This window comes from Perognathus longimembris, chromosome 15 (genome assembly GCF_023159225.1).
Source record: "Perognathus longimembris pacificus isolate PPM17 chromosome 15, ASM2315922v1, whole genome shotgun sequence".
Lineage (NCBI taxonomy): Eukaryota > Metazoa > Chordata > Mammalia > Rodentia > Heteromyidae > Perognathus > Perognathus longimembris.
In genome coordinates, this window is record NC_063175.1 from 54,331,312 (window position 1) to 54,403,034 (window position 71,723).

At 44.6% G+C, this 71,723-nt stretch overlaps 1 protein-coding gene across 2 annotated transcripts; it reads left to right on the forward strand.

Moving 5' to 3' along the window:
- The first annotated feature begins 13,339 nt into the window (after positions 1–13,339).
- Positions 13,340–39,844, forward strand: Socs6 (suppressor of cytokine signaling 6). 2 transcript variants are annotated; one of them, XM_048363221.1, is made up of 2 exons: positions 13,340–13,459; positions 34,427–39,844. In XM_048363221.1, the coding sequence occupies exon 2, from the start codon at positions 34,554–34,556 to the stop codon at positions 36,156–36,158; it is 1,605 nt and encodes a 534-aa protein (XP_048219178.1). In that variant the 5' UTR covers positions 13,340–13,459; positions 34,427–34,553; the 3' UTR covers positions 36,159–39,844. The 2 variants fall into 2 exon arrangements, with proteins under 2 accessions (XP_048219178.1, XP_048219180.1); XM_048363223.1 differs by lacking the exon at positions 13,340–13,459 and adding an exon at positions 13,556–13,576.
- Positions 39,845–71,723: the final 31,879 nt, after the last annotated feature.

Sequence of the window (71,723 nt, forward strand, 5' to 3'; positions counted from 1 at the left end):
AAATTCAAATTTAATGAGGATCTTTATGGTTATTAGTAATACCATTGAATATACAAACAATCTCTTTTGATTTTGTGAACTTATGAAAATAACATCAGTAGAGAGAACTGTAAAATAAAGATAATTGTAATCTTACTAAACAGAACTTTCTACTTAACTAGAAATCACCATTTGTATAATCAGATACCACTGTACATTTATCAATTAAAATGCAAATTCAGGCTATTTTTTTTCCTGTTTGAACATACTTCAGAGATGGATAAAATTCATGAATAACTGATTAATGGTAAAAAAAAAGAATGACATGTAGCTTTTAATGACACTATGAGATAAGTAAATCAATGAAATTTGAAGCAGGAAAAGGAACAAATGGTTGTATAATTGTAAGATGCCCCATGGATAATACAAGAGCAAGTCATCTCCTTCAGGGAATTTGGCACACAGGGCTATTTCTAGGAAGTATTGGGGCACCCATAATCACATTATATGCTTCCTTCTCTTCCTAACCATCAATTTTGTCCAGCTGAAATCTAGTTAAGGAAATTTCTTAGGCTCCCTGGGGGATAGAGAAAGGTCACAAAGAGGCAGAGGGGGGTGGACCTTTCCTTCTCTGCTTTAGAAATCTCGAGTACGTTATATGTTCTAAGAATACATATACCTTTTCATTCCCCGCTGCATTTTTCCGTCAGTGGGTTCCTCCAAGATATAGGACAGATGCCATCTGTAGTCTAGGGATGTTTTCCTACATGAAATGAAACTGTAAACTAAGGGCAGCTGCAATTTATAACTGAAATGTCAGAGCTACAATAGCCATAGATTTCAGGGAACAGGAGATCAGTCATCTGGTACTTAAAAATGATTGTCATCTCTTGCCCATCCAAAATGTCCGGAAAAAAAAAATCCTTCCCAACACGTTGCCACGTGCGCTTCTACATAAAAGTTAATGTTGCTCTGATCTGTAACTCAAAGACAGGCATAAAATGAATCATATGAAAGTTTTGCACTTGGTAAATACATTAGAATCAAAAAATTTGATCTACAACTTATCTTAATGTGGATATATGGGCCATTTTTGCTAATTTTCCAGTGTGAGGGAGAATCTGATATTCAAAGGTCATAGTTGGATACAAATAAAATGTACCATTTCACTGAGAGAACACACATAAAAGTTGCCAAATGAAGAAACAGAGAAGTATGGAAAAGCAAAACTCTACCTGTGGCTGAGAGCTATAATAAAACCAGAGGGTATGGTAGTGTCATTACAACTGCCATGCTCTGTGCTGGAGCTAAAGCAAGAGTAAATCCGGGCTCTTATTATAGATACCACTTAACATTTCCTGTAATGAGACCGTGGTTTTATTAGTCTAGAGAATCCATTTGATCCAATCTCACAATCATTTTTACTTAACTTTGCCAGTAATTTTTTCTGACATACACTCGTAAAGTGACTAAGGAGCAGGACAGTGGAGTGATTCTGTGTTAGCATCTGGGAGAAGGCAAGAAGACCCTCTATATGCTTCTCTCGGCAGTAATATCTTGTCTAAACATACTCATGGATTTTATGTTGGTTTTACGTTGACAAATTGTTCCAAAAGCACTGGCTCATTTCCCCTTCACACACACACACCTTTTCACCTTGATAAGTCACGTTATCTTGTCACATAAATACATCTTTTCTTTGGCTCACCACCTTCCAACACACTTTCCTGAATTCAATGAGGAGGATGACATTTCCTAACACTAAGAATCTTAATACTGACTTGACAGTAGTCTATTTTTTCCAGCTAAAAAGTGTGTGTGTGTGTGTGTGTGTGTGTGTGTGTGTGTGTGTGTTTGTAGATACAGAAGGCCCTAACCCTTTTTTTTTTTTTCCTTTGCTGGTCCCAGAGCTTGAACTCAGGGCCTGGATGGTTTCTCTGACCCTTTTCGCTCTAGGCTAGTATACTACGGATTGAGCCACAGCTTCACTTGTAGCTCTTTGCTGGTTAGTAGAAGAGTCACATAAACTTTCCTGCCCAGGCTGGCTTCCGTCCTCCATCCTCAGAACTCAGCCTCCTTCGTGGCTACAATTACAAGTGGGAGTCCCTGGCTTTCTGTTGGGACTCTTTCTTTTCATTGTCCCTGAGAGGTTTAAAAGCCAGGGTTTTGGCTTTTCCTCAGATTCTTCTTGTCATTAGCGAGTTCTTATATCAGATGCCTTGGAATTCCGCTACCATTCTGGTCAATTTTTTTGTGTGTGAGCGTGGCATTTAACCCGAATATAAATTCTTAACTGAGAGTTATTACGTGAAGTCTTGGTAAATTCATCTGACCATACAGATCTTTTTGTCATTCTTGTTTATAGTTTGTTTTGAAACAGGGTGTCACTAGGTTCGTAGCCCAGTCTAGCCTTCAGGTTCCTGAGGGCTGTAATTACAGGCACAAGCCACCATGCACGATGTTACTCAGGTCTGTATTTTTTTCTTTTTTAATGCTACCTGTATATCTGCGGGGCTTCCTAGTTTCTTCTAAGTCATTCATCAATTTGATCAATACAGAACCAAGGACAATGCTTGCCCTTGATTATGCTCATTTTGACATTTCTTAGTGCGAATTATTCATCCAGAGTTCAATCTTTCCACATGTCCTTTGCCTCTAGCTCACATTTCTCTATCTAGATCTCAAGACACCAGAAGAGATGCCTTGTCAAATGCCTTGCTGGAGTTGAAATACTCTGGGACTACAATAGGCGTCTTAATTGCCCTGTTAGTCACATGGTGAAAAGCTAGACGTGAGATTGTGTGCTATCTCGTGTTTTGGGTGAAGCCGTTAGCCTGGTGATGTGGCTCTTCTTTCTCAGGGTGCCTGCCAGTGCCAGCAAATATCAAACAGCTCCTCCATCAGGGGAACAAAACGGCTCTCTAGAAATAGTGAAAAGAAAATCACATTGAGGGAGAATTACCTTGAAATTCAAATAAAACATGGAGTTCTAATGATGCTTCCTTAACAAGTTCTAAATGTCTACCATGCTTTGCTCATGAATGGATTTTATAGGAACATGAGAATAGAATAAATGTTATCAAATCTGTATAACCCTAGAAGAAACTCATTTTAGGTTTTGGTACTTAGTATTAATTTTGATATCTTGGAAATACATTTTAATTATTTTTTTAATTTGCATTTTTTTTTAAAAAGATAAAATGTCCAAGTCCAAACGTGTACCCTCAGTTTGTGATTCTGGCTGTAAAACTCATTAAAGAACATTTCAATGTAGCTGGCTTTGTTTCATGTTTGATATGTCTATGAATCTAAACAGAGAGAGAGAGAAGAATGGGTTACAGAATCCAGACAAAGGGATCAGTCAATAATACAATGGCAGGGCTGGGGATATAGCCTAGTGGCAAGAGTGCCTGCCTCGGATACACGAGGCCCTACGTTCGATTCCCCAGCACCACATATACAGAAAACGGCCAGAAGCGGCGCTGTGGCTCAAGTGGCAGAGTTGCTAGCCTTGAGCGGGAAGAAGCCAGGGACGGTGCTCAGGCCCTGAGTCCAAGGCCCAGACTGGCAAAAAAAAATAATAATAATAATAATAATAATACAATGGCAGACAACCCTGAGAGTAGACTGAGCCATGTTAAACTCTAGCGTGGCAAGTATAGTCTGGAGTAAAAATTCATATGGTAGAGTACACATAGAATTTCTGCATAAATTCTAAATGTAAGAAAGGCTGGGTTGCTATTTTTATGCAAACTTAAGACATAGAAAAAAATGTTTCTGGCAGTAGCATTTACTACACCTAAAACCACACTACCTTTGTCTTTGAATTCATGTAAGAAGATGTCTGGACTACAATTCCCTAAATTTCTCCTACTGATGCCCTTTTACATGTGTCTCTATTCAAGATATTAAGACAGCTAAAGAATTATCACTCAAGCTTAAAGCTACTGCAACATGAAAGTGACTATATAAAAATTTAATATAGGAAAGAATGTTAGGTATGCAATCAAATAAAAATAATATGATTGATCTTATCACAATACAAATCTCCATATGACAAGTAGGAAATATTGAAGTTGAGTCATACAAGTTAAAAAAAACTAATAGCATGAATTCTATTTAAAAGAGAATAATTTAATTCATATTTTTCCCTGGAAAGGAAACTAACACTTCATGTGTTATTTGCTTAACGGAATTCTACTAGGAATTCTGCACCTACATAATGGGTTGGTAATTTTGACCTTCTGTTGAAATAGTTTTTATTTTCTAAAACGTCCAGTAGCTACTACATAAACCAAGGATAAAAATCATAAGGCAAATTATTCCTTCCCTTTTCTCATTGATAAAAACAAAACAGAAATCTGTGTCTGTTTCTGTTCTGTGAGTTAAACAAAAATCGATGTGATTGTTATGTTTTTTATACTCTAGGAAATACTATATGGTGTTACTATGTTTCATGCTAGCCTGCGATTTTGAGGAGTTATGGAAGATATATAAACAAATGAAGTCCATGTGTTAGTAGTAAATTATACAAATTGTAGTTTAGGATGGAAAGTTTAATGTGAGTTTCAGATGCTCTTACTATGAAGTTAGTATTTCCTTTCCTTCCTTCATTCCATCTAAACAAACTCTGTTCATTACAAACTTAGCTCTAGCTCAGGAAATTACCAACTATGCTTTTCTTCGATTTGGATGGACCTACCAAGGACTATAAAATTAGTGGACTGGAACATTGTCCAGGTTCCATACCAATTACTTCCTAAAAGTAAACATCTTCTACCTAACATGAACTCTGCACCCATCTGTGTATTTGATTTAGAAAGCAAATTTTTAAATTAGGAAAAAAACATCTTGGCTTAGTTTCTATAATGATCTAACAATTCCAGTCCATTATCCTCCTTAGATTGACGAGCTCCATTGTAGATGTCACTTAATTTAATAATGTAAGGCTTGTTCTTATGAAACACATGTTTTTTGTTTCTTATAAGGATATTTACTTGGTGAAGAAAGTCAGAAAGTAATGGTTATAATACACAATATTTTCAGGTTCATATAAAGACTTTTAAAATAGAATTGTTCTCTAATTATTTTGTTCTACACAGGTAATTTCTAGTCGCCTTCTTCTTCTTCTTCTTCTTCTTCTTCTTCTTCTCTTCTTCTTCTTCTTCTTCTTCTTCTTCTTCTTCTTCTTCTTCTTCTTCTTCTTCTTCTTCTTCTTCTTCTTCTCTTCTTCTTCTTCTTCTTCTTCTTCTTCTTCTTCTATTCTTCTTCTTCTTCTTCTTCTTCTTCTTCTTCTTCTTCTTCTTCTCTTCTTCTTCTTCTTCTTCTTCTTCTTCTTCTTTCTTCTTCTTCTTCTTCTTCTTCTTCTTCTTCTTCTCTTCTTCTTCTTCTTTTCTTCTTCTTCTTCTTCTTCTTCTTCTTCTTCTTCTTCTTCTTCTTCTTCTTCTTCTTCTTCTTCTTCTTCTTCTTCTTCTTTCTTCTTCTTCTTCTTCTTCTTCTTCTTCTTCTTCTTCTTCTTCTTCTTCTTCTTCTTCTTCTTCTTCTTCTTTCTTCTTCTTCTTCTTCTTCTTCTTCTTCTTCTTTCTTCTTCTTCTTCTTCTTCTTCTTCTTCTTCTTCTTCTTCTTCTTCTTCTTCTTCTTCTCTTTCCTGAAGTACACAAGAAGTACTTGCGATTCCTTGTTCTGTTTGTTTGTTGGCTGGTCTCAGAGCTGGAACTCAGGTCCCGGCTGCTGAGCCTCTTTGTGCTCCAGGCTAGTACTCTAATGCTTGAACCACAGTGCTAGTTCTGGCCTTTTCTGAGTAGTTTATTGGAGATAAGAGTCTCAGGGGACATTCTTGCCTGGACTGGCTTCGAACTGCGATCCTCAGATCTCAGCCTCCTGATTAGCTAGGATTACAAGTGTGAACCACCAGCACCCGGCGTACTTGTGCTCTTAATATGTTGGCCATGCCTCTTTTACTCACCTTCATGAAAGTAAACGTTTTCATTTTTTTACTACAATTAATTAATAATCTACATCGGAACTATAAATCACCCCAAAGCTTAGTGGTTTTAAAATGATAAACCTGGCCAAGCACCATGGCCCTTGCTCTTAATTCTGTCTACTGGGGAGGTTGAGAATGGGGAGGATGATAGTTCAAGGCCATCCAGGCAAAAAAGCCCATGAGACTCCATTTTCATGGAGGAAGCTAGGTGTGGTGGTGTTCAGATGCTTGTTGTGAGCCCAGCAGAGACAGGAAAACCTAAAGTAAGTGAGGACACAGCTCAGGCACAGGCATCGGTGGGAAATGAGTCACAATCTCAAGAAGAAACAGCAAACATACCGGGCTGGAGGCATGACTGGACAGGGAGACTAAAGGTCAAAGGCCTCAAATGTGAGTCCTTGAGTTCAATCTCAGTAATTCTCCCCTCCCTCCTGAAAAAAAAAAAAACCAGAAAGGTAAGCAAATATGACTCCACAGCTTCATTGGGTTATGAGTTGAAAAACAACTTAGCTGGGTCTTTCTGATTTGGAATTTCTTATGAAGGATTGGTTGGTATAACTATGTTGGCTGTAAAAGTCCTATGATCTACAGATGGCCAAGTGGAGCCCCAGGAGAGACAATTCTGGCATTCCAGTCTGTGTCCATACACCTGAGACCCAGAAGAGTAGCTCGTGGAAGCTCTAGTCCACCATTCTCAACAACCTTGGTGATTCCAAGTCACAGTAGGATTCTAAGTCCAAAAGCAGGAGAAAAGAACTTGATGTCCTAGCTCCAAGAGTCAAGAATCAAGTTTCCTATTTCTCAATGACTGTGTTGTTCTAGTCAGGTCTTCAGTGGATTGCATGGTATCCACTGATGTTAAGGGACAATGTGTTTTTACTCAGTGAGCCTGTCAAGTTGACACAGATGTTAACCTTCAACCTCATCTCTCATGATGTTCAGGGAAGTATGTCTCTGTTTCCTCTGTGCTTATCACAATGTGAAATTCAGTGTATGTCTGGTGAATGAAAAAGGAAAATTGCTTCACTTTTATTCTTATGATTAATATATTTCTCCCTTTTTTTGAAAAGAAGAAAATAGTTGTATTATGGAATTCCTGTATGAAAACTCGGGCCTTTGTTGAGCAATAAACACTCCCATCAAAACGACTGCTGACTTTAATATGCTCACTCCTAAAGGGACCTTTGCTTTTTTCAAGCATTACTGGGTAATAAAAAAAGTTCATCCATAACTTTCAGATTTAAAAAAAATATTCCAGTTTGTTGTAATATTCAGAACAACCACTCAGTATAAAATATTTCCTTCTCTAATATCAAGGGCTTTGGGCTTGTAGACAGAGTTGTTTTTAGTCATCTTTTTGGCCATTTTCCCTTTTTCCCTTATTCCACATTTACTAGCTGCTGTGAGATATACCAACAAAGACAGACCAATAAAAACGATGGGGGAGAAAGTTCCTGAGAGGAAACAGGTTACAGGTTTCATCTGGTTAGAATACAAGGGTCCCAGGGCTGCTTTCTCTCTTTATAGAATGCCTTCCTGGTTCTTTGGAGGTCCCTCCCTTAGAGTTCCCTTCCGTGACAAACTTCCCAGGCATGCACTGATTTTACCAACCCTCTCCACTTAGCCTGTGTATGTCCTGACAAACAAATCTGAGGAAGCAAAGATGGACTCTTCTGAAGGATTTGTGCATGTTTGGGGGAGGGACTGTTGAAGCAAGTGAAGTCCCGCATAGATAGTCTAGCACTTAAATGCAAATGTACTTAGCACCTGTAGGGGACAGTAACAGAAGTTCTGCTGGGACAGTCACTCGCTGAAAACACTTGCCCAGGACACCTTTGATGTCAAGTGACTTGGCCAGGTGGTATCAAAAGTGTTACCCAGGATAGAAAATGTAGATGTACCAATGTCAAAATTCTGTGTATTCCTGCCAGGCAAGGACAGCGAATTATTGTTCTTTGACATCAGTCTTGTATTTCCTAAGTATGTTGTGTTAATAGAGAGAAAACTTAGTTCTTTATAAGTTATACTCTTAACCTAAGTTACATGATAATCATTGGTTAGCCATCCTGGGCATTACTCTTTACATTCCTGATGTTTGCTCTGGGTTATGTCTGTCTCATATAGTCGTTTCTCTCCAAGGAGACGAGTCAATCTTCCATCGGATTTAAGGTTTTTCATAATCTGTAACTAGTTTCACTCGTGAGAATGTGTCTGAATGGTCAGCTGCGAGATAAGTACCCTGTAAGGTGTTTAGAAAGACTTGGTTGTCTTTCTTCCCCTGTGTTTGCCTAGAGCAGGACCTAGCTTTAGCAAAACAAAAAGAGGACTTCTTCTTTTTTTTCTTTAACCACGGAGGGCAAAGGTAAACTACTGAAGACAAGTTGAAACTGACATACCTTTTTATTTTTTCACTTTTAAAAAATCTTTTGCCCTCTTCCATTTGTCACCCCTTTGTTTTGTCATTTCTCCCAAACTTTATACTTATTTGTTGAGGATCTTCTTACCAACTGAATGTCAAGACCTTCCTCATTCCTTCAGTATTAATCTTGTAGTTATGAAACACATTAATACGTTTCTGTTTGTTATTCTTTTGCGAATCTGTCTTTTGTTACCCATTCTAATTAAGAACCTGTGAGGGTTGAAGAAATAATCATGTTCTTTTTTTTCTTTACACTGTTTTAGCAGTTTGTTATTTGGAGCTAATATCATGTGAAGAATAATAACGGAGGAGTTGAAATCTGGAGAGCAACAAAAATGATTTCTTTCACCAAAGATTATCTGGGCTCCTGTAAGTCCTTCTCTGAATTTGGCCCCATCCATGCAATCTCAGAATGGCTCAGGCACCCTGAGAATCTTGTCAAGTGAGATGTTTGTCTTTCCTATGTGATCACCCTGGGCATCTGATCAGGTTCTTCCTCCACTCCTTGTCACAGTCCCTCAGGTGAGGTTTGGTCATTCTGGCCTGCCTTCAGCAAAATCTGGTCAAGTTGGCTTAGTCAGGGCCTCTGCTGCCTGCGATCTTTGCCTTAGTAATTTTCCAACCACTGAGATAACACACCACTCAAGGCTGTGAATTCCAGTATGATGTCTGTGGAACTGAGCCTCTTCCTACACTGAACCCTCACCCTTGCCCCACCATTGTGAGAGTTCTTAAATAAAATCCACTTTCACCATTTGCTGTGGTCTGAATGTTTGCGTCCACCCAAAATCCCTAGGCTGAAATCCTCAAGTGGAATGACACTGGGAAGTGATTAATTTGTGAAGGAGCCACGATGAACGTGCCCTTATAAAAGGGCACCCTCTCGCTTTCTCTGCAACGAAGAACAAAAATTGCTCCACAAACAAGGAAATGGGCTATTCTGATAGTCTCTCGATTTATTGACATGTTAATCTTGGATATACAGCCCTAGGACTGTGAGATATAAATTTCTGTTGTCCTAAGGCAACAAAGTTTATGGAGTTTTGTTTTTTTTTATAATCCTAAGTAAGACACTGCCTAGACTACTGTTAGGTTCTGATTTTCTTTAACACAAAACATTAGTTTGGGTTTTTGCTTTATGTGTTTTCTTTTTGGAAAAGAAATGTCTATCTCCAAATCAATTAAGGCATTTTATAAAGTCATTAACCAAAGTCTTACTCACATACCAAAACCTGAAGTTTTTATAAGTGGGACTTTAAACATGATTTGGAATAAGCACATGAAAGATCTCTTGCTTGCAAGCATGTGTTATAAAGTTTGTTAAAGAGTGACTCAATTGTGAATCAACTCAGAAGTTTGGCAAACTTGATGGTTGTTATCTAATGACTTATATGTACATATTCCTTCGACTACACTACTCAGCCAGATTGCCAGTTACATATGGGTAATAATTTTTCTAAGCATATCTGGGAATTTTGTGAATAGAAATAATAGAAACTCTGGAAAAAAAATTTGTCAGTCTTTTTTTCCCCCACACCATCCATTTGGTCTCATGCAAAATTAGAATTCTGTCATACACGTCTTAAAGAAACAAATGTCATGAAACCATCCCAATATGTTCTGCACTGTCAGGTGCTGAAGGTAAATTCTGGAATGTAAATCCTCTAAATGGCTTCCTGCACTTCAACATCTCAGGAGAGAATGGTGTTTAGCAATGAATCATACACATGCAAGACTACAATGACAGTAAGGTACATGGAAGAAAAGTGATAGCTGCTATGTATTGGAGATATATTGGAGATTTGCCATGTCTACCTTGTGCTGAATACTTTGTAAATCATTCCATATTCCCAGAAGCCTCTATTATGACTGTGAACAGAGTCTCCCAACCTAACATCATCCTCCAAGGCCTTGCTAGGTGCATTTGTTTGGTTCCTATCAACCTGAATAACCCACATATAGCAAGAACCCTGTTAAGTCAGTTTAAGAAAGAACTCTCACCCAGGACATCTGATCAAATTCCTCACCCTCAGGTGACACTCTTGCCTGCAGCAACAATCCTATTGTCAGGATTCAGAACACCAAGCCTTAAAGGGTGACACTTTGACACACTGAGTACTTGGAGCTAGGAGACATTTGAAGGACGTCAGAAACAACGTTGCTCCTGCCCTCTGGTCTCTGGCCCTTCTTCCTTCTTATTCCTCCAAAGTGAGTCATGGAAACCAGATTCCTCCTTTCAAAGGGGAGTCATAGAAATAGAAACTCTCTTCCCCAATGAAAGCCATAAAAATCTGGAAAGGCTTTTCTCTCCTTTGTTCCTCTACAAAGACCCTCATGCCAGAGGGATCTAGTGGGGTGCAATGCTACAGAGATGGACCAAGAAAAGAAGGTGCCAGTGGCTCGTGCCTGTAATCCTAGCTGCGCAGGAGGCTAAGACCTGAGAATTGCAGTTCAAAGTCAACCCAGGCAGAACAGTCCATGAGAGTCTTATCTTTAATTAGCCATCCAAAAAAAAAAAAAGCCATAAGTAAGGATATAGTTCAAGGGGTAGAGCAGTAGCCTTGAACAAAACAGGCTCAAGGTCAGTAACAATGCCTCAAGTTCAAGCCCCAGTATCAGCAGACACAAGAAAAACTACCCTTGTAGGAGAAAGTGTCAGGATTGTGTGCCTACCTATCCTGCGAAGAGAGAGAATAGACTTTCCATCTGACTCTTTGCCATGGCCGATTCTTAGCAAGTCATACAACATCGGTGCTCACAAACAGTAACAATTGACTGTCTTGAGCCAAACACGCTCTTGTGAGGAGGTTAATGGAGGCTGGCACCAGAACCAATTTTGAGCTTGTGCCCAGTTAAGGTTCCCTTTTAGTTCATGTTGATTATGATATCATCACTTGCTAGAGTATAATTAGGGTACATAATCTCATTTGTGTTGAGTGTGAGTAGGGCAAAGATGTTTCCCACAGGCATGACGAGTTGTTGATAGGAAGAGGGGCAAGATGGTGGACAGCTACCAGGAGAATGCATGCCTGAAGACAAGAAGCATTTGGCATCCAGACATGCATGGAAATTCCATCAGTGTATCTAGCGCTATTGCTTCTATACTCAAGTTGTGGCTATATTAACATAGTCATTGCTATTATTTTAATTTAGTGTGTGGTTAAGGGTTCATATTTGGTTGTTATAGAGACCTAAGTTTGCATTCCAACTCTACTCCCACAGTAGCTGTACAATTCTGAGAAAGTGATTTGATACATAATATATTCTAGAAACCTGTTTCCTCTTCTGAAAAGAATGCTGAGCTAATAGAATCATTAAAAGGAGAAACATGAGATATACAAGAGTTTAATATAATCCCTAGTTATATGTATACATACATACACACATATATTATGATAGTAACTATTATGTCCAGCAATAATAATAATTACTGCAGTCCTGCCTTCAGTGGGTTTTTTTGTTGTTGTTGTATTTTGTAATTGTCACAACTAGTTGACAAAATTTCGGAACCCATGTACTCCTTTTTATGGGACCTGGTTACATGAGCTTGTTTTTTGTTTTTGTTTTTTTTGTCTAGTTCTCTCTTCTTTCTGGTTATAAGTTCGTTTCTTGATTGGCGCTAGGCTCCGACTGCTTGCCTTTCCCGGGTTGTCCATTCTTGAGCTAGATTCCCAGGTTAGAGCTTTGTATTTCTGATTAGGCAGACATTTTTCTGGTATTGCCCTGTCTCCAGTCTGCCATCTTGGATCTTTCCCCTCCACTCCTTTTCAACAAAAGCAGAAACTGAAGTTACAAACTGCACAACTTGAAGGTCATACAGGTACCCAGCTCTGCTGGGTGCAGTGCCCACAGCCCACCACGGGGGCCCAGTCCTTAGCTGAACCAGGAGACACTGGCACCAGAGGGGCTGGCACGAGAAAGTTCATTTCTGTTCTCATTACGACTTGCTGTTGTTACCACTAACCTCTCAGGCTATTTTACTTTAGTCTACATTCTGGTATTTCACTGTCATCAGACATTTGTGCACTGAGTTGCCCCCAAGTGTATAATCTCAGCATTTGGGATAAGACAGAAAGACTGTGAGTTCAAGGCCAGGCTGGGATACAGAGCGAAGACTCTGCAGAAAGAGAGGTAGGTAGAGAGTAACAACTGAAGATGGCAGATGGTCAGCCTGATGAATATACTTTGAACATGCCACAGGTTAGAAGGACTGATTGCACTCTGACATTAGCTCTGAACATTCTTTCTACTGGTGATAAAAAACGGATGGTAAGGCCGGGCATGGGATGATTCATGCCTGTAAACGCTAGCTAGCTACTCAGGAGACTGAGAAACGAGGATCAAGGTTCAAAGGCAACGTCTGCAGGAAAAGCCATGAGAATCTTACCTGTCGTTAAGCAGCCCAAAAAGCCAGAAGCGGAGCTAGCTGGCCTGGAGTTTAAGCCCCTCCTACTGGCACAGACCATTAAAGAAAAGAAAAAGAACTGTTTCTGTCACCTGAGGACCCAGCTTTCCTGGCTAATAAGCCAGACTTCTGCTTAGATGAGCATTGTATGGCCGGGCATTTACGAGGGAGGACGGCAGGAAGGCCGGAGCTAGGGCTGGAGGGCGGCCGTCCTGCGGGTGGGGGAGAGCTGGGCTCGGGGGTGCGCTCAGACGCCCTCAAACCCGGGGGCCTGGGAGCCCCGCGCGCCCTTCGCCCTCCCGGGATCTTTTCTCTTCTTTGCAGCTCAGGTCCTTTTGGTTCCAGCGCGCCAGCCACCCGACTCCCCCCCCACGAAGCCCCGCCCCCACGCACACGAAGCCCCGCCCTACGCCCGCGAAGCCCCGCCCCCTACGGCATCCAGCCCCGCCCTCAGGGCCGCGCAGCGGGCGCGGGGCGGCCCCCTCGCCTCACGGCACCGCTCGCGCTCGGGCCGAGGCGCCGCCGCGGTCGCGCGCCCTCCCGGAGGAGGAGGAGGAGGAGGAGGAGGAGGAGGAAGAAGAGCCGGCGGAAGGAGCGGGAGGCGTCGCCGCGTGAGGGCCGAGCGCGGCAGTGGCGCCGGCGCTGAGCGAGGAATCCGGGCCACGGCCGGGTGAGCGTCCGCGGGCCGAGGGGCGGCGGGGCGGGCGGGGCGGGCGGGGCGGGCGTCCTTCCTGCGTCCGCGTCCCAGCGGCCCGGCACGCCGGCCGCGGGCCTCGCCTCCTTCCCGGTGGGGGCCGCGGGGGGTCGGGTCCGGGGCTCCCGCTGAGGGGCTGGGCGGGCGCGAGGGCTCGGGCGCCGCCGCGGGGGCCGGGGCCGGGCCGGGGGTGAGGGGAGGGGGGAAGGTGTCCGCGAGGGCCCGGCCTGCGCGGGGCGGGCGGCGCGTCCGGACCCCGGGGGGGGGGGCGGCTCCGCGGCCTCGGCGCGCCGGGCCCGGGCCGCAGCCATTGTTGCCCGCAGCCCGCCGGGAGCGGCCGGGGGGGACCGGCGAGGCCTGGGCGGCGGCGGCGGCGGCGGCGGCGGGGCCTGCGCGCTCGCGCCCGCCGCGGGCCCCGGGGCGGGGAGGCCGCGTCCGGAGCCGGCCGGGCCTCGGGGCGACGGGACGGGGCGGGCGGCCGCTCCCCAGCCCGGGCCGGCTCCGGACGCCGCATTTGTTTTCGGGAGTTGAGACTTGGGGTGGGGGTGGGGGGGAACCCCGTGAACGGGACGGGGACGTCTCTAGGGACCGGGGGCCCGACGGAGAACTTGGGATCGGTGCCGGCATGCGCGTGCCAACTCGGCGGCGAGTCGGGGCGTGGGGTTTGGGGCTCCCACCCGCACTTGTTCGCAGTTCAGAGGTCGGTGGGAACGTGGGGGTGCACCCCTGGCTTCCGGCACTACATAGATATATACACACGCGCATACATATATACACACACATATACACACACGATGTCGAATCCAGCCTTCCTGTCCACGGGAACCGGCACGTGCTAATCACAGGCACGCGAGGAACACCCGGCCCCGGGTTCTTGGAACCGAGTACATTTGCGATCCGACGAAAGTAAGTAAACTTCTGCCCCACTTCCAGGTGAAGCGCCTGCCTGCCTTGGGCTCCACCCTCACCGGCTGCACTTTACCTGGCCATTCCTTCTTTTTTTTTTTTTTTTGTAACCCAGTCTTGCTTTAGAACCGTAAAGATCTTTTTTATTTTTTTTTAAATGGTCTTCTTTTGCGAGCACAGAAAGCAACGCGAAATAATCCACTTTGGTTTCTTGAATCAATGAATGAATGAATCCTAAACAGAATATTTTAAAGCCGGGGTGGGGAGTGGGGGGGGAAAGGGAGAGTCAGTGTTATTTAAAGAGAGGCGGGCGTCACAGGTCAAGTCTAGTAAGACTGGGACTGGGGGGGGGCGGGGGGGGGAGCTTTCTCCAGGTCGTTCTGATTGCTCTTCAGTCCTGCGCCGTGTGCCTGCTTGTGGGAAGGTTGGGGATCCGTGCTACCCCCAAACTAGGTCACTTTAACCTCCCGGTGCCACCAACCACCCTCCCTAATTCTTGTCTTGGGCGGTGGGGAGGGGGTGCGGGGGGGGGAATGAGGGCTTCCTGGGACTGGACTTGGTAGGGGTTGTTTGCAAGAGCTTGCTAGGTCCTTTACCTGTTTATTTTTGGTACTCCATTTCTTTTGAAAGACATTATCATCATTATCATGTTTAGGTTCTGACATTTTTAATTGCTGGTGGGCACCTGCCTTGCCCCTTTCTTTCGTGGAGGACAAGCTGGCCTTCAATCCGACCTCTTCCCGCATCAATGCCTGCCCTCCCTGGTTAGGCCATCTTCCCGGAGTGGTGGGGAAGGGATTTCAGTGCCAACCACAGCACTGGGTGTTGTGTGAAGCCCTGCTGACTGCGTTCTTAGTTGTTTTGTCTTCCTATGTTTTTATCTAGTCTTGCTTCAGAATTGAAAAGGTCTTTTTTGTTTTCCTTTATTTTTTTTTTTTAATTAGTGGGCCCTGAGATTTGAACTGAGGACCTCACACTTGCAAGAGAGGCCCTATAGAACTGAGCCATGTCCCCTTGCCTGAAAGGGTCCTCTTTTTAGAAAAATGTCCTTGTCTTTCTTTTTAGACCGCCTTGTATACCTTCACTCCTTAGAGAAAACCCTGCTGGTCTCCATTATGGCCACTCTTTTGGGAACTTTTGTGTTGCTGATAGTCCATTTTATTTTCCTCAAAGAAGTAATTGTGAAGTCTTACTTGAAAGTCGTAGGCCATGAAAGAAGAAGAAATGTTCATTTTTGATTTTTTTTAGTTACTGTTAGTCTTTAAAATGTGCAGTTATAAGAAACAGGATGGTGTGTGTGTGTGCGCACACGCGCGTGCGCCCATGTATGTGTGTGTGTGTGTGTAGAAGATGATCCCAAGTGCTTTCTGGTATTTGTAGTTCATGGGTGGATGTTGGTGCATCCAGTTTTAAGGTCTGATAAGGGCAGGTCAGTCAGTGACCTGGAACTCAGATGAGCATTCTTGCCGTGTGCTGTCTGCTGCTCCCTTTGCAGTAGTGAGGGGTCTTCAGTGTTGGTTCTCTGTTGTTTTTCTGACTTTTTGCAATTCTAGAAATAGCACTTACATCTCTGGTGCCTGAGCACTTTTGCAAATTTACTGCTTTTACAAGGGAGACATTTCTAATACCAGCATTTGTGGTAGGATGGGGATACTTACAGGATGATGGAAACAATCATACACATATCAAAAGAGAAACAGCGGTGGAGCATGTTTAGTGTTGTCTTGAGAATCGCCTTGCCTTCTTGTTCTTCAGGGTGATTTGTTATGTGCTTATGTCTTGGTTTAGCTCTTCATCGTGAGACTTTAGGCCTGAGATTACAGCTTACTTGCACTGTCCTCAAGGACTTCATGATGATAAACACACACACACATGAAATTCTTCTTACTGCACAGTTGTTGGTCTTACTGGTGTCCTGATAGGTCATGCAAGATGTCAGTGCCCGCCAGGGATACCTGGGGTGTATCACAGCAACCATCGGCTATAGCTATGTGACTTGAACAAGCATAGAGTTAAGTGAGAATGTATTATATTTAAGTAAGTCGAGACTGTTAAATCAGGCCCAGGATTTCTGCACCCTATCTTTCCAATTTTAGTCTGTGAGCTGCCAAGTACCTTATCTTGAACCCGGCTACACCCTGCCTTTCTGCTCCTCATTGTTGCATGCCGCTCCGGCCTCCCTAGCCTTGACACAGGAGCTGTTTGCCTACAGTGTCCTTCAGTAGCTCCTCAGAGAGCTAGTTTATTCCCAGTCTTCTCGCTTGTGTCACCACCTCAGAGTTGCCCTCCCCGAGTTCCTTACATACAACTCCTTCACAATCCCAAGGGTTTTTTTTTGTTTCCTTCCTACCTCTTAGTACTATTTATGATGATTTTGTTTCTTGTGTCCACGTCTGGCCTGGTCCTACCCATGTTATGCGAGAGTGGCATGCTTGCTTACGGTGGTCTCTCTCTTTCCCCTTTGTGTCTGCAGAATAGCTCATGGAGCTCAGCCACTGAGTGGGGATCTCGTGTGCAGAAAGGTTGTTGTTTACACTTTTTTTTTCTACACACCAAATGCAAAGATTTGCTGTGTAGATTTTAGAAGGCTCCTGGTGTTTTGTATTGTTTTATTCCTGACTGAGCTGCTCCGCTCAAATTAATAAATCATAACACTGATAGAATAAAAAATCTTATAACTCCAAATGGCCCCATGCAGAGAGCACCTTTTCTTCTTGTGGAGCTGTAGCGCACCTGTGAGTTGACTGATGGACCAAGCAGGCCCAGGGTGGATAGGCACTGGATAGATGTCCTTGCTTCTGGAAGTGTGTGGACAGTAACCATTCCAGAGCACATTGTCTGTGGCCATGCTTCACACAGCTGTTCAAGTCCAGAGTCGGCTTCTAGAACTGTTTGATGTTCTTCTGACATAATCAGGCAAGAAGGGCAAGCAGATTTGGTATTAGCCAAGCCAGAAAGTAGAAGACTTAAATTGGACATCTGTCATGGGTAGTCAATCAAGCTTTGAATTTCAACATTTCCATTTTACAGGGTAGCCTTTTTTAAAAAAATCATTTTGTTTATAGAATAATTGTGTCTTTCTCAGAGTTGGTATACAAATTAAATGAGACACTGCAGGTAGATACTAGGTGCCTGGGATACAACAAGTGCTTTAATATTAATTACTTTACACTATATTCGTTACAAGACTGTTGTGACTAGTGAACAGCCCTTATGTAAGAGACTTGAGCTTCCTTGTGTGAAAGACGGTGAGACGAGAAGGACAACAGTGGTGGATGGCCACCGAGGCTCCCGTGGAGGGACAGTGACACCGTGCGACGCGTGTGGTGAAGGGGCACAGGACCCTGTGTCTGTCGCCCTCTCGCTGCCTTGCAGCTGCTTCTGCCCTGAGGGTCAGACACCTCTTCCTCACCGTCACTCTAGAATGCTTCCTTACACTCATGAACGGCACTACCCGTGGAGACTGGTGTGGCGAGGCACGGTCCAGCTTTCCAGAAACCCTCTGTGAAGCAGCAGCGAAGACAGGAGGAAAGTCTGGATTTGGGTTTCGCCTGAAGACTGGGAGGCAGTGATCTGAGCAGCAGAAAGCCCTGAGGGTGTCATGATGCCATCTTGAAACTTTCCACCAGGTGAAATTTGGAGAGGTGTCTGAGGACATACAGCAATTTAGTGACAGCATGAGTGAGGTTGTTTCTCATAGGTACACCCGTGCTTAAGAAGGCCGAAGAATAGGTGGTTCCTGTTAGGTACATTTGTTTTGGTACTTTGAGGTAGTTTAGTTTTAATCTTTACAGTTATTTACCCAGAGCATCTAGTCCGTGCTCCAGAGAGTCAGAGCTTGGGTGCTGCTTGTGGTGAGTGTAGGCTGCTCTTCATGGTAGACCTTATTTTTCTCTGGTCTCACTGCTGACATGCTGAGTGGTTGAAGGGAATAGGCTATACACACTCAGAGTAAGACATGTTCTCATTGGGTAGACCTACCACTTTGTATGTTGTTTCCCTGGTGTATAATTTGTTTTGTTGTTTATAAAAATGAAGGTACCTGTTATTATTAAAGCATCACTTTGTTTTCAGTTAAAATATTACCACCTTTAACAATAGTGTTTTATTTTTTTCCTTGTGTAGGTCCTGGGGCTTGAACTCAGGGCCTGGGTGCTGTCCCTGAGCTCTATTGCTTTGAGCCACTGCTTGACTTCTGGCTTGGTTAATTGGAGAGAAGAGTCTTGTGGCTTTCCTGCACCAGCTGGCTTCAAATTCTGGTCCTCAGATCTCAGCCTCCTAAGGTGTTAGAGGTCTAAGCACATGAACCACTGGCTCCCAGCATAATACCGCTTTTAAGATAAAAAAAGAAGTGTTTTATTTAGGGATTACATTATTGCTGACTATCAAGACTGAGGGAACTAGTACCAACGTTTAGGACTTTACCAGGATCTTAGTGTTTTTATACGTTTGCGTAATTGCCACATTTTAGGCTTCATCATTTACAGCCCATGTTCATCTTTACACAGATGATGAGGAAATGAAGACCAGGGAGGCTAAGCAGTCTGTCCAGGGTCACATGTCACATTGCTAGCAGATCTCAGAATGGGATCTGATATACACAACTCTTTTTACCCTGCATGCCAGTGTTGTAATTTACTCCTGCAAGCCTGGATTCCTGTCTTCATAGAGAATGTTGCAATGGAGTTGGCTCTTGATGGGTGGCCTGTGTTGCCTGGGGAGAGCAGCAGAAACTCCTACAGAATCTGACAGGAGGAATCTGTGTCATCAACTTAAATAAATACTTTTCTGCTCTTTGCTAAGTAGAGCTCCTGTTTCCTAGTTTACATTCTTACTTGTGATGGAGCTTACCCTCCTAGACACTTCATGAGAAAGGTGGAGGAGACACACACACACACACACACACACACACACACACACACACACACAGTATTGGGTTTGAACTTCAGGCTTTGTGCTTGTTAGACAGGCTCTCTACTGCTGAGCCTCACCTTCGTTCCCCAAATCCCCTTTTCTTATGAGACCTTGTGTTTCAGAAAATGTCTTGCCCCAAATGTTTGATTTATAGTCTGGCTGTGTACAGAATCACAGGTTACTGTTGTAGTCAGGATAGAGAAGGCGACGCAGTCGTGACAGATGCACGTTGCAGTCTCAGTGCACCTCTTGGTTTTCACAGTCTCCAGCATGCCTGGCTCCCGAGAGCTCTTCCCCTTCGCCTTCGTCTGTTCTCATTCTCACTGCCCATCCTGTGGCTCCCTAGCAGCTGCGTGGGAACCGACAGGTTACACACTGAAGTGCTCGGCCAGCCTGTACCATATTAACATCATTAACATTGGATGTGGCTTGTTTTCTAGTTTTCATTGCTCTCTGATGGTGGGGAGTAGGGAGGGCAAGGTGGAGATGAATAAATATAAGGAAGTACGCATTTTGCCAGGCGGCAGTGCTCACACCTGTGATCCTGTCTACCTAGGAGGTAGAGATCTGAGGGCAAAGGTTCAAAACTAACCCAGGCTAAAAAAAAAAAAAAAAATCCCTGAGACTCCAATTAACCACCAAAAAAGAGCTGGGCCTAGAGCTCCAGGTGGTGGTAGAGTGCTAGCATTGAACACACCAGGGACAGTCAGTGCCCGGGCCCTGAGTTCAAGCCCAGGACCGGCACACACACACAGGTTTCCTTCCTTTTTTCCTTGCTGGGGATTGAACCGCAGAGGCTCTTATATGGTAAATGAGCATTCTGTGACTTAGCTACATGCCTAACCTATAGCTTCCTTTCACATGTTCTCTTTCCTCCCTTTTCCCTCTCCCTGCCTCTGCTTACCTTCTCCTCTCCCTTTCACACTTCCTTTTGGCAGTACTGGGTTTGAAGTTAGAGCCCCAACCGTGCTAGGCAGGTGCTTTATCTCTGAGTTACGCCTCTGGCCCCTTTTTGCTCTGTTGTTTTTGAGATAGAGTCTTGGCTTTTCTAGGGGCGTGCTTGGACTACAACCCTCCTATTTCTTGCCTCCCGTTGTAGGTAGGATGACAGGTGTACATCACTACTCCCAGCTTTTGTTGAGACACTCTTCTGAACTTTTTCTGCCCAGGCTAACCTGGAACCTTCACATCTCACCCTCCTCAAAATTATAGGACGCTGTGCTTTTTTTTTAGAGAAAGTATTTGGCTAATATCAGTGAATATTAACACCTTTGCTTTGGAGTAAAACCATGCCTAAATTTTGTTTAAACAAAGGTGATACATTTTCAGTGACCATCTCAAGCTACATCGATGTCACTGAGCTCTGAGTAACTTAATTTATGAAATGTCTGCTGATTCACAGTGGATAGCATGAATAAATTTAAGTTGAATCATTTTAAGAGCATCAAGAGATCTCATCTTTGGAAACTTAATAAGTGGTTAGTTTTGACAGTCACATTTTACAAAGCAAATTATCTTTTCCATTGTGTAAGTTTATTATTCACTTAATAGGCTGTATTATTAATTTGAATAATTATTGCTTTCCGAGAATCCCCTGTAGCTTTAATGATGAATGAATGAGATTTAGCACGGGCTCTAATATACATTTAATAATAACTTATACATGGATTACTTTTGGTATTTTAATATGTCTTATGTGGAATTTTTTTTTGTATCTCAAGTCTGCTGTTCTGAAACTCTGATCTTAATTCGAGTGTACTTTAGAAAAAGATTATTTTTAACTGAAAGCTTATATTCTTCAGTATGAAAGAATGAAAAATCTTGTATGCATAAGCATTTGAATGATTAACATTGTTTGTTACATTAGAGAGCTCTGAGAGCAGCCAAAGTAGTTTTGTTACTTTTCAGACTTAATGTACATGTTGCTTTTCAGAAGTTATTTTTTGTCTTTTAATTGTTCATAATTTAATAGTACTTTAATAAAAAACTAAATTTTGAAAAGAATGAAAGCTGTTGGAATTTCATCATATCACTGTTTGCTATAGTTGTACCTCTGCCCCCAAGTAAAAACAAAACAGCCAACCATAGGTATTATTTGAATCCTGCCTAATTGTCATAGTTGGCCAAATATTCTTAAAGTCTTACCAACTTGGTATTTATTTTTATTTTTATTTTTGCCAATCCTGGGGCTTGGACTCAGGGCCTGAGCACTGTCCCTGGCTTCCTTTTTGCTCAAGGCTAGTGCTCTACTACTTGAGCCACAGCTCCACTTCCGGCCTTTTCTGTTTATATGGTGCTGAGGAATCGAACCCAAGGCTTCATGCATGCAAGGCGAGCACTCTACCACTACACCATATTCCCAGCCCCACAACTTGGTATTTTAATCAATAATGTATACTATTTCATAGGAAATGAAAATTTTGAAATTTTAAGGAAATTTGTAATATTAGCTAAAATAATTCTGTTGGCATATATTAAAATGTTAGTTGATCTAGGTGCCAGTGGCTTATGCTTGTAATCCTAGTTATTCAGTAAATTGAGGATCAAGGTTCAAAGCCAACCCATGCAGCAAACCCCATGAACTCTTATCTCTAGTTAACCACAAAATACCTGGGGTGGAAGTAGGATTCAAGTGGCAGAGTGCCAACCTTGAGCAAAAAAGCTCAGACCTGAGTTCAAGCCCTTGGACTGGCTCACACACACAGCAGTTAGTTGGCTTTATTTTTCTTCTTTAAGCAAATAACTGCTTATATATTTATTTTTAGTGTTTTTTCTTTTTATTGTCTTTTAAGTAGTTGTGCACATGACTTGCCACTTATCAAACCAGTTTGTGAATATGATATATCTTGTTTTTGTTTTTGTTTTTTTTTGGCCAGGGTTGGGGCTTGGACTCAGGGCCTGAGCACTGTCCCTGGCTTCTTCCCGCTCAAGGCTAGCACTCTGCCACTTGAGCCACAGCGCCGCTTCTGGCCGTTTTCTGTATATGTGGTGCTGGGGAATCGAACCTAGGGCCTCGTGTATCCGAGGCAGGCACTCTTGCCACTAGGCTATATCCCCAGCCCAATATGATATATCTTGATCAATGTGTTAGTTGGTTTTAATTTGCAGTTGTCAATTATAATAATTTTGTCTAGAGTAGTATTTTATATCTCTCATTATTTTTCTTTAATTTTTTTCCCTTTATTGTCAAAGTGATATATTTCTTATTCTTTTTTTTTTTTTTTTGCCAGTCCTGGGCTTGGACTCAGGGCCTGAGCACTGTCCCTGGCTTGTTTGCTCAAGGCTAGCACTCTGCCACTTGAGCCACAGCGCCACTTCTGGCCATTTTCTATGTATGTGGTGCTGGGGAATCGAACCCAGGGCTTCAGAAGTATATGAGGCAAGCACTCTTGCCACTAGGCCATATTCCCAGCCCCATATTTCTTATTCTTGTAGGTCAGGATTTATTACATTACGCTTTGTTTCAGAAAGCATTAAATAGGCATTTTCATACCATTAGCTGTAATTGTACCCAAGTCAGTAGGGTGGAGATGTGGGGTTCATTAATGATCTTAATAAGCTGGGTGCTATATTTCAACATGCAAAATGAGTGTATTTGTGAATGTAAAGCAGGATTGAGAGCAGGATTTAGGAATTAATAGTTACTTTGTAGGAGACTCAGTCCTGGTTCACAGAGTGAAGAAAAAATAGGCTTGTTTTCACATGTTTTGAGTATCAACAGCCAGTTTCCCACTTCATAACCTGGGTGTCTTCACTGGTGACACTTGTGACCCTAAACCTGAAGGTCTCATCCTACATGAGTTCTCCCAGGTCAGATGCCATGGAACTCCCATTACTCTTCAGATTTGTTCTTTGCTAAAGTGGCTTCTAGATCTCAGTGAAACACATTGCCAAGGTTGTTGATTTATGATGAAGAATACCACTCAGGAGGAGCCACCTGGAAAGGAAAGGAAGTAAGGCGAGATGTGGGATTGATGTGGAGTTCTTTGACCAGTAAAGGATTTTTACAGTGCTCACTTTCCTACTCTCCCTTCCAACTCAGGTACAGTATACGGCCAAAGTCCAGAGGCCGTCTAGGCTTCCCTGTAAATCACCTGGTTATTGTAAACTCAGGCGTGATTCAAGGGCTTCTCATAAGTGACAAAAGCCAGTAGTACTCCATTACTCAGAAATACTCAGGGTCAGGAACTGGAGACAAAGACCAATTTTTAAATTGTTGTTATTATACCATGCTTTTGAGAATTGTAAGTGCCTAGACATGTAGAAAAGTATGTTAGAAATTTAGTATGTGTATTTATGAAGATAGTGATGGGTTGGTTACGTAAGTATACTAGCTTATAAGCCTAACATGTTAAGATCTGAATTTTAAGAACAATAAGGAGAGATGAATGCTTATTTCATCAATCAGTTTTTCTAAGCCAGGCGTATTGATTTTGTTTTTGATGAAGTCATGGGTGTTTGTTTCATATTTATTTAGCTGGGATGTATTGAACACAGCTAACAGCGAAGGATGTTTAGGATGTTCAAGTAAAGATTGCTCTCTGCAGGATAAACACCCAGCTCTCCCTGTTGTCTGTTGAATCACCTACTTTTAGAGCTGGATGTAATTGGGAGATGGAACCTCTTGCCCACAGAAGCTGAGGCTCTAGGAGAGCCGCTGTCACTCAGCAGCCTGAGGTTCTCTGCTTCTCCATGTCTTGGGGTCACCAGCCTGCAAACTATGGAGAAACCACTTGAAAATTCATCAGCACTTATGCTGTAATTATAAGCCATTCTCAATGGCAACTTTAATTCCATTTTTTTTTAGGTTTGTTCCTATTTCTTCTGCCTACCTTTATTGCTATTCATTTATTTCACCTCAGTTTTAAAGTAGAGCTTCTTGTAAGATCTATAGGCCATGCAAGAAATGATTATCCTTGCGTTACTTTTAACTGCACGTACTTGTCTAGAACTGCCGGGTTTGTTTGATGTTTTACCTTATTCCCAGGCTAGCTGGTCAAGCTACCGCAGTCTTAATGTATGCTGTCCAGCCAGTATCAGCGTGTGTCCCAGGTCCCTGGGCACCAGGGCCTTTTGGAGAGGAGAGCGTGCATGGAGCCAAAGAGGAAAGGAGTTCAGTAGTTAACATGCAGTTGCAGTAAAGTGAGAGAAAATGGTATTGGGTCTAGAGGTAAAAAGCGATTGGATTTCGCATGGTGTGAAGGTAGCTGAGACTGGGACTTTTAGATGTGAGGTAAGCTTAAAAATAAAAAGCAAGGAGTCAGGGCTGAGTCTGGAGGTTTTGATCTGAGCAGCTGGAAGATGAAGTGTAGGAGAGGCTTCAGGTAGAGCCGGTTTGGGGGAGGATGGCAAAGATGTAAAGGTCAGGGTTAAATGGGTTACAATTCTTCTGTCTGTAAGATACCCAAGTGGCAGTGTCAGGAAGGCACTTGAATGTAAATAGTCTGGAAGAGATAGTCTTTCCCTAGTCAGGGATGTGAGTATGGTTGGAGGAGAGACCGGCGTGGACATGCTGGACACCCCATCATGAGAGGTCAGGGGGAAGCCAGCAGAGGAGTCTGAGCCGTGATCCGAGCCCGTGATGTCGTGTAGCAAACGGGAAGTCCCAGCAAGTCAAGGGTGTCAAGTAAGACTTCTCAGAAAAGGCTAAGTAGTGATGCCAGAGTTTATGTGTGCTTGCATGGCTGTAGCAGATATGAAGAGGAGGAATCTAGCTGCTGAGCTTACTCAGTTTTCTCCAGGTATTCTGCCACAAATGGAATTAGGGATGGACCACTGCAGTTGGTGGGGAAACGGGGGTCAAGACAAATTTGTTTTTAAATGAGACGGTTTTTAGGAAAGACCCAGCAGGGCCGATTGTGGGAAACGTGGCATCCCACGGGGGGGGGGGGGGGTTCTTTAGAGCTAAAGTGTAAGTAGATATGGAGACATTCTATAATGGTAGAAATTGCAAAGCCCCTCAACTAAGATTAGAGACGGTATGATGACATGCTGAGGGGTGATGAGACGTGGTCAGCAAGAAGAGGGAGTGGGCGTGACCCAGGAAAGGAGTTTGTTTCCAGGCAGTACTGAGGATCTGTCTGAGGATTGAGACCAGAGTAGGACGTGAGCCCCAGCCATGCTTAGCCGTGTGGGTGCAAGCCTGGCGTAGGCGAAGTTGGACCTAACGTCGTCAGGTTTTGCCAGGGTGGAGGGAGGGGATTGAGGTGTGTTCAGGGACTTGATTACAGTGATTAGTTGTGGAATATAAACAGTGGAGTAGTAGGGGGAGTGCCCCTCCACCTTAAATGTTCAATTTGAGTTTGGCCAAGGTCTTTGAATAGAAGGAGAAGGAAGCGGCAGTCTAGGTTTTACCGAAGCGAAACTATGCTTCTATTGACATTATAAGTGAAAGTCAAGAAAGACCTTTCATTTGCTTTAACTTGATGATTTGCGGGACCATTCCTTTTAAACAATGAAGTTTCCAGATGGATGTGGGAGTCTCAGGCCGGTAGTCTTCCTGTTTATACTTAGGAGGCTGAGATAGAGGATTATAGTTAAAATTGCCAGCGGGGACAGAAAAGCCCATGACTCTTACCTCCCATTAACCACCAAAATGTTAGAAGTCAAGCTGTGGCTTATGTGGTAGAGTGCTAGCTTTAAGCACAAATAGCCCAGGACAGGGCCCAGGCCCAAGGTTCAAGCTCCAGCACTGGCATTAAAAAAAAGAAGTTCCCAGATTCTTATTTCCAGCCAACCAGCCGAATGCCACACTGGAGGTAGGGCTCAAGGAGTAGAGCACCAGCTGTGAGCAAGGAAGCTGAGCAAGACCGACCCCGAGGCTTTGGGTTTAGTGTCCCTGGCACACACAAAGCAGTTGTCAGAGCAAACTCACACACTTTCTTCTTTTTTTTTTTTCCCCCGTCAGTCCTGGGGCTTGGACTCAGGGCCTGAGCACTGTCCCTGGCTTCTTTTTGCTCAAGGCTAGCACTCTACCATTTGAGCCACAGCGCCACTTCCAACTTTTTCTGTTTATATGGTGCTGAGGAATCGCATGCTAGCTAGGCAAGCACTATCACTAAGCCACATTCCCAGCCCCCAGACTTTATTCTTGTAAAAACATTACATATTCACTATAGCCCAGTTTTCCTCCCTATTCTTTCTGTAATATTAAGACCACATGTTACATATATCATTTTGTTTCCTATTTCTTGTAACTAATGAATGATATGAAGCTTCCTCAACTGTAAATATCAAATTTTAATTGATTTCCACAAAGGTCCATTGTTTAGATGTACCAAGATAGTATTTGTTGCTCTTACTGGGTTGGAGGTTAGGATGTGTCCGATTTTCTTTAACTCAAAATTTTTTTTATTGTAATGCAGGGGACATGTTATGTGCATCTGTACCTCTATCTCCCTTCATTTCCTCTCTTCCTTCCCTTCCTTCTTCCTTTCTTTCCTTTTCCTTCCAATTTCCTTCTCCTCCTCCTTTTCCCTCTCATCCCTGCCTCCCTTCAGAATTCAGGAACTTCTCTCACTTGAGCCACACCTCCAGGCCTTTTTGCCTAGACAGTGACCCTCTAATCTAGGCCTCCTGTGAGCATTACAAGCATGTACCATCATGCCTGGTTTGCTCTTTGAGCTAGAGTCTGGCAAACTTTTGTGCTCAGGTTGACCTAGAGCCATGATCCTTCTATCTCTGCTTCTCAAATAGTATTACAGAAGTGAACCACTGGAGCTGACCCATTTTATATGAGGTTTCCAGTTTCCATACACCTTAGTTGGTATTGTTGTTTCAGTGGGTGTGTAGTGGTATCTGCTTGTGGTTTTCATTATGTCTTCTTAATGACTAATAACACAGGTTTAGTAGCCATTCGCATGTTTTTAGTAAAAGACCTATTCAAGCCAGCCCCTCCCTTCTCTCTTTTCCTCTCAGCATCTTACTAATTTTTAAATTTGAGTCATTTGCCATACCCAGTTATAAAAATTATTTAAGTAAAGGACTTGGTATTATGTTATTATGTTTTTTATTTTAATGATGCCTAATTGGTCAGATTTTCTTTTATGTAATATTGTGGGTTTGGTATTATATTTAAGAAACCTTTGCTCAAAACAACAAAAATTGTTTTGAAGTTGCATAATTTTAGCTCCCAACAGTTAGGTCTGTGATTCACTTTGATCTTCTGTATGTTGTGAGGAAAGGGTTTTAAGTGTTTGTTTTTGTTTTTAGCTGTCTGATTCTCATGACAGTAATAATTGAAAAGGTTATCCTTCGGTCTCGGCACTTAGTTTGGACCAGGTAACAATAACTGGTTTGTTTCTCGTCTTTTCCTGTTCCACTGCTCTGCATGCCAGTGTCTGCACCAGGAATACATCATCTTTCAAACCCCATAAGCTCTGTTGAAATCCAATAGTAAAACTTCCTTCTTTGTCAAAACTGCATTTTCATATACATTATAGGAACGATAGCAGATTATATAAAGGAGCCAATAGCCTTTTGATAGGTACTGTTTGGTTTTTATATCATTCTCAATTTGGGGGAAATTGCCATAATGGTAATTGGGTCTTCTCAATTATTTAGTATACTTACTCAGCAATGTTTTATAATTTTGACTGTACCATACTCGTCTTTTCAAAAATTTGAGTAATTTTACTCTTTGATGTGATTATGGAATTATAATTCATTTTTGTTTTGTTTGCTGGCAGTTTTATTGCTATTAATTGTTTTTGGGTTTTTTTGTTTGGTTGGTTTTGCTTTTGCCAGTCCTGGGGCTTGAACTCAGCGCCTGAGCACTGTCCCTGGCTTCTTTTTGCTCAAGGCTAACACTCTACCACTTGAGCCCCAGCGCCACTTCTGGCTTTTTCTATATATGTGGTGCTGAGGAATCGAACCCAGGGCTTCATGTATATGAGGCAAGCACTTTACCACTAGGCCATATTCCCAGCCCCTGTCAGCTTGTTTTGTATGTGTGCATAGTTTCCACACACATACTAGACTGTGTGCGCTATGAAGAAGGATAACTGTGGCTCTTCTTTCCAGTCGGAGTGCGTCTTCACTGTCCAGGCTTGGTGCTGACTTGGGGTGGTGGGCACAGACATCCCGTCTAGTCCACAGTCTCAGGCACGACATTTGAGGCTTTCACCAGGCAGTGCGACATTGCTGCCGCTTCAGAACTGCCCCTTCACTTCCACTGTGAGGAGACGGCCTTCTCTTCTTACTTTTATGTTGAACTACCGTGCTGTGTCTAATGCTTGTCTACAATCATGAAGGTGAACATGATGGTGTTTGTAGTTATTGGTCTATTGTGTGTTAATTATTGACCTTACACCATCTGGAATAATCCCACTTGACCATGATATATATGTATATACATAATACACACACAGACACACTAGACACACACACACACACTCTGCTGAGTTTGGTTTGTTGATATGTGTTAAAGCATTTTGCATCACTGTTCATGAGTATGTTGATCTCTACTTTCTTATGATGTGCTTGGCTGTGGTGTCAAGGTTGTTACTGGTCCCCTAAACATGCAAGGTATTTCTTCTTTCTGTTATCTGAAAGAATTTGTGAAGGGTTGTATGTTTTCTATTTTACTGAATTCTACTCTTTTGAGCTCTCTACTTCAATTGGATTGTTATTCATTTTCTTTTTGAGGGACAGTATGTTTGAACCCAAAGCTTGCTCGCTGGACAGGTGCTGTACTGCTGAGCTACACATTCAGCCCTGCTTTCAGTGGGTTTTTTTGGGGACAGGGTCTTGCTTCCTTCCAGGGCATGAGCCTGGACTGCAGTCTGGCCTGTTTTTGGATTCCTCCCATTGCTTGGATGTCAGACACATGCCCTATTGAGATGGAGCCTCACAGATCTTTCTGCCTATAATCATGACCTCTTCAATCTCAGCCTCCCATGTTGCTTAGGATAGGCTTGCACCATTGCTATAGGTTGAGAAGGGGTTTCATGAAATTTTCTCCATGGGTAGGCTTTGACCACAACACAATCTCACTGTGCAACCCAAGCTGGCCACAAACTTAGTATCTTCTTGCCTTAGCCTCCTGAGTACTGTACTGTGATTACAGATATATACTACCACTCTTCCTTTTTATTTTCACTTAGGATTTTTAGTCTAGCTCATGGGTCTAGCTATTTAGAAGTATTTTATTTTCCCGTATTTAATGGTTTCCTAGATTTATTTCCATTCCGACTATGTAATTTTGTTCCATTCTTGTCCGTCTTTGATCAAAGCTTGTTTAGTTCATCCTAATGAAGAAGAAAAATAGAAACCTCTTCAAATTAGTTGATAGCATTCAAGTCGTAAACAGCCTTGCTATTTTCTCTCCACTTGTTTTATCAGTTAAAAGCTGAGGATCCCTTATCCAACGTGCTTTTGAATCCACTTATATTTCCTGCTTCCTTAGTACACACGTATGTGGGGGGTAATTTTATACAGTATTTTGGTATGCCTGAAATTTGATTGTAGCTGATCACATGAGTTGGGTATAGAATTCTTCACCTCTGGCCAATCTAGGCATTGGATTTTGGATTTTAAGGAATTCCAGGTTATAGATTTTGGGTTTATGAATCCTCAACCTTATTGAAGATTTTGAGTGTTATTATTAAGTTGTGTATGTCTCTTCAGTTGTGTATTTTGGGGTGTTAATGTGAGGAGCATATGCCTTATATCTTCATGACCTGTTTTTGGTTTGAAATGTACTCCATTTCCCCTCTCTGATACTAATATGCTATTCTAGTTGCATAGTTACTAATTCAGCTGTGTAGATGCTGTCCATTTCATAACATTTGCAAATGATATACGTTGTATGCATTAGGTGTAGAACCTTGTAGATGGAACACAGTTTTTCTACTCAGTACAACAATCTCTCCTTTTTGGGTAGGGAAGGCATCAGCAGACCTTTTTTTATTTTTTTGACAGTACTAGAATTTGAGCCTCAAGACCTTGTCCTTGTTAGGTAGGTGGTCTACCCAGCTATGAGCCCTGACTTCCTCTACAAAGATCAAGTGTAGATAAGTGAGGTTTTGTACACCATTGTAACCGTTCACTCATCAATACAACTTTGCACAGATGCCTTGCCCAGAGTTCAGTAGATCCCATGAGCGAATGAAGTACCAAGAGGGCTTCCAGCTGCAGTTACTTCTGGGGTTCCCACTGTCAAAGACCTCCCTTTTTACCACCTCAGATGTGACTCTCCCAATATATACTGCATTCTCCAGCTTCTGTTGTCCATTGTGACTTTGGAAATGATCACACGAGCTAAGGAAGGTTCCTGTGGTTTTTTGGTAAGATGAAGACGGCAAGGTAAAAGTGTATCTGCTTCATTTTAGCAGTATGCATTTTGCTATAAAATTATCCTTTGCATCTGAGTTTCCAGTTAATGTTCATAGAATTTTCAAATGTATTTGGATCTCATGAATTTATTACCTTGTGCTTTTATCTTTTGAATTGTGACTTCTTAAATTCAGTTTGAAACAGTCTCTTACTGTTGAATTTTAGAAATGTAAAGCTTTGAGGCTTGCTGTGAGTCCCACTTAGGGTCCTGGAGAACCACGCAGTTTCACAAGGAGCTTTTTCGTAAGTAGTACACTCATTTATCATTTTTAGATTTTTCTCTTTTTCCTAGAAGTATTTATATTTAGTGATTGCTCATTTAACTTTTATTTTTATTGCCTTGTCAAATAATGATGTCTACAATTTTTGAAAAGGAAGATCTTTCTTGTGGTCTACTCTATTGTTACATTTAATAACTTTCAAGTCTGTACTTTTTACTTTTGTTTATCATTTTCTTGGACTGAAATAAACATTTTTGGTCATTTTGTTCTATTTTATATATAATCATTGTGTTATATCTTTTTAGTCATTTGAAAGTATTCTTTGTACATAATACTGGCTTTTGTGTTATATTCCAGCATCCTGTTGCTAGCACCCCTTTTTCTAGCTTCTTCTCTTACAGGTTTGGTTGCAAAATCATTCAGAATTGGTTTATGTCAGCCAATTAATAAATGTCACTAACTAGAGACTTGTGTATTTGAGCATTTTATTTTAAATGCAAACATGTTAGTATATGCTCTTTGCTTAATTCTAAGTGGGAGACCAGTGTCTTTCCTTTGAAAAAGGTATTGAATAAAACTATCAGTTTGGATTGGGTGATCTGTATCTGTATATAATGCATCTTCTAAGTTTCCCAGTAGGATCTGTCTTTTAAAGAAGATCTAGAAGTTAATTGCATTTACAGAGCAATCTTAGTAGTAAAGCTTAGATTACTTTTTTTTTGGCCAGTCCTGGGCCTTGGACTCAGGGCCTGAGCACTGTCCCTGGCTTCTTCCCGCTCAAGGCTAGCACTCTGCCACCTGAGCCACAGCACCACTTCTGGCCGTTTTTTTTTCTGTATATGTGGTGCTGGGGAATCGAACCTAGGGCCTCGTGTATCTGAGGCAGGCACTCTTGCCACTAGGCTATGTCCCCAGCCCCTTAGATTACTTTTAAAAGTAGTATTTCTTCAGGTTTTTTTTTTAAGAGTGGCTTTTGTCTGTAACTTCAATCCACAGAAAATTTTTAGCCATCTGTGTTTATTATTTAACTTCATTTGGCAAATTTCTCTGAGACTCAGGTTCCTCGATGTCAATGAGGATAATACATCTGTTTTGTTTGTTGAAGTAGAATTGTCTTGCTTTAGGTGTTCAATGATCAATTGACATTACTTAAAAAAAATACTGTGAAGTTGTAGATGTTTTCTCTTTGTAAATCACTCTTCATTTTAAATGCCTAAAGTCTTTTCCCTTGACTCTACACACTATCACTCTATATGTAAACTTAAATTTTTACAATTAGAAAGGCAGAAAGCAGATTCAGAATGTTTACTCGGGCTGGAGGCAGATGGCAATCCTATAAAAAGATGGCATATATTTTCAGAAGTGCAAACAGAAAAATAGATACTCTTAAAAATTCCAGGGTAATCTTTGCCTAGAAAATGTAGGAAAGAGATTAAGACCATATGGCCTAATAGGACTTTTTATAGACTTTAATGTCTAGGACCGTTTCTGCAAACGGGGATGGAGCTAGCTGTCTATGGGTTGGCAGTTTAAAAAGGAAGACATTTCAAGTAGGTAACTTAAGAGATGGCTGCTGAGTTGTGGCAGCGTGGACGGCGGTGGGAAGCAGTACCATTTGAATTTCGCCTCGGAGTCGGGTGGCTCTTCCGCTCTCAGGGCAGTTGGGCTCGGGTGGGAGTCGGGTGGCTCTTCCGCTCTCAGGGCAGTTGGACTCGGGTGGGAGTCGGATGGCTCTTCTCTCAGGGCAGTTGGGCTCGGGTGGGACACAGGCTGGGGCCTAGGGACTTCACAGGGCCAGGTTCACAGGACCTCATCCTCCGGGGATTTAAAGCACTTGACTTTTTTTTTTTGCAATGTATTCATAACTATAATACATGATAGCAAGACTTTTAAAACACTTCTTTTTATGGAGGCGATACTGCTGATCCTGACAAGTTGTCTGATCTGAGTGGTTTTTAGTAAGCATGGTTTCCTTGCAGATTTCATTTACACACCAGCCAACTGCCGTCTGTACCCAGAGTGCTCGTTTGTCCCTCCTCCTCACCTCCTACCTTCTGTTGCCATTATGTTTCCCATGGGTTTGTACTATAAACTTCCATTCATGGATCTGCCCCCTACCGGGGAAGGGGGGGTCCTAAGGGATCGGGCCTGCCTCGTACAATGCATGCATTGAACTGCTAAGGAACCAAGTGGCTCCTCCAGGTGAAGAGGCCCAGCCCCTCACACTGTCTCTCGTTCCCTCTGTGCTAGGTGCTGGGGATGTGGGGGGGCCGAGCCTTGTTCTCAGAGGACTCACTTGTAGACAGCTTCCGTTGTTTCTGTGCGTGTAAGCTGTTGAGGAATGGGCTTCCTGTCACTCCGTGCTGTGTGGCCCCTCCCTCTCGAGTGTCTCAGCACTCAGCAAGGCACTGGGTGGAACAGGTAATTGGAGTTTGTGCCTGAGATAAGCAAGGTCTATACGGAGCAGAGAGGGAAGGGATCGCGGACCTGTACAGTAAGAATAAAAGAAAACCAAGCCCATGCAGGTACAGAAAGGAAGGGGTGGTGAAAGTGGGGTGGTTCTTTAAATACCATCACACAGTTGCCACATAGCCAGCCCCATGGTGCAGGCAGTGACTTCATTGTGGAGGGAAGCAGGATAAAAGTCAGCATGCTGCCGGGCACTGATGGCTCATGGATTGTGGTTCGAAGCCAGCCTGGTCAGGAAATACCGTGAGACTTTTCTTTTTTTTTTTTTTTGCCAGTCCTGGGGCTTGAACTCAGGGCCTGAGCACTGCCCCTGGCTTCTTTTTGCTCAAGGCTAGCACTCTGTCACTTGAGCCACAGCACTACTTCTGGCCTTTTCTGTTTATGTGGTGCTGAGGAATCGAACCCAGGGCTTTGTGCATGCCGGACAAGCACCCTGTTGCCAAGCCACATTCCCAGACCCTGTGAGACTCTTACTGCCAATAAATGACTCACACAAGCTGGAATTGGCACTGTGGCTCATGTGCTAGAGTCCTCCTCGAGAAAAAGCAGCTCAGGGACAGGGCCCAGGCCCAGAGTTCAAGCCCCAGGTCCAGCAAAAAAATAAAATAAAAAAAAAACCCGTGCTGACTGTGTATGTTTGAAGTGAAGGCCTTGCACTGGATAGAAGAGAGCTTTGCCAAAAAAAACTTGAGTCGTGCTTCTATCCTTATTATCTATTAGATTTCTTTTTTTTTTTAGATAAGTAAGGTCTTTTTGCCCAGGTTGGCCTAGAATCACAGCCTTCTTACCAGTGTGCTTAGCTGGGTTTGCGGGGGTGAATCACAAGACTCAGCTTGTGTGTTGAAACAGTCTCAGTAACTTTTTGCCTAGGCTGGCCTTGAACTGCTTGTCCTCTAGAGTAACTGGGAACGGGCCTGAGCTACCATGCCTGGCCAGAGTTGTCATTCCGAAGAAAAGATTTGAAGCTTCATGTTTAAAACCTTTAAGATTTAAAGCTAAACTTGGTGAAATAAAACTTTTCATGGAAGTGTAAAAAATACTTTTTGAAATTTTGTTTTGAAAGTTTGTTTTTGAAATTTTTGTATGTTTTTCTTTTCAGAGAGTGGCTCCAAAGGGTAAATGAACCTGGAAAAACACATAGATGCCGCTTTGCAGCCTCTCCAGATGTTTGGGGATAACACTCCAGAGAGAAACTGATCCCCTTGGATTAGTGGTAGCTAGTCATAATGAAGAAAATCAGTCTTAAGACCTTTCGGAAGTCTTTTAATTTGAACAAAAGCAAAGAAGAACCTGACTTCATGGTAGTGCAGCCCCCATCGTTAGCCAGCGACTTTGGGAAAGAGGATTCCTTGTTTGGTAGCTGCTATGGTAAAGATATGGCCAGCTGTGATCTCAATGACGATGAAAAGGGGGGGAAAAGCAGGTCCAAGAGCGAGAGCCTGATGGGCACCCTGAAAAGGCGGCTGTCGGTGAAGCAGAAGCCCAAAGGCAAAAGCGGCTCACCCTCCGGGGGTGCCGCCGACGAGGACACCTTCTCCTCCTCCTCGGCCCCCATTGTCTTCAAGGACGTCAGAGCCCAGAGGCCCATCCGGTCCACCTCCCTCCGCAGCCACCACTACAGCCCCACGCCCTGGCCTCTGCGGCCCACCCACTCCGAGGAGACCTGCATCAAAATGGAGGTGCGGGTCAAAGCCCTGGTGCACTCCTCCAGCCCCAGCCCGGCGCTGAACGGCGTGCGGAAGGACTTCCACGACCTGCAGTCGGAAACGGGGTGCCAAGAGCCCAGCCTTCCACTCAAGAGTTCTGATTCCCCCACGGGAGACCTGCGTCTCCACCTGGACGATCATGTGCCTGTAGTTATTGGACTGATGCCTCAGGACTACATTCAGTATACCGTGCCTTTAGACGACGGGATGTACCCTTTGGAAGGATCGAGGAGCTACTGTCTGGACAGCTCTTCACCCATGGAGGTCTCTGCCATTCCTCCTCAGGAGGGAGGGAGCTCGTTCACAGAAGAGGAGAATCAGGTAGACCCGGACCTAGTCGTTGGCCCAGAGATCTTTGTGGATCAGTCTGTGAATGGCTTACTGATTGGCACCACAGGGGTCATGTTGCAGAGCCCCAGAGCAAGTCATGACGACGTCCCTCCGCTCTCACCATTGCTACCTCCAATGCAGAATAATCAAATCCAAAGGAACTTCAGTGGACTCACTGGCGCAGACGCCCACGTGGCTGAAAGCATGCGCTGTCATTTGAATTTTGATCCTAACTCTGCTCCTGGGGTTGCCAGAGTGTACGACTCCGTACAAAGTAATGGCCCCATGGCGGTGACGAGCCTGACAGAGGAGCTGAAGAAACTCGCGAAACAAGGGTGGTATTGGGGACCAATCACACGCTGGGAGGCAGAAGGGAAGCTGGCCAATGTGCCAGATGGCTCTTTCCTTGTGCGGGATAGTTCAGATGACCGTTACCTTTTAAGCCTGAGCTTTCGCTCCCATGGGAAAACACTTCACACTAGAATCGAGCACTCTAATGGTAGGTTTAGCTTTTATGAACAGCCAGATGTGGAAGGACATACATCTATAGTAGATCTCATCGAGCATTCAATCAGGGACTCTGAAAATGGAGCTTTTTGTTACTCAAGGTCTCGGTTGCCTGGATCTGCCACGTACCCCGTCAGACTGACCAACCCGGTGTCACGGTTCATGCAGGTGCGTTCTCTGCAGTACCTGTGTCGTTTTGTTATACGTCAGTATACCAGAATAGACTTAATTCAGAAACTGCCTTTGCCAAACAAAATGAAGGATTATTTACAGGAGAAGCACTACTGAAAGATTGAGAACCCTGCATCTTGCACTTTGGGAATAAGAAAAAGAGATTGAGATACAGTTTACAAACTTTCATTGCCATCAAAATCTTTTGCTGCCATAACTATTTTAGTTTGTTTTGTGTGTGTAAAAGAGTCATCAATTTCTTTAGGGGTAGGGAAATGTCTGCAAGGTGTCGTGGGTTTATTTTGGTTCTCTAAAAAGGGATGTCTTGAGGTTCTAGAAGTGTGAATTATGTTAATTGCAGAATAATCACAATGTGAATTATCAGATTTTCCTTAATCCCCCTAGTCCTTTGCTGCTATCCACTGTGATTTTCATGCATTAAAAGCACATTTCATGTGTATTCAACCCTAAGTTGAATGAAAGTGAATGAAAATTGCTGTCTTTCAATGGCCCGTTTTCAGATGATAGTGTTGAATAAACATATGTGTGTGATTAAAGCACTGAACACGATTTGTTAATCTCATACTATAAAAAGATTATTCAGAATTATGAATCGGCATAATCTTGGTTAATGGAATGCAAATCTACAACATGTTTTACAACACTTCTCTAAATTTTTTTAAGGTTGTGCTATTTTTTTTTTATTGTGAAAGTTTGGATCTTTCTGTTGCCTTCATTTTCATCTTGTCTTTTTTAATAAATGGCCTTACATTAAAATTGTAAAGAAATATATACCACCAGTTTAGAAATTGTTGCCTTTTCTGTCCTTCAACCCGGGTACAAGTTGGCATAAGTTAAAGAGTTATGGAATCAGAACTGTTGTTTTAGAAATAAACTGTTTTAGAAATAAAAGATAACTGTACTCCTCCTGAGCACTTTTCTGTTATCTAGACTTCGCTTCAGTGTTTCATTGGGGATTTCTTTAGTGAACGCATCAATTTTCTTGGGTGAATTTCATTGTACAACTAATTTCATAAATGGATTCTCTTATAACATTAAAGTTTATATAGTTTTAAATGGATTTGACTATAAAAGCTTGCTGTACTGTTTTTGTTTTATATAGTCACCACTACAAGGTGCTAGATTTGACCACTTGCCCCAGCTTAAAATGACCTATAATTTTTAGAAATTGTGGAACATCCTGTGAAACAAAAAGTTAAATCATATCAACTGTGTGGAAATCCTGTTTCCTGCCATATATGCTACCCATTAAAGATAGGGTTTTCATTTGTGTTTTAGTTTAATTCTTAATTTGCTTTGCATCTCTAGTGGGTTTTTCTTCCCCTCTGCCAGTCATTGAAGGAAGGGTAATATGCCTAATAATTTCTGGTTTCTTTGAAATCCAGAATGTTTATTCAGCCCCGTGATTCTGTGATGTAGTATTTAAAGATTGCTCCAAATCAGAAAACGCTCCTAGTTATACAAGCTTTAAGGAAAATTATTCCATCTTCAATGGAGCACGTCATTTGAGATGTCTCTTCCTTTCGTGACTTCTAGTTTTTCTCGCTCACCTTCCTTTCATTAAATACAAGGGGAAAGGTGGCTTTGTGATTCAAATATAACTGTCTCTTTTCTATGTGTTTCTTCAGGACAGAATTGAGATCCTACCAATAAGAGGCATAATGCCATAATTTGATGTGGTATTTTGACTTAAAGGGGAAAAGGTACTTAATTTTGGTGGAATGTTGATTGTACCTTGTTACAAAGACTCATTTTCTATTATGCTTTCCCCTAATGAGATGGGATATGAGATATACTGTAATAATATAATTTAAGTGTTGATTATAAGCTATTTGGATTAAGAACTATTGCAGAGTTGTAGGCTTGTTATCAAATTAATGCAAGACATTTAGCTATTTTTTTGCGGAATTATTTATTTTTTAAACAACTGAAAATATATGTAGGGTGAGTTGAAAGTCCCTGTGCGTTTGTGTGAGGTCTGGTGTTGTCACAGAGTCGCTGTGTGTTGATGGTAAATTGTCCGGATGGCTTTTCTGCGTGTCCAGTTTCCCATCTGCTGGAGCCCGTGACGCACCGAGCTCTCTGAACCGCCCCCAGGCTTGACTCATGGATATAGGCTGTGTTCAGTTTTTCTCACAGTACCATGTGTTTGATCTACCCATTTGGTGTCAGGACTTACCTTCATTCTCATTAGAATATTTTTAAAAATTGTATTTGGTGTTTTCTGGAAGGCAAGTTTGATGTTGTAATTTGAAAAGCCAATTGTTAATGTTTTTGTGTATTCCCAATACAAAATACCTTAAAGGAATGTGCCCTATCCTAGTCCAGTTTGAAATTGTTAGTTCTTGGAGAAAAGTCAGTGGACTTGCTAAGAAATTAAGTTTACAAACCGAAAGGCGTGTTGGAACATTTTCTGCTTTTGTCTAGATAGAGATCCACTTGACGTCACAGTCCCGCATGATGTGGGCACCTGGCTTCGTGTGACACTAAAACAGGCTGCGAGAAGTGACAATAGGGAAAGACAAGTCCTCATCCTTTAGTGTGTCCTGATAAAATTTGGTTAAAACTTTGGATTCTGTTTTAGGTTTAACCTGTGAGTGATTCTTAAAAACCTGAGTTAAGGAACAAAACGAGAATGCCATATCCGTTTATTATGATCGTTGAAACGGGATTTTTAAAATGAGATATTTGATCACAAAACATGATGGAAGCTGGAAAGTATCTTGAGGCTTCCTAGGACACAGGCATTTTCACAGATAAGAAAGCTATAGGAAGTACTTGAAGATCTCTTTTCTCTAAGCCAAACAGTTCTCTTTCTACTTGGTGCAATAATGAGAAAATTTAGATCACTTATGCCGTCACTGGAAATGACCATAGAACTAAAAAAGTTTTAAGGAAACCAGCTGCGCAGAGCAACCTTTTTCTGTTGAATAAAATTATGTGCCAAAAGTTTACATCATTGGCATATAGGAAATGAAACAATAGAAATGACAGTTTCTGAGCCAGTATTAATTGAAACAAGATCCAAGCTACTCAGATCTTTGTGGTTTCTGCAGTGTCTACTAGTATTACAGGTCTGTCCTAGCAACAGTGCTTTCAAGATTATGGTTTAATTACTGTACGTTTCACGTTTCTGAGAGATACTGCTTCAGGAAAGATTCAGAATAACATGTTTTGATTTCACTTTTAAGTTTTTCATCGAATGTGAAGCGATGATTGAAAATGAAATCACACTACCAGCAATAGACAGTTTTGTTGAATTAGAAGGAACTATCCAGTTCCATAAATTACATTGAAATGATAAAGGCACTGGTACATTAATAATCACAAATTGATTTCTTAGTACTTTTTTAATCTTGTAGAGAAAGTTTTTATAAGCATCCTTTTTATTGATCAATCATAACGTGGCAAAATGTGTATTTGCTGTTTCTGAAAAATGATCCAAATGCTACCTGCAGAGATGAAGAGAAATTCTTAGAAAATTTTGTAATAGTATACATGTTGGGTTAAAAAAGTCTCATAGTTGTTGGAGTGCCATGAAATTAATACTTGCAATCCAGATTGCTGTAGTTTACACTTTTCCTGTATGTTTCAAATCAGGTGTGTACCATTTGTACTGAAAACACCACAGAATGAGCTATCCAAAGTCCATTGATTTTAATACGTGTTTTGGTTTGTAAAAGAATTATAGTAATTTCTTGCACATTTTTGGAAATTAATTGTATAAGAATTTATGTATCTCCTTCTAGATACAGTGTGTAAATAAAAAAAAATCATTCACAAGATCTGCCTTGTCTGTTTAATATCCTAATGTATCATCTGATTTGATTTAGGATGCCCCGTGAAAAGGGAAGGTAGAGTAGGAGCCAGTACATTCCAATACATTTTAGTAAAAAGGGAAAAAGAAATGAAGAGTCAGCCATTGGTGCAAATGCCCCAAAGTACTTAACATAAAGGCCGGTGTGAGTTAGGAGGACATTCTACAAAACAAAAAGACCAAAGTTACCGTAATGATGAACTCTTACTCAAAGAAGGTTAGGCCAGTGATAAAATATTTGAATTAGGACTTTTTTTAAAAAAAAAAAGAATATCCCCTATGTAACCAAATTTTATGGGAATAGACCAGACCATGCAAGTGTATCGATACAGAAATCATTTAGAAATTCTTTCATAGATAAAGATTTCTTAGGCCCACTGAAGTAGAGTGCTTTGAAAGCTCTGAACATCATTTTGGAGCAAAGCAAATACATAAGTTGGTTTTTGTACTCGTGGCTAGTAATAGCTTACTCTCCAGAGTGGAGTGGAGCTCTTGCTTACCCTTGACCTGACCTTGCAGACGGCTTTTTAAGTGAAGTTTTAATTTACAACCTTCCTTTTTGTAAGGTTATTCACTCTATAGCTACGAAAGCAGCTTTAGAGGGGAGTTAGTCCCTGGGAAGTGCTTGCGAATCCTAGAAGCCTACTGGTAGCCCCGTGAGACAGAGTGGACAGCTACATCCTGCTCTCCCGAAGACCAATCCTGCTGCTGCCTAGCGGAGACCTGTAATTTCTTGCACTCCTCATATAGCCAATTCCTTCTTCTCCCACCTCCAAATTCTCAGCACCCCCACCTTTCTCCTCCTACATTTTACTTCTGCTTCCACTAGCTTTTAACTTCCTGGATCGTGTTTGGCCTGTATTTCAACTGAATTTAGCTCTCTCCAAGTCTGCTGTTATGACCTCCAGTATAGATTCCCCCTCTGTTCATTAAAACCCACTTTATTTAAAATTCATTTAAAACATTTCCTCTTGTAACCTGTTTAATTTTGATGTCCAGTTTAATAAGCTGCCTGAAGCATCTTTGAAAAGAAATTTGACGCTTTCTCTTTCTCCTCCCTCCTTCCCCCTCCCTCCTTCAGCTTTCAGAGGTTTCACTTAGGCTTCACAGTTCCATAGGGGCTTTGCTTCCCAAGCCAGTGGAGGAGGTACTGCGTATGCTAATTACCCAGCTCAGACCTCAGATAAATCCTGAAGCCCAGGGTAGAATCACGGGCAGAGAGAGAGAGGGGATCTGATTATGGGAGCAAAAACAGGGATCCTCAGGAGTTCACAAGCCTGGTACTGGCCCAGAACCCACAGTGAGCGTGTGTCCATCTTCATGTTTTCTGTAGCTGAGTTTTGCAGCCAGGTTCCCAGAACTACTTTTGGACAAAGCTGCATTTTGCCTTAAATTCAGGAAACCTGAGCACCGCTTGTGGACAAGTCATGGCGGCTGGGGGGGGGGGGGGAGGGGAAAGGGGGGTTTAGGGGTTAGGGAAAGCTCTCTCAGATTGCCAAAGCCAAGGGCAGGCTGGCTGGAGTGGAATGCTTGTCTTTTGGCAGTTAGGGGATTTGAACTTAGGGCCTTGCTTGCACTTACTAGGCAAGTGCTCTACCACTTAAAAGCCCCAATCTGTTTTGCTTTGTTTCTTTTCAGAAAGACCCTTGAAATATCTCCAGTAGTTCAAATACCGAAGAAGCTATTGGTCCTCAATAAACTAACACTCTCTGCTATTAAATACCAGATGGGACCAAGATATGAAAGGACAATGCTACATTTTCTCTCACAGTCCTTGTTCCTGGAGTGTGGCCACTCTACTTGAATTTCAGAATCTCCAGTGCTTCATAGCTGCTAACATTTATCTTTGGCTCTTTATCCTCGTGCTGTTTTTTTCTCCAAAGATTCCTTTTTTAAAATGTGTTTTCCTTGTTTGAGCCTAAAGTTCTTAAAGTCTTCCCTTTTAGTTGGACAATGCCTTTCTATGAGGTTCCTTAGATTTTTCCTTTGTGATATCTTCCTTTCTAGGATTTTTGCCCTTGAAGCCCGAGATGCTTGGGTAGCTCTGAACACAGTCTTGTCTGTGATCAGGCTGCTGCTTCAGCTTGAATTCTCCCTGTGGGGCTGCTGAAGTTTGGAAAACGTGCCCGAGGCCCAAGCCGGGGTCCATGTTGGGCGGCTATCTCCTGTGTTCTTTTCTAGAGTGCTGCTTTCATTCAGTTGTGTTTCATAGGATGGTTATATATTTAAAAAAAAGAAAAAAAGCTATTCATAACCAGCCCAGGCAGGAAAACCTGTGGGACCTCCATCTCCAATTAACCACCAAAAAAACCAGAGTTGCAGCTGTGGCTCAATAGTAGAGCCTTGACTACAAAAGCTCAGGGACAGCGCCCAGGCCCAAGACCCGCACACACAAAATAGTTTATCACCATCACTGGGAGTCACCGGCGGACATGTCTACTTGGGCACATGTTCATTTTTCCTCCTGTACCTAGTTTCTCCTGGCTGAGAATGAGGCCAGTAACATGAAACATAGTCTAAATATTAGAGTCAACCACTGTACCTCAAAGCAAGGCATCAGGGATGTGGGGAGAGGGGGTGCGGGGGGGGGCAGGGAGGTGGGAAGATACCTCTTGATTCCAGCAGAACCTCAGGTGAAATTCAGAGTGACTAAATGAATTCAAAACGACGTCTTAGAGCATCAGTAAAATATTCCTTAATCAAGTCGTCTTTGGTGGTAAGCGGAGGCGAGGTTGATTGGCAGGGTGGAGGTCCCGGGAGGGCTCGCTTCTTGGCGTGCGGTTGGCCTTTGTGTCCTTGGTGCAGGTGGGAATGCACTTGGGAGTCCACAAGGGTCGTGAGGTCTCCCCTCCTGGCCTCACGCCGTGCTGGTTCCCAGTGATCCCACCGCAGAGGCCATCCCACTGGGGGATGGGTAGAGCCTTGGCCTATGAATTTGAGGAGGGGGTGGGGGTGCACTCATACCACAGCAAGTGGAAAATAGACTTTAACCAGGAACTGGTGCAGTGTTCCAAATGCCGCAGGGAGGGGGCTCCGAACTCAGCTAACGGCGGAGAGCCTGCTCTCTGGCTTTATAACCAGTCTCCTGTCCTCTTTGTGTAGTAGTTCCAGACTTGTCTCCTTTCCTCCCATTCAGTTCAGTGATTAGTTGTAATATTTCGACATGGCACATAGGGTGGTTTAAAAATTTGTGGACATGGGCTGGGGAGATAGCCTAGTGGCAAGAGTGCCTGCCTCGGATACACGAAATGGGCTGGGGAGATAGCCTAGTGGCAAGAGTGCCTGCCTCGGATACACGAGGCCCTAGGTTCGATTCCCCAGCACCACATATACAGAAAAACAGCCAGAAGGGGCGCTGTGGCTCAAGTGGCAGAGTGCTAGCCTTGAGCGGGAAGAAGCCAGGGACAGTGCTCAGGCCCTGAGTCCAAGGCCCAGGACTGGCCAAAAAAAAAACAGTAAAAATTTGTGGACAGTTCTCCCCCCTTTCATTCTCTGAGCAAACACATTTTCTGTGGAGTGGAAGTTAATTCTTTGGGTAATTTGTTTACACTCTGATTCTTTCACCCCTAAGTCCAGGAGTGTTTCTACTGGAACTCAGTATTTTTCCTCTTCCCAGAAATAGTATTTTCACGACATCAGTGTCACATTTGGACACGATGTTCCAGCGTCTAACAAAATTCCCCTTTCAAAAACCAAATTGGATTTTTTGTGGTTAAAGATTTAATTCCAAAAATTTGTCTTCCAGACTTAGCATGTGAAATAGATTAAAGGTAAAAAGAAAGTTTAAGTTACTGAAATTATTCTATCAACATTTCAAATACATACAACTTTTCTTTCTCTGGTACAGCAATAGCCTTCCTAGAAGATCTCCATCTTAATTTAAAAAATCCAGCAAGGCAAGAGGCAAAAAAACTATATATATATATATATATATATATGCTTTGCTTTCCTGAGACCTTGGGACTTTCAGGAAAAATGTGCTAGTATGACCAGGAATAATTTACAAAACCATTTCCCCCCCACAGCTTTGATCAGTTTCTGAGCCATTCTCTTGATTAATGGAGCCAGTGGCCTCTTTTTCACATGAGAATACCTCTTCAGTAGGCAATGAGGTTGTGAAACCAAACTTTGATCTATATTCTTTGATTCTGGGAAGAATATAAATGCAATTTGTTTATTAGAGACCATGTTCATTTTGAAGATTTCAGCTGGTAAGGACAGTGAAAGTTGATAGAGGTTTATATTTATTTGTGCCTTTGGGCCCCTCTCAGAGTTTCAATTCTCACTACATATTTTTTCCTAGTAATATTGCCTGATGGTTGGCTTGTTGATTGTCTTTAAAAGTGCCTTAGTTCTCTTCGTGGATGTGTGTTTTTTTAACTACATCTAAGGAAGTACTTTTTCCTTGTTTAGAATTTAAAGACAATTGGTGGAATCCAGAAATTCAGCAAATGCCAACTGGAAAGGAAATCTGAACTTGAGTTCTTAGAACAGTTTTAATCCCCTTTCTGCCTCATATACTGAAATACCTACATGTTTATATTGCTTCCAGTCATTTGGGAATTTTTGAGTAATCTACATTTGCCCTGTCGTTGGGAAATTAAATGTCAATTCTGCAAGTAATAAAGTTAGCTATTTAATTAATGTGAGTAATTAACTCAAGAGCAGGAAAGACTCTAAGAGCATCAAATGTGAAACATTTATTAACTACTAAATTGCTATTCTTCATCATTAATTGGCATAATCTTGGATTCTAACTGTGTTGCTAAGCTGTTGGGGATGAAAGATATCCTTCTCTGTAAGAACTAGGTCCTGAGGCCATAGTACTTTGGAAATATATTTCTGTTGTTCTCAAAGGAAGTTAACATGCAAGATATGGGAATGTTCTATTAAGTAGAACAAAGACTTAGAAAACTCCAGTCAGTAGAAACAAATGTGATTTTTTTTCAGTTTTCATTTTCATAATTAGCTTTAGGATGAAATTTCAATTTTAACATCATAATACTTATTTATATTCAGAACTTTGTGTTAAAATGAGTATTCTGGATCACACATATTAAGGTAAGCTGCTTGAATTTTAGAATGAAGTTTTTAACTATATTTCTCATCAGCGTACAGTTTAACTTTTGTCTTTTTCCTTCGTCTAAAAAAGACTACAAGAAAGAGTTGGTGTAGATTCTTTAGATCTTTTATTCAATTGCTTCAGAAGTTATATCTTTATAAATCTAATTTTTTCAATGAATCATAAATTGCCCAACTTTTCATTAGATAACTGCCTCACTTCTGCAAAGATATTTAAAATCTAGAAAGTGAGGTTATAACTATGCCATATTACCTATTTCTAGAGCTTAGGGAAACACCACTAAAATTAATGACAGTTTTCAGCGTCTTATTAGCAGACACATAAATTGTTCACAGTAGTAAGAAGGCATAGAGTGTTTCTGAAATCTTCCTGTGTTTCTTAGGTTAAGTCCTTGAAAGCAATGAGTCTTGTTTATATCTCAATGCTTATATGTGTCTTAAATTCTATCTTATTTACCGAAAGAAATCGTGTGTGTTTCTAATATAAATTTTAGCAGGAAGTGTAGGAAAGGTCCACTGTCATCACTAACAGCCATATTTGATTACGATGAGCATCATCAGGATTACAGAGTGGCCACTAAACCTTCAACCATCACTGGTGCCCCAAGCCTGTCTCCTCAAAGGCCTTCGTGATACTCTCGTGGGCTCTCTTTAGTATCCCGGCTGAGCGCTGGGATTATATATATGCCAACTAGAGTAGACTAGAACTACCTCGTCAATCCCACTGGAAATCCAGCCCATGAAATCATGGGTTAGAATAAAACGCCTTTTGTCTTTAGTCAACCATTTAAACTTTTCAACAGTTTGCCTTGTAGGGCATGACAGGCAGTTACCGTATTTTATTAGAAGGCGGCCTTTGGTGAAGGTTCCAAGCACAAGGTATTCAATTTGTCTTGGGCATAGATCCATAGTGCTTAGCTTCTGATTGGGGGAGGGGTCAAGGGGCCGCTTCCCCCTCCCCCACAAAGGTCCTGTACTCGTGGATGCATCTATGGGGTCTTGGAATCCACCTGTCTCCCAGGAAAAGCCAATTCTTCTCTGACCCTCAGAACAAACTGAACTTTTCACTGATGGGTCTCATAAAATGAAGTTGGCATTTCCCTAGGGCAGCAATCCAGAACCCAAGGACTTTAAGTCGAGCTAGAGAGCTTCAAATAGAGAAAGGGCAAGTTGCCCATGTGTCTACCAACACCAACAGCCAACCACCCTCTCAGCCCACAGAACAAGAACCCCTCTTCGGTGGTGGAGGGTGGGGGCGAGGAAGGCGTGTTTAAATTCTACCCTTAAAAATACTATTGATTGTGCGTTGCATTATAGACAGAGAATGTCTCTGTGTGTGTGTGTGTGTGTGTGTGTGTGTGTGTGTGTGTGTGTCTTTTCTTTTTTGGTACTGGGGATCGAACCCAAGACATTGCACTTGCTAGGCAAGTACTTTACCACTGAGCTACATCCCAGCCCTGAGAATGTGGGTTTTATCGTTGATAATTTTGGAGCCTCCGGAGATAGTCCTAATGTTCTAAAACAGTCACTTCTTCAGTCTGCCAAATGTGTATTTGAATATGTTTTAAAATGTCTGTGAATGATACCGCGCAGTTCTTCCAATAATTAAAAAAAAAAGTACATGGCCGTACTTATTCTTGGCCAACTGGATTCAGTTAACTCTGAAATGAGATGAGGGTTCTTTGGGACTGGTGGGCTTTTGGTCAACTTTTTTTTTTTTTTTTTTTTTGGCCAGTCCTGGGCTTGGACTCAGGGCCTGAGCACTGTCCCTGGCTTCTTTTTGCTCAAGGCTAGCACTCTGCCACTTGGGCCACAGCGCCACTTCTATATATGTGGTGCTGGGGAGTTGAACCCAGGGCTTCATGTATGCAAGGCAAATGCTCTACCACTAGGCCATATTCCCAGCCCGACTGGTGGGCTTTTTATTCCTTCTGCACCCCCACTCCACACTTGATCTCTGAACCGGAGGCAGTGAGGGGGGTGGGTGGGATGCAGGCAATGTGACCCCAGGCAGAGTCTCAATGTCCCAAGGGACCTAAGGGGGCTTTATTTCAAGCCACCTCACTATTTTGAAGGGTTGTAGTTGCCTAATTAACCAATCAAACCGTGACCTTCCCCAGCTCTCTCCCAAACAATATCGAATCTATTTACAAATGATTCCGTTGTTTTTTTTTTCTCAGCTATTCTAGTATTCTTTTTTCTTTTTTTGCTTACTTTGCACATTCACATACCTTGGTGTTTTCTTCACCTTGTTTTCTCTCTACCTTTTCATTCTAAATGTTTAGATGCAAAGAAAAATGACTAACGTGCCTTACTTATCCTAATTTGAATGAGTGGCATGTTGGATTCGCCTTTCTAATGTGTGGTCCCTTTTTATCCCAGCCTAGTTTCAGGGAGGTTCAGTTCAAGGAAGTGGTGACTCAGGGAGTTTCGTGAGTCATCAGGAGTGAGTGCTTTTTATGGGGGAGGGCGGGCAGGATCTAAGGTATGTTCTGTCTCATGTCTGCTGGCTTACTGCTGGATTACCTTGAGCTTGCTTATAGGTAATGGTTTAATTTCATGCTCTTCTCAATAACCCCTAAAATGTCGGTAACCATACTTTGTTACACTACTTCTCCATCAGGATGCTTCAAAGATTAATTCTTGAAAACCAAATGAAGTTGTGACTCATTATAGAGGTAAGTTTTCTATATAAATATAGGAAATATTTCCTGTGGTTTCCTTGTGCTTCCTAATTATGCCTTTTGGACAAGAAAGCACAATCTCAGCCAAGGGAACGTCTTGGAATTCCTTCCAGAGGTGTCTTCCATTCATTTAAAATTGATGTGGAGGCTGAAAAACCCTAGAATTGTTCCAGCTGGCTCTTCCTTTGCCAGGTAAATATTTCTAAGAGCTAATGTGCTATTTTAAATGGGTTGTTTATGGTTGTCTGTTACAGTGGCATTGTTCTGTGGTGTGGTTTGTAGAGCTCTTTGGTTTTGTAGGCCCTGTTTATGGTTGGCTGGTACAGTGCTATTGTTCTGTGGTGTGGGTGTAGAGCCCTTTGGTTTTGTAGGCCCCAGGTCTTCTCGGTGCCTGTATATAATCCTTAAGATGAAGAATGCCAGAGCTCAGGGGAGCAACCAGCCCACTAAAGGACATTTATTCACATGCTGGACAGTGGCAGACATTCTTAGATTGGTTGGTAGCTTAGTGTGCTGGCGTTCCATACTTTGCTTCCTCCTATTCAAGCTGCTTGGAGCATGCTTAGTTTATGTCCTTAGGCTTAATGCAAATAGCAGCCACATTTCTAAGCAGCAAGTTTTGACTTGGCTTTGTACATGTGCAGGAGCACAGGTTTTGCCAAAATGACTGAGAGAACTCTTCTCACGTTCATCTCCTTTTATCTGGGCATAAAACTCTGTCACACAAGCTTCCCACCCTGTACCTATTTGGGTAGATTGAAGTCTCCTAGCCTGTCTTGCGGGAGGGCGGGGGTAGCTGGAAGAGTGAGTATTTTGCATGTTCAAGCTTCTGCCTTGAAAGGCGGACGAGAGGGAAAAGAGAAAGAATGACTACCAAATGCATCCACTAGAACTAACAAGTTCCTGTTCTTTCTTTCCCTGTGACTTACAGAGTTCACTGCCTGTCAGTGGTCTCCGCTCTCCAGCGAGTGGACTGGAAAAAAAAAAACCCTCAATGGTTGTGGAAGCACGTGTTTCCCATTTGGGATATATTTTAGAAAAACAAAACTGGGTTCTGAACCTCATCACATTGCTTTTCCAAAGCCATCGCCTCCTGTGTTAGAGTGGGTGGGATATGCCTGTTCAAATTATGTTGATGTTTACCCAGAAAAGTGCCCCTGCCCTAGGGACTGTGGTGGGAAATTAGCACTGCCCTCAGTTTACCTCTCATGTCAGCCTTGTGAGGGAGGGGAGGGGAGGCGGCCTGCACGTGCCAGACATAACAAATACAGGATGGACATCTTGGTGGACAGCAGCAGCTCTGAGTCTAGAGACTGGGATATGAATAGACCTTTTTCTAGACTCTTAATAGCCAAAGGCAAGTTCAGTCTGTGGTCTGCTGGGTCCCCGCTTCCAAACCAGATGTTTCTGTGCTCTCCTTGGCTTTACATTGAAATATTTGGAGAATGGTATGGTATGACATTGGCAGTAGATCACAAATAACATTATTTCTGTGCCTTAATTTCAGAACACAGGAAACATCCGTACATTTCTTTTTGTTTCCGTTTTATTCAGCAAAATCTTGTACTTAATAGCTTACCTTGAAAAGACGTTGGTCCTTTGGTTCTACCTTTATTACCAAAATGATAGTCCCCAAGAACTGCCTTCCTTTTTATCTTATAGTTCGTTGCCATTCTCTGAAAACAAAGCAAGCAACTGTGAATAGAGCCCAGAACATTTTAGAAAAGTGTGATGAGTCTTGATTCTCCCTGTGTAGTGGAAACTGAGTTAGTTGAGGATAATAGAGTTTTGGGCACTGCTTAAATCAATAACGGCTTTATTCATCTCTGTTTCGGTATGGAGGTGGTCATTCCAGGGTCTAGAACTACTCCGGGGCCCTGCTTACTTTACCTGCTCTCCATATTCTCCTTCCTCTGTAGCTGTAGAACCTCTGGGTGTGAGAAAAAAAGAAGGCAAAGGTCTTGAGAATTTCCAGAAACCCTCCAAACCCATGTCCTGCCTGGCTTTTGTCACAAAGCCACCTTTGACTATTAAAAGTTGGGCTTTATCTTTTAGTTTTTTTTCTTTTTTTCAAGCCTGGGCATGTTGCCATTTCTGTGAGGGTGAAATTCTCTTGATGAGGATGAAGCCAGGAAGTGATAGTCCCTCCCCAGTTAGCAGTGTGTGCCATTCCCGTCCCGGCAAGGCAAATCATGACACCGGTGCTACTGTCACTGTCTATCACCATAATAAATGCACATGAAATGATCAGATATAAAAATACTATAAATAAAATAGAGAGAAAATAAATTCTCTCCATTAAGTTAAAAAAAAAAAGTTCCTCTCCATTTTCTTTGACCGGAATTGAGGGTGCTGTACTGTTTTTACGTGCACAGTTTTACACATTTCCCATTGTTTGTGGGCGCTGGTCGTGTCTTGATCTGTTTTGCTCTTCCGAGTCTGTTGTCCCTCTGCATTCCTGAGTTCTGCTGTCAGTGGATCCAACCAATCTTGGACTGATAATACTCAGAAAATTTGCACCGGCATTGAACAAGTACAGACACTTTTATCCCTGCCATGATTCTCTGAGAAATATCACAACTATTTGCATAGCATTTACGGTACGTTATGTGTTGCAGATGACTTCAAATCCACTGGAAGATGTGCGTCGCTTCACGCAAATGCTGCCGCATTTTACAGAAGGGACTTGTGCATCTGAGGATTTGGGCTTCTGTGGGGCTTCCTGGATCCAGTCCCTCGTGCCCCTTCATCCCAGGGAGAAGCTGTGTTCTACACAGGGTGGTTTATAACCACAACAAATCATTCTCGTCGTCCTGACCATGGGGAAATCAAGATCAAGGGGCAAGATGATTTGACGTCAAGCAAGTGCCCCCTTCCGGGTTCATAGACGGTGCCTTCTCCAGGGGCCAATGAGCTGTGGAGCTGGTGGTCTAGACACTCCACGCCAATGTACAAGGATCCTGTCAGCAGGTGGCCTCTCTGTGCAGCCCGGCCCCGCTGTCTGGCTGGACCAGTAGGGACAGGAGCTGGCGAAGTGTCCTGCGCACTGCACTGCCTGGTTGCCTCACGGGTCCGGGGCTCCTCTCCTGGGAACTTGAGTGAGACACACATACCAAGCTCCAGACTCACTCTCTGGAGTGAGTCAGCCCCTTGCAACCTTGTTACTAATTGCATTTCTTTTTTATTCCTAGCTTCCCCTCTTTAACAATGTCACTCTTCTTCTCTAGTTCAATTGTATCTTACAATATGATTAGAATTTTCAACTTGAAACCACCTGAAGAAGTCTCCTTTCCAGCTCTCCACCCGTGGGAGTCCTCCAGGTCTGTGTCTGGGGCTCTGCACGGAGACAGGACACTCATCCTGTGCAAAACCAGCCTGGTTCTTGCGTGAAGCTGACGTCTATTAGATTTTGTAATGTCATACCAACAGGGCAAGCCTTCTTTGCTTTAACAAAATGTCTCAAAGTCGAATGTGCTGACGGGGCATGTCATGGCTAGGTCCTCGCCGTGGCTCGGGCTTCGGTGATGCAGAATGAAGCGACAGCTTGAGACTGTAGGAAGTTCAGAGGGGAAGCATCTAGCAAGCGTAGCAACAGTTCTGTGAGAGCTGGAAGAAGTGGGATGAGGTGTGAAAGAGAAGGAAGCTGAGCAGTGCCCTGTGCCATTCTGACTGGCGTCTGTAAAACACCGAGGCTATATCCTTAGGAGCCTCTCTGAACGTACTCCTCTCGATTTTCATCGAGACTGCAAAACAAGTTGTGTTTTCTTTCTTTCTTCTCCCTCTCTCCCTTCCTGTTTTCCTCCCCCTCCCCTCGCTTCGTTCCTCCATCTGCACTTATGACTGTGAAGGTTTCAAGAAGAGGTGAATGGGTTTGACGAGGAATGATTGGTAAACGCATTGTGAGTGAGGAAAGGTTCGAGTTCACCTGGAAGAAATGAGCATGTGCACATTTGGGTGGGTGGGATGGGAGAGACGGAGTGGAGACAGATGGACAGATGCAATCATTTTTTATGAAGTCTGTTTGCGTGGCTGGTTCACCAAGGAAACATTCAGGCAGCCAATACTGTTCACACTTCCTCATCCTGTACCAGGAAAAGGGCAAAACACCGACTGCTGCACACACAGGAAGTTCAAGCTGAACACCCAGCGGTTCTCAGCAAGATGATCCCTGGAGGAGGCCCCGTGGGTCATGTGCCATTCTAGGCAAGCTGCTTGTAACTTTATCCCCTTCTCTCTTCAAAGCAGACTACAGTATAAAGGAGAGAACAGCTGGGAGAAGGGTAACAGGTTGGGAAGCATTGTCAGAACTGATTTCAGTTAACCATGTAAGTGGCTGGAACTGAGAATTATTAAGAGGAACAGCACCTGTTCAGTTCAGTAGAGGCTGCTTCTTCAGGTCTTATGGTCCGTTCCTTCTGGTACAAAGGGATCTGGAAGAACAGTGGGTTTTATGGAGTAAGAGGTACAAGTCTTTAAGATAGTCTTTGGTTCTCCAGCATTCTCTTTGGGTGACATATTCTCTTAGGATGAGGTGTTTGCACATGTGTGGAGGTGTTGGTACTGGGTGGTAGATGGGGAGCTTTCCGATTGGCTTTCCAGTTCATTTGGTCATCTGATTGGTTCACTATCAACAAGCACCTACCTGGGGGTCCAATCAGGCGAAGTAGGCTCCTGACTGTCCATATGAACAAAACATTTGACACATAATATCGCATTTAGTAAAAAGCAAGTGTCACATTTAGTAGAAAGTACCACTGTGTATTTTCTTACTTAAATGATGCAGAAATTGAATCATAGATGGATGCTTGCTGCGGCTACAAAGAACGGAGCCTGACTCAGGCCAAGCTATTGACACACGGTCAAAGTTAACATACTTAGGAGAAAAATTAAAATACCATCGATTGGTAGAATAGAGTTCCAGTTTTCTGCCGGAGATGCTTTAAAATTCCTTGAATTCCTCATCTGACAAGTACAAAACTCATGATGTTCAATAATTCATCCATAAGAATAGTAGACACTACTGTGGAATAGGCCGAAATCCAAGGTTTAAAATTCCCTTCCTAAAGTTCTTTTCACTATTATCAGAAAAGCTCCTTGACTCTGGCGGCAGCAGACTACAATGATAAAGCTTAGAGATTTGGACAGATGGGAAGCCACATCGAACCTCTGCCTCCTTTTATGCTGGGCTTCTTCGGGAGAATGCAAAAGAAGTTCTTAGCCACAAGAGTGAGTAAATGGTAGTAATTCATGTTACAGTTCTCCATAGTAGGAGCCCAAGCCAAAGCCAGACTGGACAGAAAGTCCACGAGACTCCTATCTCCCGACAGTCACCAATAAAAGCTGTAAATAGAGCTGTGGCTATAGGGGTAGAGCACCAGCCTTGAGCAAAAAAAAAGCTAAGCGCATTTCGGGTTGTGTCTGTGAGAGTGTTTTCAGAGAAGGTTCACAGAGTGAGGGAGATTCACCTGCATGTGGGTATCACGCTCTCATAGGTTTGGGTCCTGATGGGATAAAAGGGGCATAGGAAAGCCAAGAACACAAGTATTCGCTCTTCCTGCTTCCTGACCGTCATGGCTGCAACCATGAGCCAGAACAAGTCCTTCCCCCTTTCTGTTAGGTAATTTTCACACAATGAAAAAACCTGACCAAGCACAGTTGGGCTTCACCATCCCACTGCTGCTACTCACGAAGGGCTGGAGGGCTCAGGTCTGTGGTGTCATCCTCTATATGAGCCCATCAAGAACACGGAGCCACCGTACGGTCTCATGGAAGGGAAAGCCCTGGAATGAGCCTAGGGAGCCAACCAACCTATGGAAAGGAATCGCTCCATGGGAAGTACTTACAAAAGCACCTGGAATATACGCGTCATGTGTTCATATAAACGCTTACTATTTAATAGCTTTACGAGAAAGCCACGAGGTCAGTTTTCACTAGCCAGGCCACTGAGTAATGATTTGTCCTGATTTTTACTATTGGTTTTCTAGTCTTTGAAAGTTATTTTGATTAATAAGGGAATGGAATTTTTCACTGTATTCTCTTCAAGCTCTGAGAATTAATGTCTCTGTGAATTGATGGTCTTAGCTTTCATAGAAGATTGTTATGGGAAATTTTTGTGTTTTCGTTCTGCCACAGATTTATCTCTCTTTGTACGCTGCCTTCCTTCTGTCCTCTGTTTTGGCGTTTGATAAATGACGAAAACCCTGTCTCATTTCTCAGATGTGCGCATCTTAGAGTCACATGAGGGATAATAAGCAACAAATGGCTGCATTTCAGGTATTTGGAACACATTTTCTATGAATTATTGTAATTATAACATAATTATTACAATAACAACTCGGATTTATTGAGTTATTTTTATGTGCAAGGAGCCAAAAGCTTTCTAGGCCTTATTTCAGTTGTTCTTCACTAGAATCTTCTGTGAAATGGAGAATATTATCAACACTCCTTTAAAGGAACAGGACACAGTTTGGAAAATTTGTTCAAGTCTCATGGCCAATGACTTGCACGGGCAGGATTTGTTCACTTAGATTCTGAAGCTTGTTCAATGGCTGTAGGAAAACATATTTACTGAAAGGGTGAAGAAATGCAGCAGTGATACTCACTAGACACTATTGAAAATGAACTAGACAACTTGGGAGGGGCAAGAGGGGAAATCTGGGAGAAAGTGAGGGAGGGGTGACACTATTCTAAAAGAAATGTACTCAAGGGCTGGGGATATGGCCTTGTGGTGAAAGTGCTTGCCTCGTATACATGAAGCCCTGGGTTCGATTCCCCAGCACCATGTACATAGAAAAGGCCGGAAGTGGCGCTGTGGCTCAAGTGGCAGAGTGCTAGCCTTGAGCAAAAAGAAGCCAGGGACAGTCCTCAGGCCCTGAGTTTAAGCCCCAGGACTGGCAAAAAAAAAAAAGAAAGAAATGTACTCATTACCTGGTTTCTGTAGCTATCTATAATCCCTCTGTATACCACCTATACAATAACAATTTTAAAAATTAAATGAAAATAACAACTAGTCAACAAAAACAGAAAAAAACATACCTACTGACTACTCAATATGTCTGCCACATCTTTAAAAAAATTCAATGATTGGGTTCAACCATCAGTTTAAAATTTGGAGAAATTTTCCTTTTTTTGTTTTTGTTTTCTTTTTTCTTTGCCAGTCCTGGGACTTGGACTCAGGGCCTGAGCACTGTCCCTGGCTTCTTTTTGCTCAAGGCTAGCACTCTACCACTTTGAGCCACAGCACCACTTCTGGCTTTTCTTCTATATATGTGGTGCTGAGGAATCGAACCCAGGACTTCATGTATACGAGGCGAGCACTCTTGCCACTAGGCCACATTCCCAGCCCTAAATTTGGAGCAATTTTGGAAACAGGAGGAAAGGTAGCTGCTGTGGATTGTGTTGCTTATGCTGCCTTTGATACTGAGGCTTTTCGCACTGGGGTTTTCTCTGGACAATTTTCCTTCACAAAGTCTCTTGTTTTAGGGTTTCTTACACTGTTGCTAACAGACTCTTTCTTGTGAAAATGAACTGTCATGATTTGAAGAAATAAGGAATTATTTCTTGACTGGCCAGCTCTTCAGTTAATTTCTTAAGTTGCCAATGTATAAATAAAATGGAGGATATTTGGGAAGTGGTGAGACATTAAGAGGTGGAGCCTGGTACAAGGCCCTCGGGCCATTGGAGCTGTGTCCTCCAAAAAGTTTGTGAGAACTCAGCTTCTCTCTGGCTTCCTGCTTTATTTGTTTGCTTTATGGTATGTACTGGGGTGGGCCCCAGCGTCTTATACGGGCTGGGCAAGCGTTCTACCTCTGAGCTACAACCTTGGCCCTTTGGTCCCTGTTGAGGGAGGTAGTTGCTTTCCTGTCATATCTGCACCTGCTGTTTGACACCAACCACCGCAAGCTCCTCACCGGGGCAAAACCAGTGCCTTGGCATTGCCCGTGGGTCTCCAAAACTGTGAGTTAAATGAGCCTCTTTCCTTCATAAAGTTAATATGCCTTTGTCATTTCATGACAGTGATGAAACTAGACAAGTGCAATGGTTAAATTGCTTATGGTAAAGCAGACACACATAACAATGTATCTCTTGTCTAGAAAACTCTTCTCCAAGATGGAAGGAGCATGCGCAGAAACACAGCGCTGAAGTTTTGTCCTTGCCTTCCTTTTGTTCGCTGCTGTTCAGGATGATTGTGTCGCCTTCTGTCCCTCTCACTCACGCGGTCAGAGTCCTGGCAGAGAGATAGTGCACGCTGCCAACTTTTCAGAGATTCTCTCTTCTGTCTTCTTGAACCTAGCCAACAAGACCCAAGGATGGACACTCATTGGTTTAAAGCCGTAAGTGCTTGCCGTTGCTGAAAGGAAGGACGTGTCAAGCCCTGAGCTTGTGCACGGCACTGCTGCTCTGTGAGCCAGACCTATGCAGAGGGTGTGTGTGGGGTTCGAGAAGGACAGTGGGTCTTGGGGTTCTAAAGATGAATATAGGACAAGCCTTGCCCTCAAGATCATTAGGTCACAATTCAAGAACCTTCCTTCCTTCCTCTGTTGTTTCTTGATCATAGAATGGGCGGGGTTATCCTGAAGCCATGCCATTAAATGTAACACAGATTTTAAACGGAGGTGCAGGTTCACGTGCTGTAATAGAAATGCTAAAGTACAAGTCAATGCTCTTCTTCATGTAGTCACGGTTTGTTCAAACATAACCATAGTTTAATCTCGGAATCTTTTCAATACCACAAAACAGAAACAAAAACAATAGAACAGAATAAAACACACAAAATAAACCTGTACTGCTGGCTGTCCTCCCTGTCTACCTTCCCTAACTTCTAGAAACTACTTACTTGCTTTGTCTATATGTTTGGACACTCAGTAATAGAAGTGGAATCATAACATGTGCCCTATTATGCTTCATTTACTCCATTGGGTTTCCAAGGTTCGTCCATGTTATAATAAGTAGCATTATTTTGATCGTTTTTATTGTTGAGTAACATTCCATTGTAGGGATGTAAACATTGTGTGCACTGACTCATCAACTGCTGGGCCCTGGAGTGGCTTCTCCACTTTGACTATTATGAACAGCCATTCTGAACACTGGGGTACACATTTGTGAGTGACACGTGGTCTCAGCTATTAAGGAGTACGCATAGGAGTAGCATTGCTAAGTTGTGTGGCAATTCTGTGCTTAAGCATTTGAGGAACTGCCAGGTTGTTCTCTCAGGTGACGAGATCATTTTCCACTCCTGCCGGTGGTGTGTGAGGAAATCCAGGCTCTCCACATCCTTGCCAACACTTGCTAGTTTGATTTTTCCATCTTGTCAGGCAGCAAACAAGAAGAGCTTTGCAAAGGCCTAGCCTACCAGAGCTCAGGTGGCTTTCTGTCATCACAACGCTCAGAAGGTGCTTGTGGTGTTCTTCTCCTTGACCTTCCTCCCTTTGCTCTGTTTTACTCCTCAACCCATTCACTCTTGCTGACTGATTATGTAGGTATAGATTTATACAAAGGTATAGAGATCAAAAGGCAATTCTTACTGCTGTGGATCTAGGTTCTTTGTGCTCTTTATAATGTTCACCTGACAATTCTGATGAGAAGTGTTGGATTTATTACTTTGGATTGGAGCTACTCAGGCAAACACTGGTCTTATTATTCATGCCTAACAATGTCTGCTCCCCAGTACAGGCTACGAGCATGTTTATTAAGTGAGTGGAGTGTTAAGAGTTATTGAAGATCATATTAGAAAGACTCATTCATACCAAACTGGATGTAACACGAGCAAGAGGCATTTGTTCAGAGTTGCAAAAACTTGGCAAAGATTCTGTAAGTGCATAGAAGGACTTCCGGCTTGCATGCTTCCACTGTGTTCAGTGCATGAGGAAGACGCTGGTCTTTCATCTGGAGTGTCAGGGTTCTGTGTGCGGCCTATAAAGATTCCTGGTATCAGAGTTCTGAGAGGAAGCTGAGCGATAGAAACCGGAAGACATTTGTGGCCACTCTGCCTTCTAGATGTTGATACAAAAATTTGTCCAGAGTCCTTTGCTGTAAAATTCTTAGTATGCATACATACGTACATACGTATGCACGTATACAGTGCATTGCTCCATACCGGTCCATGCTGGCCCCTAGGCCTGCCCTCCTTGGATAGTCACTGTCAACCATTCTCTTGTTTTCCTGATGCCTGCCTTAGTACTAAACGCTCCGGGACTTGGTGATGTGTTTACATGGTGGGTGGGGGGGGGACAAGTCCCAAGTCAGGTTAATTTCTTTGTAGCAGACTCTGATTCTTTGCAGTGAAGTGGGGAAGGAAGCTTGTATCACAGAAAAATGTGGAAGGAGACCCAAAGTGGACACATGAAGCGTTTTCCTTCAGGATATTTCTCACAAGAAACTTTCCCTCAATGTTCTGTATATTGGTTTGTCTTTCTCCTTCCTTTTTCCTTTCCTCTTTTTCTCTTTGGCTCATCCAAATTCCTCTTTTCTGGTGAACAGCTTAGTTAGCCATTGTTTTACCTTTCTTGACTTGGATGAGGCCATCTGGACTTAGCTCACGCGTCTTTATACGAAACAAGAGCTCTCCTGCGATCAAGAGTGACCAAAGGTACACGTGCCTATCTCTGCACACGCTCACCTACAGTGCATACATACACACACACAGTAGGGCATACACACACATGCACACAGATACATGCCTGCCTACACACACACACACACTCATACATGCATGCACAAACACACACCTACACAGCTTTCTCAATTACATTATACATTGGTAAGTGCTTAGACTCTGAATTTCTCTGTTTGCATGTAATGTCTTGCTTTCCGGTTTGCAGTGGAGTCCATAGAAAGGGGGAAATGCCCAGCGCTTTGCGTCATTACAGCGTCCACCCGCTCATCCCCTGCGGCTCTCCACCCTGAGCTCTTCCCAGCCAGGCCTGAGCGATCAGAGACCGGCACGTGTCCATCATCACCTTCCGACTCTGACCGGGCCCGCGTTAGGCCACACACAATATAAATCACGGGAGCAAGATTCTTGTTCTTACAAAGGGCTTTTATGGAATGATTGCAAGTATTGACTTTGAAAAAAAAAAACAAAACTAGAGTGGAAACAAAATCCACCGTATCTTGCGTGCAGTAGCGTTTAATGCCATAAAACCTTCCTCCGAAATCCTGACTATAAAACAGATTTGGTCCCCGGGCTCCCCGCCCCCCCCTCCCCCCCCCCTCGTTCAGGATGATGTGTGGTGTGCTTTTCCCATCATGACACTAAAAGCCTTTAAATTGGGTATTTTTTATTCCAGCCCAACCAAGATGTTAGACACGTATAAATCCTACTAAGCCTGTAAATGAGGGTTTATTTTTACACTGGAGCACCAGGGAACAATTGGGTGAATAAAATCCTTTAAAATTCCTTTAAAATTTTGCAAGAACCAGAAATTAAGAAAAGAAAACAAACATTATTGAGCAGCATTATCTGGACTAAAGGAACCAAAAAGAGTGGCCACAGATGGGAGTAAAATGCGTGGGTCGCCTGTTACTATTCCAGGAGAACACAAAGCCAACAGGTGGAGCATTCATACAGAGCACGCAGCAAATTTGCTTCGCAAAAAATATCTCATTGGAGGGAAGGGGTAGCATTGTCCAGAAAGAAATGTACTCTTTATCCTGACTTTTGTAACTGCAACCCCTCTGTAAATCACCTTTATAATAATAATTTAAAAAAATTTAAAAAAAATCTCATTGCAGTAGGTAAGGAATGTTAGCTTGATCAATAATAATAAAAAAATGACCAAGGCATTAGAAACTCAGCAAATGAAAGGCAGCTCATCTCTGCCCTCGCTGCTTTATTGTAGCAAAGGGAAGTCTTTGCTAGTTGAAGGATGGTACAGAGATTCAGCTGGCAGAGCTGGGAAGGGCCCGAGGAGAATTTGGTACTGTTCACGTCGCTTCGTACACTCCTTGTCCAGGTGTAGTTAGGACGGACTCCTGAGCTTACAGGTGCCAATACTTTAGTTAGATATACAATACATAACCTCATAACAAGTGAAATTAAAGGTAGCCCTTATATCGACAAGCGAGGCTTTATTCAGCCAGAGGAGGAGAGCACGAGGCTGTCTTAAGCTGATGGTGTGGGCAATGCACCGATCCAGGAATACAGATGTAGTGTGCATGAGGTAGTGCAAAGATTGTGAGGTGATGCTACAGCATGAGCCAAAGCCGGGCGTATCAGGGAAATCCGTGGGTTACTTTCCTTTCCTCTGGGGAAAGGTTTTTGGCTAGAATTCTTCAGAAACGAAAAGGAAATAATAAAGCTGGGTGCTGGTGGCTCAGGTTGGTTCTGCTTTTGGATATGCTGAGTGTGAGATTCAGATGAGTGTTAAAAAGATGACCCAGGGGTCGATCGGAATGCGGGAAGAGACTCAACCCGCAGGAAAAGGTCAGAGGAGAACCTTTCCCATGTGCCCTCTAGCTCCACCTTTGCAGACACAAACACTGGGCAGGTGGCTGTCCTGTTTATTTAGAAATTATTATATTTTCTCACTGGCTTTATTTGTTATTTTGGTGGCCTGCTGGCAGCTCCCCGAAGGGAACAGTGTGGGTGAGTATGACTTTTCCTTTTTCCTCCATTCTCCAGAGGGAGCTCAAGCTTGTGAGGGAAGAAGAATTTACTTCATGCCAACATGAGGGTAGATAGATGGATACTACGGGCAGAAAACGGGTTAAAAAACACCCCATGTCAGGGTAATTGTGAGGATGAATGAACTAGAAGAAGCTGAGGCCTGGCTTACTGCTTATAACCTCCCTAGAACAAGACATGGCTGGGCGGAGCAAGCACACAGTGCACTGAGTCTGGGCATCCTAACCACGTCTAGAGGAAGTCTCACGCAGGATCCGTTACCTTGGGTCCTCGGTGCAGCCCCCAATCTCCTCCCGCACTTGAGCTATCTAGTTTTTCCCCCTGATCTCATCTGCTTGGGACACATCCTAAAGACAATGCTTCCTAGTGGATTGCCCAGGTCGGCACTGGGCCTTCAGAGCTCACTCATCAGCATCGGTCATCATGGAGGAGGCTTCAAGGTCATGCAGTTACAGCCTGTGCTCGGATTGTGTCATTGTGACCTTGAAAGCTCTGGTTCCCTGACTGAGAACTGATACAACAAAAGGGAGATGCCAATATGTAATGGAATTATTTAGACCTCTAAGCTCCTCTCAAAAAAACAACAACAAAAAAAATATTTTGGAAGGTTCTAGAAACTAGGGTGTGGGACCTAGCTGGAGGAAGTGGGTCGCTCTGGGTGTGCCCTTGGGGGTTATCGTTTGCCCCAAGTCCCTCTCTGTTGCTCTCTGCTTCCTCTACACTTCATGGTGAGGGTCACCCCCCCCCCCCCCCGGCCCACTTGGTCACCCTCACCTGGAGCCCAGAAGTAATGCGTCAAAGGATCACGGATTACCGCTCCTCAACCTTGAACCGCAACGCATTTTCTCCCTTGAGTTGCTTTCTCGGCTGCTTTGTCATAGGAACGGGAAACGAGCACATCGTTCTTAATCCATTTTCTACTATAGTAGCTGTTTGCTGAATCTGTTTGCAATTTTAAAAGAGCCAGCAGATCATATTTAAAAAGTACGGCCTCTTTTTTTTCCTTCCTTCCTTCCTTCCTTCCTTCCTTCCTTCCTTCCTTCCTTCCTTCCTTCCTTCCTTCCTTCCATTCCTACCTTCCTTCCTTCCTCCCTCCCTCCCTCCCTCCCTCCCTCCCTCCCTCCCTCCTTGCCTATTTTAGGGCCTAATACCTGCTAGGAAAGCACTCTACCACTGAGCTCCTTCCCCGGCACTGCAATAAGAAGAATTTAAGAGGAAGCACAAGAAAGGACCTTTAGGCACTCGTGAGAGCAAGTCTACTTAGTGTCACTCTTATCCCTCGTACGCCCCACGCAGCCAGCTGATGGGCAGCAGCGGGTCCCCTTCACCCCGGCTCATTCCGGACGGGCCGGGGCGCGTTCAGGGTGGTACGGCCGTAGACTCCGCGTAGGCCACTGTTCCCTCGGCTGCGCACAGGCGCGTTTGCTGCTGTGCCTTCAGCTATCCAGACACCCCTGAGATCAGACGGAACAGGGAGGCTGCTTCACCGGCCTCGCCCTTCCCCCCCGGCACGCGGTTCCCTTTGCCTCAGGAGTTCCCCACCCTGAGGCGTTGGGTGACAGATTCCAACAGGGGCAAGGTTGACACGCACTGGCGCTGCTTTGAGAGTGGACGCCGGGGCGGCGCTCGGGACGCTGCATGGCAATGAGCCACCAGACTGTCAACCCGCAACAGGTGTCAGTTCCCCGCCGGACACGGTGGAAGAGAACGCGGTGTCAACCCCTGTGCGTGGGAACACCGAGCGACCCCCCAGAGGATTTCATCAGCCGAGTCTCTGAGAACCATCAGAAAGGTGACACAGAAGGTCACACCGAGGAGGAGCCACACCCAAAGCCTTGCCTGGCAGGCCCGGGGGCCACGCCCTGATTAACCCCCCGGTGCCCGGCCTGCGCGCCACGCTCCCGAGGCTCTGATCACCTGCACCCTCGTGGCAAGGAAACGCTGCCAACCAGAAAGAACACGAAAGCCAAGGCCTCGGCCCAGCCGCTCCCGCTCCAGAACAGAGAACGACGACAGTGGCTCTCGGCCCCGGGGCCTCCCACCCGGTGGACTTCCTCCCCAGCCCCGAGGGCTCCCCACTGAGACCTCACGGGGGGGGGGGGGGGGGGCTGGGATCTCTGAGCTGTCTCCCCTGCTCAGGAGATTCGCCCCAGCCGCCAGGGCCTCCTCGCTGAGGACCTGCTCTGCCCCCCCTGCCCCCCCCCTGCATCGTCACCCCCGGATCTGTGCGTGGGGAGTCCTCCCTAACAACATGCTGTGGATGGACTGTGACAGGACAGGTCTCCTCCCTGCGGCGCCGGGGGGCCTGGGGGGGGGGCAGCCAGGATCAGGACGGCCTGGCCTCTCCCGGGCCGTGGAGGAGAGGGCGAGCTAAAGACCCCTCTGCCCCACCTGCCCGGGCACTAACGCCCCCCCCCCCCCCCCGGAAACCACCGCAGGCCTCGGCCCTCCTTCCCAAGCCGCCACGCTCGGGGGTTAGGGGCTCTAGCATGGGACGCTTGGGGTGACACATTCCACCCAGAACACTTCAGGGAGCCATGCTCGCGTGGGGCCTCGGGAAGACCGTGCCGGGCCTTCTGAATCCAGAGGAAGACGCCCCTCGGTTCCCACGCGCCCAGAGGTCGGGGTGGGGGGGGCTGAGACTAGAGCACCCCAGCACGCAGACCCCAGAAAGGAGCCCGACTCCCCCCCAAATCCTTCTGCACCCTGCAGGCCAGGCACACGGCTGCAGAAGAAGCGCAGGCCCGGGCTTCCAGCTCCGGGGACTTGGAACCCCCCCCCACCCCGCCCCCAAGGTAGCTGAGTAACTTGATCCTGGATCATCAATGCGAGGTGCGGCCGCCCCTCCGGCCAGGGCTGGCTGCCGCCTCTCATTTATCATCGTGTCACCGTCACCCGCATAAAGCCGTCCTTTCTCCTGGGCAGCCCCCCACCCCACCCCCCGTTTGTTTATATGCCTGCCTCCCCACCCCCCCATAGGCAAAGAGCTCCTGGAACTGGGGATCATCCTCACCGGTTTGGGGGGGTTCCACCCAGCTCCTCTGGTTGGACACAGTAAACCTTCTGAGTGTATTTTCACAGCATACGGACCCCCGCTGTCGCCCTCAAACGGACAGGCCACTCGAGAGCCACGCCACGAGGGCGTTTCTTTAGCCTCCAGCGCTCTGCCGCCTTTTGGCTTCCTGTGGGGGCCATGTCCCCTTTCCTGGGGTTTCAGCTCCCCAACACCAAACCCCTCTTTTTCCCGCTTGCCTCGCGTTCTCCCATCCTCAAGATCGGGGTGAGGCGCGCCCTGGCGTCCCGTGCTTTCCCCAAGTCGGTGTGTAGAGGGAGGCTTTCCGTGCTGGTGCTCTAACCTGGCGAAGGAGTCGCTCGTAGATTTCATTGAAGACGCAATGAAGCCAGTTGCTGGTGGCTCACACCTATAATCTTAGCTACTCAGGAGGCTGAGATCCGAGGATCGGGGTTCAAAGCCAGCCCAGGCAGGAAAGTCCATGAAACTCTTATCTCCAATAAATTACTCAGAAAAATCCCGAACTGGCACTGTAGCTCGAGTGGTAGGTTAGTAGCCTTGAGCAAAAGAGTCTCAAGGACAACACCTGAGTTCAGGCCCAAAGTTCAACCCCAAGACAGAAAAAAAAAATATATATATATATATATGATTTATAATTATATGTACATATATATTTTTTGTTATATGTACACGGTTAGCTTTTCATAGTTCCTCTAGCACTGAAGTTCTATCAGAAGAGAATTTAAAACAATATGAAGTCTGCCTAATGGACTTTATAAGGTGACTTCAAGTACTTAGGTCTTTCCCATCAATTTTATATCTGTAGTTGGTTTCCAAATGAATGATTTCTTTTGTACAAAAAAATAATGACTGGGCTGGGAATATGGCCTAGTGGCAAGAGCGCTTGCCTCCTACACATGAAGCTCTCGGTTCGATTCCCCAGCACCACATGTATGGAAAACGGCCAGAAGGGGCGCTGTGGTTCGGGTGGCAGATTGCTAGCCTTGAGCGGGAAGAAGCCAGGGACAGTGCTCAGGCCCTGAGTCCAAGGCCCAGGACTGGCCAAAAAAAAAAAAAAAAAAAAAGATTCAAGAAGACCCATATCATTAACTCAGTTGTGAATATCATTTGTCATCTGAAAAGACTATATGGTATTTGGCCATGGAACATATTTTTCACTCTTGTGAGCTTCGTTGAAATGCATGTGAGTGTCCTTTTTCCTTTGACAAAATGTCACCTTCTTGAATATAGTGTGCACAAAATGTGAAATAGTAGAATGAGAAACACGTAAGAGAGTCATGTCTGGAGAGCATTTAAAGGTGTGCTTTGATGTGATTGATTCAGAAAAGCCTTTTACTACATTTTTTATTACTTCTTGGTTTGAAGTATCGATTCAACGAAGGCTTTGTTAAAAAACACACAGGAAAGTCTCTGCCTCCTTTGGGGCTCGTGCAACGCAAACCATCTCTAGCGCAGTGCAGTCGTGAGAACAGGAAATGGGTGTTGGCACGTGGCAGAACTTATTCAGATGCTACCATTACACGTATGTTGTGTGTGTGTGTGTGTGTGTGTGTGTGAGATCGACAGTTTCAGGCACCAGCTTGATTGGGTTAGGTTTCCTAGCTAGCAGGTAAAGCATCATTTCCGCGTGTGTCTGTGGGAGTTTCTGGAAGAACGCCCATTGAATCAGTGGACCGAGGGAAAGGTCTTCCTTCCAGAATGTGTGAGGCAATCACTGGCTTGACTGATTGGCCTGGGGAGCGCAAAGAAGGCGGAAGAAAGGTCAATGCGTTCTTCCTGCGGTCTGTGGGTTCCCAGATCGGTTATGTCCCGTGATGGGCAGGGACAGTGGTTGAGAGCAGGCAATGCTCCGGGCCGGCACCCACCATGATCAAGGCTGCCTGCATCCCCCCCCTGCCATGACTCGCACCCTAGCAGCAGTAGGAAGAGGCCAGGCGGGGCGCTCATCAGAAGCCCTGGGAGGGAGCGGTGGAGGGCAAGCGACTGTGCGACTGTTGGAAATAAAGCAGCCGATGCCCTCGAAGCCTAAGGGATGGTGTTGGCGTGAGCAGCTGTTGGGCTGTGGCTATCCCTTTAAGGGGCGGTCCCGAGAGGCTGGGGCTGCGTGGCTGTTAGCCCCGCCTTCCGCCTCGGCCACGTGTGGATATCATAATGGCGGCGCCAGGGCCGTGATCTCCGCCTCTAGAGGAAGTTCTGTGACGTCACTATGATGGGCAGCTTGTCGGCCTATCGCTAGTATGCAGTTAGTCCCGCCCCTTCCTGCCGCCATTACTGTTATATAAACCCCCTCCCCTGAGTAAATCCGGTGGGAGTTCCAGAAGCTCACCCCTTTCTTTAAGTGTGTGAGGGGAGGAGGGGCGTCTCGCGACTACGCACCGCCAAGGTTTGCACACTGGGCCGCACTCCAGCTTTCCGCCCGGCGGGACGGGGCGGGACACGCGCGAGGGTGAAAGGGGACCCGACAAGCAGCGAGAAGGGCAAAGGGCCGGTGGCCGAGAGAGAGGAGGAGGAGGAGGAGGAAGTCGAAGGCTGGCCTGGGAGGCAGCGTCCACGGGGAAAAGGCCCAGCGTGCACGAGGATTACACAGCCCCCAGGTTCTCAGGCCCTTCCTCGTCTCTCCCCCGACTGCCAGGTCAAGACCACCGCCCCCCCCCCCCCCAAGGGAGAAAGGTCTCAACATGATCTGCTGCCCCCAAATGCAGCATCCATGCTTCCACATGAGAGAACACAGGTTTAGTCTGGAAAGACTTAGCCGTGGAGACTCAGACCGAGCTCTGGTCAGAATCAGATACAGTAGCATACTTCTGTCTTGTTGAGCAAAGTTCCCAGCTCCTGCGTGAAGGAGAATGATCAGATGATTAAACTGGTGGGAACCAGCAGAGGGAGCCAGCGAGAGTGGGGGGGGCAGGAGCCTTGACCCAGGCAGGCCAGCAGGTCTAGCAGGTTTAGGACTGATGTCTTTGGTCATGTCAGGGGTGTCAGGGGTACGGAAGACTGTGTCTAGTTGTCTGGTGCCCAGCTCTTAGAAGCAGAGGAATCCTGGCGACAGGCAGGGAGCCGAGAAGGCGTTGGTGGCGCTTTGTAGTGGTGAGTCTCCCTATCAAAGATGGGGAACTCCGTGACTTGTTTTCTCTTAAGAATTGTTGGGGTCTGGGGATATGGCCTAGTGGCAAGAGTGCTTACCCCGTGTACATGAGGCCCTGGGTTCAATTCCCCAGCACCACATATACAGAAAATGGCCATAAGTGGCGCTGTGGCTCAAGTGGCAGAGTGCTAGCCTTGAGCAAAAAGAAGCCAGGGACAGTGCTCAGGCCCTGAGTCCAAGCCCCAGGACTGGCCAAAAAAAAAGAAAAAAAGAATTGTTGGGCCTAGAGGGAAAGCTTCTCTTCCCACACCCAGGCCCCAGAAGGGAAAATGAAGAATACAGAAAACCAGCCCAGTGCCAATGGCTAACTTCTGTCCTCCTTACTACACAGGAGGCAGAGTTCTCAGGGTCGCAGTTCAAAGCTAGCACGGGCAGGAAAGTCCATGAGACTCTTATCTCCAATGAGCCACCAGAAAACCAGAAATGGTGCTGTGGTTCAAGGTGGTAAGAGTGCTAGCCTTGAGCAAAAGAGCTCAGGGATAGCATCCAGGCCACGAGTTCAAGCCCCAGGACTGACAAAAAAAAAATACAGACAACCCCACGAATCCAAACATTTGCAGAAGTGCGGCAGTTGTCCCTTTTCTGGGGTTCTCTGTGTTGGGAGCTGAAGTTTGGGGCACCAGCTTTGTAGCATATGAGCAGGTTGAAGGTTGTTGGGATATCTGTTGTGAAGTTTTCATTTCTTACCATTCTCCAAGACTGTTTATATCCAGAATCCTACTGGGAAACACATCTGTGTAAGATAGCTGAAATCTGCCACTCAGAGATAGGATAACAACCTTCCTCACCTTTCTAGAGAGTTCTAGGAAGGAGTTCCGGTGGTAGGTGGTCTGGTGTCGCTAGAGTCAATGTAAGCTTTCCTCATTCCTGTCTCCAAGCTTTATTCAACTAAGAGTCCTCAGTACTCAGCTTGTCAGGCTGCACTTCCTGCTCCTCACCTCACCAGAACTTTCTAGAACCACCTGCTCTAGGAAACCCTCGCCAGCAACCCTGGCCCACAGAAGGGTGGGGCTCTGCCAGGTGCGGAAGCGGATCCTAAGTTCTTTAGAAACTGGAGTGAAGATAATCAGCACAGGAGACCTACTGGGTACGTGCTATTTATATCCAGATTCTACAAATGAGAAGCCCGAGAGGCAGAGATGTTGAATGGAATCCATTCACAGAGCTGAAAGACGCTCAGGATGCTATAGGCATCTCATTATTGCTCCTTGACTAGGAAAATCTCCAAGGAGATTAGGAAGGTGCCTTCTCCAAGAGTGTGTGTGTGTGTGTGTGTGTGTGTGTGTGTGTGTGTGTGTATGCACATGGGTGCATGAACATAAACTTCAAGTCAAAGGCAAGGAATCTCAAAATCCCACAACGTCATCAAGGCTCTACGATTTGAAATGCGTGCAGAATCACTCAAATGGAATTAAATACAGAGTTTACTTGGCTGACACACTGAATTTCTGAGTTCTTGCTCCGAGACAGCGTGAGTTGATGGGCAAAAGGCATACAAGAAGAGGAGATTCAAGCCACCTAGGTGTGCAAATCACACCATTAGGTTTTGAACATTCATGCACTAGGAATCCAGTCTTACACATCGGGTTCAGTTAATGATTGGAAACTCTTACCAGTCCGGGGTCAGTCGGGAGCAGAAGCAGCAGGTGCTATGGGGGCACCATTGAAGGAGCGGGCTGGCCAAGGGGGGAGGGGGGCGATTGTCTGTAAGTGATGACTCTCCGCTTCCCTTCTAACGTACGATGAGCTGTTTTCAAGGAGCTGCTTCCCAGCACGGGCTCCCATCCGCAGGCTTTGCACAGGCTGTGGGCATGGCCTTTCCAAACCTTACCCGGGCACACTCTTCCCAGACACGCTGGGGTGTGTGAGCAGGGAGCCAGCTGCGCCCTGCAGCTCTGTTGGGGTGCACGTCCGTGTAGCTAGCTTCTTACTACCCCAGGCTGGGGAGAAGGCGTCCTTCACCCCAGTCTCTGCACCAGAATGAGAGGAGGCCTTACAGGTGCCAAGGGAATCCCAGCCCTGGGGCACGATGGGGGCCCGGCGTGGTCTGGGGGAGAGGGCGCCCCTCTCTGCAGAGCCCTGGAGGGCTGCGGGGCACCAGGAGGATGTTTGCTTCACACATCCACCTCCCCACGCTGCCGCTGCCGCCATCTGGCAGGGATTCAGTGTGTCATTGTCCCCAAGGCGGCAAGAGTTCTCTTCCAAGATAGGAAGGGGGGCTCTCGGAGATGGAGGTGCACAGGGCGTCCGCCCCGGGGAGCCCCCTTCCATCATCGCTGCCCCCCCCCCCCCCCCGCCAGGCTCGGGGTTCTGCAGCACCAAAGAGGCCCAAGAGGCAAGATGAACATGTTTCTCAGGACACCAAGCTCAGAGAACCGGGAAATCATGGAAGCGCCTTCCCCATGGACAAGCAGATTCAGCTGGGGGCCAGGGCCTTGGAAAGTGTTCTTAGAGGAAGCCACTTCACTTTGAGGGGCTGGGGGGGGGGGAGAGTCCTTGTGAATTTGGAGGTAATGGCAGGATGTCACCCCGCTTTTCACTTAAAGGCTATTGCTTCCCTTTGGGATAACCTCAGCCAGGTGAGTAGCGCTAAGCTAAGAAGCGTGGACTTGGTATGGGCAACAGATCACAGAGCCCTTGATGGGAACTCGAGGGGCGGGGAGGGGGTAGCCCTGAGATTGAGTTGTGATCTGAGCATGACCCGCTAAGTCCTTTCAGTAGTTTATTCCAACGTTTCTCATACAAATAGAGCTGAGCTATCAGATGCTCTTTCCTGAGTTAGAGATGGGAGAAGTTCCTGCGGGTCCTGCAGGAGCAGTAGGTGGAGGGAATAGGTCACCGGCTCTTAGGACGTCATCTCGCATGATACCACACAGGTGTGCCGCCAGTGTCTCCGAAGTCAAGGAGACACTGCCCTTGTGGCTGCCTGGGTCCCACATGATGACCAAAAGGACCAGTTTTTGTTTTCCTTCCGACAGACCAATGATTCACTAGGGTTTATGAAGAGTGTCAACATGCGTTTGTGTCATGGGCTAGCCTCTGTGTACTGCACATGTATTGACCTATTTAATTCTCACACCAATCCATGAACAAGTCATTGCTGTTCTTTTATGTTAGGATAAAGAGACGGCAGCGAGCACGCAGCTGGATTCCCAACATCCAGACTCAACCCGGAGCACTGCCACGCTGAAGCCCGGAGGCGTGCTGGGGAGATTCCTCTGGGGCCCTCTCTGTCTGGAGGGAAACTGTGAGGATGAGAGTTAGAGAAGGATGGAGTATCTTCCTTCAACGTGGTGTAGAAGCAGAGCGTGCCTACCGTGCAAGAACAAGGTTACTAGGATGGGGGGATGGGGGAGTTTGGATCCAAACTTCACAGGGAAGAGTGGGGTGCCTCACTCCTGGTGATCTCGATGGGGTTTGGGGGTACAACTCTCCCCTACCTCTCATTCAGCTTCCCTGAATGACAGTGTCATCTTTAGTTGGCATTTAGTAGACATTTTGGAATCTTCTGATATGTGTTCAAATTTAGTCATTATTGACATTTTCTTGGAAATTTACACAGTGATCCTCTCGTTTGTTTTCAACACAGAGACACGTTTCAAATGAAGAAGCTCCTGGTTTTGTGTTTGATGCTGGGATTGCCTTTCCCTCCTCCATTTTCAGTTGAGAAAGTTTGCAGAGAGAGAGTTTTTTTTTTTTTTAAGTAAAAACTACAGAAATTGCACGGACACTTTTTTTTTTTTTGCCAGTTCTGTGGCTTGGACTCAGGGCGTGAGAGCTGTCCCTGGCTTCCTTTTGCTCAAGGTGAGCACTGTATCTTGAGCCACAGCACCACTTCTGGCTTTTTCTGTGTATGTGGTGCTGAGGAATCGAACCCAGGACTTTACGCATGCTAGGCAGGCACTCTACTGCTAAGCCACATTCCCGGCCCTGACAGACAGTTGCTTGATGCTATGGCGCATCTGAGGGGCTCTGTTGGTTTTCTGTCTGTTCTGCCAGGCAGTGCAGCTCCGAGTGCACAAGAAACCTAAGAACCAACTACACAACCCTGACCCACGCAAACCACGGAAGAGCTCCGGAAATGACCGACGGCTCCACTGGCCGGCTGAAAGCTCTGACACACCCAGAGTTTCCGCAGGCCCAGTTGGCTGTGATACACAAGGGAAGAAGGGACACTGTGAGCTCCTCCCCCCTGTGTGATGAAAGCAAACACTGGGAGCACCTGTCACGCACTGTCCTCTGAGGAAGGTCAGTACACGGATATGAAGAGCAGCGTTTCAGCTGGCTCTAGGGAGAGGCTCTTGTCTATAACCCTAGCTACACGGGAGACAGAATAGGAGAGTTTTGCTTTGAGGCTAGCCTGGGCAGAAAAGTTGATGAGGCGCCTTCTCAATCCATAGTGGGGTTCAGCGGTTTGCACGTGTAGTCCAAAAACAACAGGGGAGATTGAGACTGGGAAGATCATGGCGCTGGCTAGCCTGGCAGAAAAGCCCATGAGCCCCCATCTCCACGGGAGAGGGAGCTGGATGCAGTAGCTTGCTCCCGAGATCCCAGCCACTGGGGGAAACCCACAGTCAGCAGAGTGCCATGCCAACGTGCATCCAGGAAGGAAGCAAGACCCTGCCCCAGAATTACCGGTGGAAATCAGGGCTGGCCTGGCTCGGTGGTCCAGCCTAATCAGTGCAGAGCCTGAGTTCAAACCCCAGTACTGCTAGAAAAAAAAAAAAAAAAGACCAGGGAAAAAAAGGAGTTACAGTTTATAAGAGTATAACTCATTAAAAAAAAATTGCCCTAGAATTTCAAATGACAGCAACACAAGTATCTTCACAGAAGGAAAATGTCACACTGATTTCCTGTATATCTACATAGCCAACTGTACTGTAGCTATTAAAAACTGGGTCAGGGGCGGCAGCGGGGGGGATACAAGACGATTTAAGGACTGAAAGGATACTCTGGCTGTATCTGCTGCTAGAAAAATGACCCTTCACAGGTGTTCTCGTGTGTTCTGCAGCCTGTGGCTATCCCTAGCAAAAGAGAAGGAGAGCTATGCGTGCGATTAAGTGTGCCACTCAATTGACCCTAAGAGGAAGAGAGTCTCCCGGGTGGTCTGGGGCGGGCCTGCTGTGATCGCAGGGGTTTCTGTCAATGAAGGGAGCTGGGATTGAGTGGGGGTGAGGCTAGCGGCTGCTGGCTGCTGGCTTGGCAGGTTGGAGGGGCCCGAGACAGCGGGTGTGGGCGCCCACTAGAGGCGGGAAGAGGCAAGGCCGGGTTTTC

Excerpts from the sequence above, each read along its gene's own strand:
- Socs6 (XM_048363221.1), top strand. The coding sequence starts at position 34,554 with ATGAAGAAAATCAGTCTTAAGACCTTTCGGAAGTCTTTTAATTTGAAC.